We start from the raw sequence: 72,089 nt of genomic DNA, 5'->3' as shown, positions 1-72,089 counted from the left end.
TCAAAAGAACGCAACACGTCCTTCAAGATCTAGATAGTTATCTTAAGACTGTCCAACAGTCTGCAAATAAAAATGCAATACAGGACAAACAACTTAGTACTCAAGAACTTCACGAAAACTTCACACAACCTAGAAGTGAAACCTGCATCACGATGAGGTACAAAATTGACGATACACTGAGAACTAGAACAATGTGATTCATAATGCCTAAGCAAGCTGATTCATTGAAAATTTCTCTCGAATTTAGCGAACAGTTATGCCGAGAAGGCTAAGGGACACCTACGAATTTAACGGTCAAAACAAGTCCAACAAATCTAAAGTATAAGATAACAAGAGTGAATGTGTGGTTTTGATGCAAGAATACGTGTAAGTACCTAACTTGATTATGTGGTGGTAAGTCGAGATGGTTGAGTGCGAACTCGACTCCGGTGGTAGTCTAAAAATCTAATAGACGAGAACTTAAACTTTGTTCCCATTCCAACCTTTACAATAACTCCTTACAATGATAAACTCAGGGATATTCAAACACTAGTGGTAATGATCCACTCGATAGGATGTTAATGGGTAAGGGGATGATTGATGGTTCTAGCTAAAACTTTTGGTTCTGAGTGGTCTTTCAAAACAGTCTCCCTAGTTTGGAAATGATACAAAGTGCCGCAAGATAAGCATAAACCCAATGACTATAATGCTTTCTAGTACCAGGAGGTGAAACTGAGATTACGATCGAAGTCGATGGTAATCAAGACATCGGACTAACGAAGTCTAGAATGAAAGATTATGCCAAGGTAAAACTAATTCTTCGAAGAGAAGACGATAATGGAATATGGATAGCTCAGATGAAGTTAAGTTGCCCATGGGATTTTCTGATAAGAGCATCAGCTATTATAATTGCCTGACCCTAATGGTACTCAAAGGTGCACACAACTCACCGATGAGTTCCATCCACCTCTTCTGTCTCCAACTCAACTATTTCTGTGTGAAAACACGCTACAACTTCTTTGATAAAAAAGGATGCAACATTTCTCGCTATAGAGAAAATGTCACCAGATTTTACAGCAAAAAAGATCGTTATCAACTCTAGGTTAAAGATAGGATAGTTCACATCACGCAATTCTGTTCGTCAAAATGTACACATGTTACTCGATCCTATTGCATCAGCGTGCAACCAAACATTTAATAATACACCACCGTAGAATTCGAAAGGTGTAAGAACTACGATCGGATGAGACAATTCCCCGTTTTCAGAAACTTCGTTCATTGTCAACATTTCAACAAAATTGACTCGTTTTTTAATCAACAAGGAAATAGAGCTAAGTTCAAGGAATAGTTAAGAACTGCTGATAGGATTTGACGAGGTCAAAGGCATTTCGTATTTCATAACACAATGTGAGGATTTTCATTTCGTATTTCATAACACCATGTGAGGAATAACATCTACTACCAAAGAAACTCCCAAGAAAAGTACCTACTATAAAACAAAAACGAGGCCCGAAGAATTTGATGTACAGCTGACAGTCGATGTTTAGTGAACTTGACCTCGTTGTTGGAGTAAGCGAAAAGGTTATCGATAGAACAATCGCCGAGAATTGTTCTAAGGATCCACACGAATTTCCTCAGCGAGAGCGAGTCCGAGTACATTGATTCGATCCCACTAACTAGCACCTACTAAACTTCACAACATCTAATGATTACTCATTTTCTCCAACACGCACTTCGAATGTCTTCAACAATTTCCATATAGATGTGACTTCGCCCGCCATTCCTAAGGAATGCATGTCGCAGAGTGACATCTCTGACTCAAATCTTTTGAACTCAAACCACTTAGATTTTTTTTCCACCATACTCCACTATAGATACGACTCTGCCCGTAATTCCTAAGGAACATATGTTGCAAAGTAGCATCACCGTTTCGATCTCCAGTTGGTCTTAACCAACTCATACCATTAAAATCTTTCTGTTTCCAAACACTCATATGTAGATCCAATTATGCCCGCAATTCCTAAATAACACATGTTGCAGAGTATCGGTCCGATGTTGAAAGTCGTCCAACAATCCATTTCATCACCGATGAGGCACAATCCTGACACGAAAATTCTTATTCTTCAATAGAAAGTGACTATTTACACAGAATAAGGGTTGCACAATCGTGCCAAATGACAACAAATCCGGAGTCGTGATATCCAAATGATGTCATGATTGACACAAGACTACAGTAATAGAAGATCCTAAGTATGCTCTGAAAAAACCACGCTCGGATACCAAATTGACACGCCCAACCCTAAGATCTTCCAAACATTAGGGTAGGCATGTGCTGGCCGATACTTGAAGGTATCAAAGCCATACATTTTGGAAGGGGTTCACTCACCTTACACCTTTGGCGAAGAGCCGTGTAAACAAGGGTAGACGGAAACACCACTAAGCACATATAGAGTACAATTAATAAAACTCTGCCGTAACGATTGAATTTGGAAAAACAGACGTTATAAACGGATTCAGGACGTTGAAATTAGTCTAGGAGGGGTCCAACTGAAACCCAAAAAAGTCGACCCAAAGTCAATGTTGACGGGTCAACTATCAACGGTCAAAGTCAATGAGTTGGATCTGGTTCCAGGTTTGGGCTTGGGTTGTCATCTGGGCTAGGTTAAGTAACCGGGCTTGGGCTTAGGTTTGGGTTAGGCTTGGTAGCCAGGCCCAAAGGACCTGGGTAACTAAGTCTGGGCCGGTTCTCAATTGGGTTTGGGCCAGGCTTACATGGCCCAAAGGCTTGGGTTGGGCTTAGTGGGTCGAAGGCCTTAGGTTGGGTTTTGGGTTAAAGGGTTTGGGGTTTGGGCATGGGGTAATTAGGTTTAGGCTGGCCGATCGGGCTGGGTTCCATTGACCAACAAGTTGGGCCGATCTAAGCTAGTGGATCGGGTTTAAACCATTTTTCAGGCCAGGTGGCCGATTTCGAAGGAGAAGAAAGCCAGAGCTTCTCAAGCTTCGGTGAAGCCTAAGACTTAATCAAAATACGTCATGCAATATACCAAATTAAAGCCCAAGGAATGAGGATTCAACACATACTAATAGTTTCCTCAGTCGTGGCCGGAGTTGGCCGACAAACCCATGTAAAGTCATGGCCCATTGCCGGATAACTGGGTTTATTACCCTAAGTTGTTTTCAAGCTAATCCTTCACAAAAAAAAGGTATATATACTTAGGAATCGAACCAATCACCCAATGGAGATAGAGAAAAATGACTCTGAGTCTCACCTAAATGGATATGGTCAAACTCGCTGGATTCCTTTGGTTTCGCACCGGCTTCCATGGTGCCTAGGTCTCAGCTGGAGTCTATCACATTGCCTGAGGCTCTTAGACTCAAGGAGGGGGGTGAAGAAATAAGAGGTGAAGGTGGTATGTGATTGTTGTCAAATGGGTGAAGGATTGGGGAGAGATTTACAGAGAGAGGTAAGAGGGAGAGGAAGAGAGATAGAGTGTAAGGGGAGAGAGAGTGTGATAGGAGAAGAGAAAGATGAGAGATGGTTGGGGACCAAAAAGCAATGGTGGGCCCCAATGGCACCCCAAATAAGATTGACCAAAGACAAAATTCAAAATAAAAATCCCCACCAAAGTGAAATTACAAAATTGCCCTCGACGTTCTGTGTTATGTAAAATAATTCAGGACAGGTCGTTACAGCTACACCCGTCTCTATCACTTTTTAGAAATTAATTTGTGGAAGAATTTTATACTGATGCCAATCTATAACTAGTTGTGTCACTTTGCACTCCATACATAGCTAAGAGCACAAAACAATCCCCTTCTCGAGAGACGTGCCTAAGATGAATTTCACCCACTGAGGAAGGGCAAGGGTGAGGAAAAGTCCAAAGTTAGTTACTATTTATTCTGAAAAGTAAATGCATTTGTACAACTCCATTTGTTGTGTCATTCAGTATTACAGTCTGATGGTATTTATTTTCACTTGTAAGTTTAGGTTTGAATCTCGTGAATGGCGAATTCGATACCAAATTAGGTTGCCAATTGTGTGGCTTAGCTGAACTTCCCTTCTCCTTAGTGTAAAATATATCGTTGTACTTAAAAAAAAAAAAAAAAACTCCATCCATTGCCATTGCCCGGGGCAATTACATAAAAAAAAAATATATATATATATATATATATATATATTCTGCTTTGTTGGCTTTCTCCTTTATGTATCATTAGCGCCTTAAATTTTTTAAGAGATTTTAAATCATTCTCATCATACCACGTGTCATTATCTATTAATAATATTGGATCATATTTTTTAGGGTAAAGTACAAAAAACTACCTCAACTATTGGGGTCACGACAGTTTCATACCTCATCTTTTAAAATTGACAATGTCATACCTCCGTCAATTTTTCTGTTAAGTGCTGACGTGGCAAAAGACTGGGACCACTTTCTATTAAAAAATTAATAAAATATTATTAAAAACTAAAAAAAAGTATTTAATATTTTTTTAAATATTAAAATAATAAATAAAAGTAAAAAAAAAAAAACAATTGAAATCCAAACCCCACCCGTCCCCCAGGAGAAGGAGGAAGAACCGAAGAAGAAGAAGAAGAAGGAAGAAGAGGAGGAGGAAAAAAAAAAAAAATTTGAAATCCCAACCCCACCCGCCCCCCAGGAGAAGGAAGAAGAACCGAAGAAGAAGAAGAAGAAGAAGAAGAAGAAGAAGGAAGAAGAGGAGGAGGAAAAAAAAAATTGAAAACCTAACCTCAGAGGAAGAACCGAAGAAGAAGAAAAAGAAGGAGGAAGAAGAGGAGGAGAAAAAAAAAAAAAATAAATAAATTTGAAAACCCAACCCCCCCAGGAGAATGAGGAAGAACCGAAGAAGAAGGAGGAAGAAGAAGAGGAGGAAAAAAAAATGGAAACTCCAACCTAGAAAAAAAAAAAAAAACCATAAGAAGGAAGAAGAAGAAGAAAGGGTCCCTGCACCCCCTAGGAAATTTTTTTGTTTTGTTTTCTTATTCTTAATTTTTTTAATATTTAATTATTAAAAATATATTTAATTATTTTTTAATCCAACTGGATTAGTGAGTGGTCCATGTCTCTTGCCACGTTGACGGAGGTATGACATTGTCACAAATTCGTAAGATGCGGTATGACATTGTCAATTTTAAAAGATGAGGTATGAAACTGTCGTGATCTTAATAGTTGAGGTAGTTTTTTGTACTTTACCCTATTTTTTATAAGATTATCGACCATTCATGTCATGCCACATATCCTTATTCAACTAGGAGTTTGTAACAAAAATAATATTGAGTTGTGGTGTAGTATTGTGAAATCCCATCTCCGGAATTTCACTATTCGTTACGAATCTCGTATTTTAAATTCGTATTTTGCGATTACATTATCTTTATTCGTTAATTTTAATTCCGTTAATTTTAAGTTTAGTAATTGATTAGTTTTTGAGTTGGAAGATTCATAATCAATCTTTATCTTTCGTTGACATTTCGAAGTTACAACTAGTGTTTTTTTTTTTTTTTTTAAATAGATCTCGAATCCACGAACACATGGGCGAAAATCGTTTGTGAGTCCGAATTATAATAGTATAGTTATGGACGTTTGAAGTTGTGAAACTTATTTTAATTTCCACTTAGGGAAAAAAAAAAAAAAAAAAAAAAAAAAGGGCTCAAACATTTTTTTTGGGGTTAAAGGACCGGCCATTTAAGGGGAAATGGGCAAACATTAGATGGGGGAATTGTTTCCATTTCGCGAACAGGCACCACAACACAACACCTTCAGCCGGTCCAAACTCAGCCATCTTCCGTCTCCACAAAAAAATAAAAATCAAGGGTTTTAAGGCCTAATTCGGGTGGAACTCCACAGGAAAGATCCGGGGTTCTCGACAACGAATTGTCATGCTAGAGAGTATCACCATTCACTATCACCCTTAATCGACTTCCCTTGGACCCAGAAACTGGACTCAACTGGTGGTTGGGCGTTGGAACACTAAGGAAGCTGAAATTAAGAACACCCATCTTAGGGTTTTCGTCAGGTGTGAGCCAATTTGGGGGCCTTCCCAGCCAAATTGGACTTGTACGCAGGTATAAAATTTACTTTACTTGTTGAGATCTTTATTTTTGTAAAATTTGAGAAATTTTGGTGAAAGTCGGATTTTCCGAAGTGTGACATTCGAATTATGAAAATGTTGTTAGTTGAGTGTATTATTGATAAGGTCCGCCACTTGATTATTCTAAGGATTGACGATCTTACCATTGAATTGACACCAAATTTTAGTATGCTATGGTAGATATTGTTTAAGGATCTTAAGGACTTACTAGTGAAAATCTAGTGATTGGATCTTACGGAGCAAATGACGTAAGATCATGGACCCTACCTTAGAATGACATTTCGATTCCTCATTAAATGTCGTTTTACGAGACTTATGAGAGTTTTGGGTAGGTGAATTTATCGATAGAAACCTAAATGTGGATTTGTGCTTTGTTTTAGGCGGTGATAGAGCTTGATGCCTTGAATTCCATGCTTGAGTGCGTTAGTGTGGATCTCAGGTGAGTGATTTTAATCTCTATGATATGATTATTACTTTGAAATCTTTCGGACTAACAAGCTTTGTGATTACACCATGGATTCTTAAAACAGGTCTTATGCTAAATAATTGTTGTTATTAAGTTGCCATCGGTCTACTTATGAAACATTATGTGAATTGGATATTTGAACCGTGATGGATTGTGTTTTGGATTATATATTTGATGGTTTGATGAAAATGAGGGATTGTAAATGACCGTTACCCTAATGTCATGAGGTTAGGCAACACTAAGTCTGCACCATGTAGCAATGGTACGTGGATGGTCTTGCTTGGTTAATCCGCGTAAGGGGACCATACTATTTCTGGATCGCGCTCGGTTAATCCGCGTTGGGCAATCCTTATATCCTAGGTATGGCCATGCACATTTAGAGGTGATCATGCTTGGTTAATCCGCATTGGGTGATCACTTCTCAATAGTTGTAGGAGTGACTCTGCTTGGTTAATCCGCTTTGGGGGGTCACTACCTACTTGGTTACTTTCTCAGGGGTGACTCTGCTTGGTTAATCCGTTTTGGGGGGTCACTACCTATTTGGTTACTTTCTCAGGGGTGACTCTGCTTGGTTAATCCGCTTTGGGGAGTCAGTACCTACTTGGTTACTTGCGTAGGCTTCGGCCGAACGATGTCTCTCTAACTCTAGTTTGAATGTAGCCGTGATTGTGGCTTCAAGAACTTTGGAGTGTTGATTTAGAAAAGTCTTTGGATGTATGTGTGACTCCTTTGGAGTTTGCAAGGTTTGGTAGCGATTTCTTATGAATGAATTATATTCAAGGTTTATAAATTGTGAATGACAGCTAGTATTATCAATGTATCATTTACTTTATATTATTTGTCGCTCACACAAGTTTAGTAACTTATCCGGGTTGTTGTTTGCCGGTGCACCATTCCGATGGTGTAGGCACTGATCTTACAGGTAACAAGTCTGAGTAGCCTTCGAGAGGCTCGTAGGTGGGGTAGCAGTACAGTTATCAGAGATTTGGAGTGCTAGGTTACCCCTATATATTATCTTGTACCTTATTTTGGGACCTTCTTTTGAGCACCTCAAACTTGTTCTTAGTAAAGCAAAGATTATGCTTCTTTTTGGGATGTACATATTTGTAAATAGATTATGAAGAACGTAGCCACCTTCCTTTTATTTTGGGTTGCAGTTCAAGTATTTTATTTTGTATGGTGTATATTGTTCAACGAATGTTATTTTTTTTTCCTTGGCCACGTGTCGATTTTCGACGTTTGTCGGGATCGGGGCGTGACAAGTATGGTGTGAGAAATCAAGAACATGGTTGGGTTTTTATAGAATAAAAAAAAATAATTTTATTTCCCTTTTTTCATTTTTAACGTCAAATTAATCCTTACAACTTGATTTTTGTAGTATTGAATCCGAGTACTAGAAAGCGCCACATGCACCGACGGTAAGGATCTTTTTATTTTTTTAACTGTTGAAAATCCAACGGTCCATATCATCAGACATTTTAAAATTCGACGGTTGATATCGAGCCATGTCATATAGAATTGTTGGGCTCTTCTATTAAGGCTGCTGTAGAGGATCTCACACCAGCAGGCGTTGTTGGCTCCACGGGTGTTGATTAGGCACAATCATCGGGTCGGTTGACCTGGTTAGGTGTCACAACCCGGGCTCGGGGTTGGTAGAAAGTTTGTATAATTTAGCGCTCGGGATCAAGTGGTATCAGTATAGAATGGGATGTACGAGATTTGTTGTTATACGAATTAACAGGTATAGTTAAAGTGCTTTACATTGCATTCATGCACTGTTATCAATAATGATTTGATACCTAATTGTGTATGATGCCATGACACCTAATCTAGTTTGGTTAATTTACTATGTTAAGGTTATGTTCGTAGTGAGTTGTTGAAGTTCACGCCTTTATTGTTATGCAGGTTTTTTTTTTTTTTTTTTTTTTTTTTTTTTCTTTTTTTGTGTAGCCTTGTAAAGAATTCTTGAGTTTCTTTGTCCAAGAGGAATTTATTTTCATCAGGTTTTAGTTTATTTTTATCTCATATTCCAGATTCGGGTTGAGTTTTCTAGCAACCTGAGTCCGGAGCATGGCAGAATGGTGAATTAGAAACCTTGGGAAAGAAGTGTTGGAAAGGATTTGCGAGATATAAATATATATATATATATATATATATATATATGTATATATAAGTATATGTGTGTGTGTGTCTGAAATTTGAAAGGTTTGTAAACAGTGGATTTTTGGACGTTGATACCTCTGGTAATATGCAAAGTGTATGGAATAGGCTTGAATATAGAGCTAGTTTTTGCATGTGGTGTTGCAATGGCATATTAGAGTTCTATGGAGAAAGATGTATAGTTTGACTGACTTGTTTTAGTGAAATGGGTTAGAAAGGAATTATGAGGAGACCAAAGAGACCTGAAATGTGGACTTGAGCGGAATGGCAGCGATCATCAATTAAAGAAAAAAAAGAGAAAAATGGAGTTGTGTTTTCCTTAAGCGTGAGATGAGGGGATAGGTTTGATGTAGTTTGTAAGTTAGGTTGATGTAATGAAAAATAGAAGGCTCTTAAAAGTGCAGAAATGAGGGGAAGTTTAAATAATTTCTGCGAAGGGAATTTCTGCAGAAAATATTGTCAGTTAGTTGGGGATTAGAAAGTTGAACAGGACGATAATTTGACTTGGTATGGAGTTTCCAACTAGATCTTTGGTGCTGGATTAGTCTTTGAATAGTGATCAACTATATACCAAAATTTGTGATGGTATTTTGAAAGGTGGCATATCCCTGGAACTTCCAGAGGGAATGAAATAAAAGCTTCTTATTGAAGATGCATGGAGATGAAAATAAGGGCCCAGGGCATAGTGGGGATGAAAATCACAATTATACACTCTTGGTGAAAAATGTAGAGAAAGGGTGGGTGGGAGTGCCATAATTTGGTGACTGGGGATGCAATTACTGGAATGAGAATTGTGGTTGTTTTGTGGTAGAATTCAAATATAAGAAAAGGACAGTTACATATTTACTTATGTAAAACTAGGGATGCTCTTAACTACTTGAGTTACAAGCCGTTAGTAAAATTGTTTTTGGACGAATGTTTACTTATGTGAGCTCGGAGTACGTACAATATAGATAAAACCAAAGATAATTAAATATTTGCAACTGCACAAGATCAACAATAGTATGTTAAGGCCAAGCGCGAGGTCGATTATTATTTAATTGCTATGCAAATGTTAAGGGTCGTTAGTTATTTTAAAAAAAATTGTTCATTCTATGGCATGACTTAATCCATGGTCATGCATTAAATCGCGTATCCATATATGAAATTATATTACTAATCCCACATTCAATTAAACACATGTATAGAAACTCATTTGAGTGTGGAAGAATTGTGTGGTAGCAGAAATTCACTGCCTTCTGTTTTGACAAACTTGTACCTACAAAACAATCAACACCTTTGATCAAAAATCTAAAGCTTACCCGCCCACGAGGTGGGGAGGGGGGTTCAACAAATGAATCTTCGATGCCTAAGTTAGTTTCTCCAAAAAGAACGAGTTTTTAGGGTTTGTACGCGTTCCAAAAGCTTATCGAACTTTAGAGGTGATGAGGGTATTTATAAGAGATGGTTGCCAGTCATGGTGTAGGGATTTGCCCTACACATGATGACTTCCTATTGGCCAAATTATGTCATCCGTAGGATGCGCAAGGAAATGATGTTTCCAAGATCTTAATTAGGAGATAATATCTTGTTAATATCTTGGAATGATGATGGGAATATCCATAATTGATTGTGATAGGAATTCCTTACTTGATATGGTTGATCTTCAATTAGGATTAAAGATATGATTTGGTAATTAATTCTAATCTTTAATACCTTTGATTTTTTTCATGCCACGAGTGGGGGAGCTTTGAGTAGTTGTAGTCCGCTGATTGAACTTCCAGGGATGCTCAGCTGCACATAGGAATACTTGAGAGCTCTGCCCATTTAATGAGGGTAATCTTGTCTTTCTCAAGTTTCAGTCCACGTGTCCCTTTTTGAATTTTTGGGATTATTTTTTGTTCCACAAATTGTATCAACAAGAATTAGCTACACTACCTAGAGACATATGTAGTTGGAGGCCGTTTCCCCATGGTTGGGGCCTCAACTCCAAGTCAAAGTATTTTTTTTTTTTTTAAGAAACGATATTATTTATACTAAGGGGGTGGGGGAGTGGGCTAAGTCTCACAATGGACTAACAATAATGTGGTTCAAATTCACCTTTGGGTAGAATCGAGCCTAAAACCTTTCATTTAAAAGTAAAGAGAAATACCACTAGACCGTATTATTAAGTGGCAACTCCAAATCGAAGTATTAATTCTCTCTTCCTTGCTTTCTCTTGAGTTAATGAGATATTTCTTTTCTGATGAGAAAAGGACTTGCAGTTTGAAAAATGCAACATAGACCAAAACCAAAGAACAAGTTGAATTTTCAAACTGCAACACCTGTCAAACTCCAACATGAGAATAGTTGCACTCTTGAGTTAATGAGAAATACCACTACAAGAATTGAAACTAATGACTCTAATGCCTTAATTTGCGGCTGAGAGTCCGAAACTTTCATTCCCTTCACTATCTGGTGGTTTGAGTCTAGGCTTGTAAACGTACAGGTTGGGTTTATTGGGTTTGGGTCAGGTTTCACCTGATTCGTTTAGCTAACGGGTCACTTACACTCGTCCCGTTGAGCTAACGGGTCACTTAAACTCAACCCATTAAGCTAATAGGTCGCCCATTTCACCTGTTAACAAATTTTTTTGTTTTATTTATTTTTTATTTTTTTTGTTCTAATACAAATTACACATATTTTAATCAAGATTTCAAGCATGAAGGTCCAACACATTTAGACACATTTAGAAGTACCCAAATACAAAGTTGATACGTCTTGCAATTGGCCATACAAATATGATAAAACCTTACAAGAGTGTCAGTACAAATATCATAAACCCTTACAGAAGGAACTCATGAGATAAACTATATGTGTGTCTATGCAAAAATCATCTCAAAAGTTGAAGATTTGACTTCAAAAATTGACTCACGAATCAATTAGTCAAGAGCATCTTTTACGCATGTAGAAGATATGATGCACTTGTCCCCATTACATCCGTGTCTATCACTTTTTAGAAATTAATTTGCGGAAGAATTTTATACTGATGCCAGTCTATAAATAGTTGTGTCACTTTGCACTCCATACATAGCTAAGAGTACAAAACAAAAAAAATCAAAAGATTGTTGTTATGGGGTTACTTGATATCTCCATCATTCGCATGGTTTCAAAACTAGTACTAGTTTTGTTGTTGTTTCATCATGTGGTTATTGCTACCTCTTCCTACTCTTCGCAGAAGCAGTATCCATCTTGCCCTGATGGGGAGAAGTCCGCCCTGCTGCAATTCAAAGACAGCTTTACTATTGACAAATCTGCTTCTAGATCTACCGATGCTTATCCAAAGGTTTCATCATGGAAACCAGCTGAAGGAGGAAATAGCACCTGCTGCTCATGGGAAGGTGTCGAGTGTGATGAGAAGACGGGTCATGTGATTGGCCTAGATCTTGGTAGCAGCTGTCTCCACGGCTCTATCAACAGCAATAGCAGCCTCTTCCGCCTTGTTCATCTTCAAAGGTTAAATCTCTCTGACAATAACTTCAATTACTCTCAAATTCCTGCTAGCATTAGGAATTTTCCAAGCCTCACTCATCTTGACCTCTCTACCTCTGTCTTTTCTGGTCAAGTCCCTTCTGAACTTTCACTGTTATCCAAGTTGACATACCTTAATCTAGCTCTCAATCTCGATAGATTGTCAGAAGATAAGGATCATCAGTCGTCAGAAGAGGAGAATTATCCCTTGTTGAAACTTGAAGCATCAGATCTTGGAAGCCTAGTGCAAAACTTAAGTAGTCTCGAAGTGCTTTCTCTCAGTTTCGTAAATGTATCTTCGGCAATTCCTCATTCCATGGCTAATTTATCATCTTTGACAGCCCTCCACCTCAGGGCCTGTCACCTGTTTGGTGAATTTCCAGTGAGAATTTTCCAACTGCCAAACCTAGAATCTCTTAGTGTGAGATACAACCAAGAATTGACTGGATATTTTCCTGAATTTAATCAAAGCAGTCCTTTCATCTTACTGAAAGTCGGCTTTACTGGCTTTTTTGGAACAATACCCTCTTCAATTCAAAACCTTCATTCACTGCAAAACTTCGATGTGGCTCAAAGCAATTTTTCGGAAGGGTTGGTTCCATCTTTTCTCGGGAATCTTAGGCAGCTCACTTATCTAGACATTTCAGCCAATAAATTTGGAGGTCCAATTCCTGATTCCTTGGCAAACCTTACCCAACTGGCAACTTTTAGGATTAGTACGAGTCGATTAACTGGTCCAATCCCATCTTGGTTAGGCAACTTTAGCAAACTAGAGTACCTAGATTTTGCTTTTAATAGATTAAATGGTTCAGTTCCTGCGTCATTTTCAAATCTCACAAATCTTCAAATCCTTTATCTACAATTGAATAGTCTGAGTGGTGTTGTAGAGTTTCAAATGTTTCAAAATCTACAATTTCTTTTCCAACTTCAATTAAGTTGGAACAGTTTAGAATTTGTCACTGTGAATTCAACAGTTCAACAGTTCACCGTTCTTGGATTGAGTAATTGCAGCCTAACAGAGTTTCCATCCTTCTTACAATATCAGAAGGGGTTGGAGCGTTTGGAAATTGCTGGAAACAAAATCCGAGGCCAAGTACCAAACTGGATGTGGAACACAAGCATAGAAACTTTGGTCTATTTAGACATAAGTGGAAACTTCTTTTCAGGCCAATTTCCGCTTGTCCTTCCTTGGGTGAACCTGGTAGGCATAACGTTTTCGTCCAACATGTTTCATGGATCACTACCGGTACCTCCTCCAACTATGCTAGAATATACAGCTACAGACAACAACTTTACTGGAGAAATCTCATCATTGCTTTGCAATATGAAAAATCTTCAGTTGCTTGACTTGTCGAAAAATAAGTTGAGTGGCATGCTTCCTCAATGTCTCGGAAACTTTAGTGATGATCTGACTCTTTTACTTCTTGGAAACAACTCCTTTCACGGAGTTATTCCTCAGACATACAATAGCGGAAGCAGTTTGAGGATGATTGACGTGAGTCACAACAAATTGCACGGGCAGATACCAAGGTCATTGGTCAATTGTGCGAGGCTTGAGTATCTTGTTTTGTCAAACAATCAATTCAATGATGTTTTTCCCATTTGGTTGGGGACTCTTCAAGAGTTAAAACTTTTGGCAATGCGCCATAATAGATTCTACGGTGTGATTGGAAAATCTAGAAAGAATGTCGATTTCCCCAAGTTACGCATTCTTGATTTGTCTCACAATAATTTTACTGGCGCCGTTCCATCTATGTTTCCAAGTATTATTGTTAACAAGTCAGCATATATGTTCACAGACGTAGCTTATGATGCCAGTGGAGCCAGGATTATTAGATATGCTGGTTACGCACTCACACTAGCAACAAAAGGTTTGGAGCAATACTATCCAATGATTCGAGAAGAATTTGCATCCTTTGATATCTCCAGCAACAAATTTGAAGGGGAAATTCCAGACTTCATTGGGAAGCTTAAGGAGCTTCGTTCGCTGAATCTTTCCCACAACATTCTCACTGGTTCTATACCATCATCCTTCGGAAACTTGACGAAGCTTGAATCGTTGGACCTTTCACAAAACAAGCTCTCAGGACAGATCCCCCAACAACTGAGGCAACTTAATTTTCTTGGCAGTTTCAATGTGTCTCACAACAATCTCACAGGTCCTATACCACAAGGAACGCAGCTTACTTCATTGAATATCACTTCATACGAGGGAAACCCAGGGTTGTGTGGAGATCCATTGCCAAAGAAATGTGGAAAGTCTAAGGCCCCTCAACGTCCACCATCAACCGTAGACGATGGTGATTCTAGCTCAGCGGGAATATTTGAATTTGATTGGAAAATTGTTTCGGCCGGATGTGGAAGTGGGTTGATTGTGGGAGTAGTTCTTGCAGATGTTGTGATCACAAGGAGGCCCGATATGTTTCTTAAGATTGTTGGAATGATCAGACAAATGATCTGGAAAATTTAGAGTACAAGTGGTGGGCGTAGAAATTGAGTTTGTCACAATGTTATGCATTTGTTGTTGTCGTTTGTTTTCTCTGTTGTGGTTTCTTTCCTTCTCTTTCTATATGTTTAGTTGTAAGTTTGTTTCACGTTATGTATGTTCCCCTATTTTCTTGTATTTTAGCTTTCTTTTCTTTATTCTCTCTTTATTTTAAGGGGTAAGGTTTATGTCCTCCCTGACTAGGTGTAACCTTTTTATTTTATTCAATAAAATTTTTCCTCATACCGTTAAGGTTTCTTTAAAAAGAAGGAAAGAATGTACTTGTGCTTTTTAGCTTTTAGCTGATTGTGTTGTTCAAATTCAAGACTTTGCCCTATATATCATAGTGTTTTAAGTTATATCAACATTTGTTTGTACCGTCGAGTTCCTTTAACAAAAAAAAAATGGAGATGAAAGTAATGTAAATAAAGATAGTAGAGTGCTGCATGTTGTCATGGATTCGGATTTTCTGAAATTAGAATAAAAGCAGCTATGTTTATTTAAAAGGATTCAATATTGATTCGATTAATTGGAGACATTTTTTTCAATCAAATGAAATCGAAACTGTCCTATGCCTCAGTATCTAAGAATACTTGTACAACAGTTAGAAATTTAAGAGTAATGTTGTCTAAAATTCTAAAACTAGAGCTACGAAATTTGTACAACATTTCGTTCCAATCATCGAAGCGAATGAATTAGAATCGTGAAGTACAAGGGAACTGGTTTTGAAGAAACTGCTTGTAAACTGAATATTAACATCCATCGGTTGTGCAATAGGCAACAAATGCAAAAGGGCTGGCGGACTTGAAGTGCAGAAACATGAAACATCAATGTCGTCTATTAAATATCTGTCTTATAAATTCTCCTCAATAGTTTCTCTTGAAATATTCCACATCGACCGTATTTATGAGAACATAAGAGTTTAAATATTTTAACTTCACTCCAACTAATACCGAGGCCTTTTGTGATAAAGCTCCACACTTACCGTTCTTTGCAGGAGGTAATTAACAAGTTGGGGATAATATCGGTGTTGTTGGTCTCTCTGATAATTCTACAGTTCCCATGCTCATTGTAACTTAATTTTTCTTTTATTGTATGAGGACAATACACCTTTTATTCTTGCAGAAAACCCATGCTCATTGTAACTTAACTTCTCTTTTATTGTACGAGGACAATACACCTTTTATTCTTGCAGAAAACATTTTCATGTGAAGGATATCGTAAGAGTACTTTTATGTCCCATTTTTCAAAATTTACTGGCATATTTTAACAAGAAAACTAATGGGAAAAACAAGTTATTTGTACAACATGTGAGGATGTGGAGGCCAAAGTCCCATGTCGGAACATAACAAAACCTTGTAAGAGTTTATAAGAAGTTAAACTACTATTTATATTGCTCCGTTTGATAGTACATACCTTTTAATTGTATCAGAACAGATTGGTTCATATGTAAAACTCAACTTCTAGATTAGCCCACGTATAAAACTTAACAGTCACGTATACTCCACTTAACCTGATTTGTGCTGTGTTGTCCATCTGATAGCTCCCGGTCCTTGTTTATTGCCTGTTGGTGGCTTCCATCTGATCGTTTTTTTCCGCATGCTAGTTGTAGGTTTTTAAGACAAAATAATCTAATCCAAGGTTAAAACAATTGTTTGTACGTATCACTTGACTGAATAAAATTTGAGAAAGCTTTCCCGACTGAAGGAGCAATTACATATGTGATGCCAACAACCAAATTAACCAATCCCTCTCAAGAGAGACGCACCTGGATAATGGCCGAAGAGAAATTTCACCCGTCGAGTAAGGACAACACGCCTAAAGACAGTTACTATTTATTATGAAAAGTAATTATATTTGTGCAATTTCACCCATATATATTTACACATATTTTAATGCTTTGTGGACCTTATCCTCTCTGTATCATTATCACCTTATACTTTTTTTATGAGATTATCAATTATTCTCGTCGCATCATATGTCATTATTTATTATTAATATCAGCTCATATTTATTATAAAATTCTAGACCATTCATGTCTTGCCACTTGTTCTTATCCAATCTTTTGATTACATAATAGTTTTCCACAGAGAAATGCTAAGAGTATTTCCAAATAAGATGTCAAATTTAAAACATCAAATTGATATTTGATGGCTCATGTGACAATTTGACATTTTATAAAAAAAATTTTGATCCACCTAATATGTTAAATAATAATGTCAATCTAAATTTTTTTTATCACTTTGCGGGGTCCATTTATTGAGGCAACCAACCAAATTCTTAGAATACACGATAGTTTTTTACATATTGCATTTTCTTTTTCTTTTTTTTTGAATAAATTATTACATATTGCATTAAATCTATTAAAACAATACTAAATGAAATTGACAACTGTGACATCCCGTTCCTAGTTTAATATTATTTTATTCCCTAACCTTGTGAAATTACAAAAATGCCCCTGACAGTTGGATATCCTTTGTGGACATTTGAGTCCTTATCACTTCTTGTTCCTTTGCACATATTTCTCGGTGATACGTGTTCTTACGAACACATGAGCATGAACGGGCATAAATCGAACAAATTATGCACATTTCCCAATGAAAGGCAAAATGGTAATTTTGCACTCTTGGGAATTATTACTTGTTTATCGAGACAATAGTGAGTTAGTGGTATTGCAAGTTGCACACTGTAATATTGATGACTTATTTGTTGGGTTCGTTCAGCAAGTGGGCAAGTAGGCCCATTTGCATTCGTATTTTATTAATTAGGCCTTGTACCTAATTAATTATTGTTTGGGCTTGAATCAAAGACACACACACACACACACACATTATCAGAGTACTCGACCATACAAATGCGTGGGCTTAATCGGAATTGAATTCAGAGTTAGAACAAAGACTTTTCGGAACTACGAAGTAGAAGGGCATTTTGGTAAATTCACTATTCTAGATAATTTTCCCCTTTATATTTTAATATTTTCTGTCTAGAGGGACCCACCCACATGGGTCTCCTCTTCCCTCGTCCTCGTGTCACCTATTTTCCCACTCTCTCAAATTCCTCTATCTCTCTATTGCCCTTACATTTCTTATCTTTCATCTCAAACTCTCTCTGCGATCTTTGTGCAACACAAAGCAGCCAAGCACCATCATGCTCAGCACCTTATCCGGCAAGCTCCACTAGAACTACCAAAGGCCAAACAGTCCAACAGAGGCGGCACACCCTTCGGGGATGTTGACTCAACATCCATTAAGTACGTTTATCCTTGTAGGTATGTTTACAGCTGGTATATGATCTTGTCACTTTAACTAGATCAGAGGAATGTGTTTGGAGCAACATTCTGAAAGCTAGAATTCATCCCACTAGCATACCACACTTGTGCAGTATGGGGATCGAGATGAGACACAGTGGGCAACGTCCACCCAAATTTGAGCCGTTCTACAGGAACGTTGACGTTCTTATCTCCCCCTAACAGCGAGAAGACTGTCTCATTGAATTAACAATCCGTAAATAAGCAATGAAGAGATCGCATGAAAGAGCTCTAAGAGAGCTAGTGTGAAGGAGAACCATAATCGACAAAGATTCACATCCTTCTTTGAGGACACATATTGGTACATTGCGACGACAAAACTTGGCACATGGAATGCACACCCAAAACGTGTAAATACGAAACATCAGGTTCGTACCCAATAACCAACTATAACATCGAATAGGTTCGGTGGCAACGGACCTCAAGGCGGACCAACATAGCTGCGTACAAGATTGCATAGCCTGAGGCAAAAACCAAAAACTTGTTACGGTCACAAGGTCCGAGCGATCATTTAAATTGCGCTTTATGATCACTATGCAGGGCTATTCGGGGTGAACATGGGAATTAGATGTTCAATTATAAACCCAAACAATATGCAATACTTTATCGAAAACCGTTGATATAAATTCTCCGGCATTATCGAGTCTCCCGAACTTTAAAGGATAAGTAGGGTGGTGAACCCTTAAAATCGGCCAAGAGGTTTAGCAGCAGTGTGTGTAGACAAACATATAACTAGTTTATCGATTCATCAACCAAAACCATAAGTATTTATATGGTTCGCATTTTGGTTGTATTATTTCACATATATTCCTTTTCCACTATGAAAAGAGGGTGATTTCATATCTTTGCGAGGAATGATTTAGAAAATCAATTTCCCCAATGAGTAGGCTTGACAAAGTGTACTTGTAGACAAAAGATCCTTACTTCGGGTAAGGAGATGTGTCGTAACATCATTGTTCGACCTAAGTGTCCCAAATGGTCATGCCAAATCAAATAAACTGCTTAATCACTAGGCTCCAGGCCAGCCACATGTGGCTTTTTCCCAGTTGGGAGACAGCCCATTGGCCCCAAAGCAAAGCTTTAGGCTTATTTTTGGAGGTGGTGCAAAGATATTTCACTTTATTTTCTTCAATGGTTTCATTCACGATCATTGTCATCTCAAATATCCTTAAGACTCAACGACATTCTTTCGGAAACGAAAAGAATATAAGGTCTCTGAAATGGTAATATAGTACCATTCATACAATAAGGAGCGTGCCAATGCTCTTAATCAGGTTGGATATACCTGAAGTCGTTGCTAAAGATGTGATTTTAGGTATAAAGTTAGTGTCACATTCATCTAGACAACTAACTTTCCCACATTCATACCTAATCATGTATTTAATTGAATTCAGTCACATGTATACAAGAACACATGATTCAATTAACTCATATTCGAGGGCAATATCAATAAGATTATCCATAACTAAAACAAACACCAAACATGAATCCAAGAACATGGAAAAATGTTCACAAAGTAAATGGTTTACTGAGAGGATTCGGCTTACAAGGCATTCATGTCAAAATTCTGCTCTTCCAACGGTGTTCGGTGGAGCAAAAATAGTTTCACATATTGACTATGAGAATGGTACTCCTTAATGACATTGGTAGAGGCACGAACATGTGCATAACGAATGATTTATTCCATCAAGACGGAAGTAGATTCTGCAGGGTTAAGGTTTACGAATATTATCCCTTATTCTTGAAGTTTTTACGTCTCAGGTGCCAAAGATCACGCTTCGGGCATGATGCCACACCTTGGTAGGCCCTGATTCTACCATATGTTGTAAAAACAAACTCGAAATTGGATTGTGAGAGAGATAGACCCATACTTGGGTTCGGTAAACTCCAGCCAAAGCTAAAAGGGTCTATTTGGTAGGCCTCTGCCGAAGCAAAGGAATACCTTTCGGTGCACCTCTTCTGAAGGAGAGCATGCCCTTCGATGCATCCCTGCCAAAACAGGGCACCACCATTCGATAGGCTTTAACCGACTAGAGTGAGCCATTTGGTAAACTCCAGCCGAACTGGATATATACCGTTCGGTAAACTTCAGCCAAAGCTGGGTCTATACCTTTCTTTCATGTTTGTGGTAGTAATTAGATCTGAGAATTTGGTAAACTTTTGTTCTCTACACGACTACCTCATAAGCGAGTTAGAAACATGGAAGTACGAGAAAAAGTATTCTCGAGACGAAATTCTATTGGATTTATAAACTTTAGAATCGTACTCATTCATAGACGTAATCATGGTGTGCTTCAAGCAATAAATTTCATGATTAGACGGTCCATAGAAGCGAGCCAAAGAGCCATGGAATCCTCATTCGGCAGGTATTTCTTTTTGTAATGCTTCGAGCATAAGTCTTCGAATAAAGATCATGGTAGAGGCTTATTTAGCTCTTCCATGCTATTGTTAGCTTCAATTATTTCTCAACTTCTTGATAGTCAAGTGGAGATTCACATCTTGTACCCACATAAAGTGGTTTCTGTCAAGAAACGTCCAAATTAGTGAAATCAAACTTGTTACGATTCGACAATCTACTTAATAGAGGGAACAAGATTATGATTGGTGCTATGGAAATAAGATATCTATAAGCTTCAAAGTTAGAACATTTGGGTTCTAAAACATGGTTTAAATGAAAAACATCGGGTTTTCATGGGTGTATTGTTTTATGAAAACTTCGAGTTTCAAAGACACTAACTTCAAAACTACAAATTCGAGTTTAGTTATGAACTTCTGGTTCATAAAAAGAGGTACGTGTAAGAACACAAAATACAATATACAATTAAGTGTAGTGGATTTGGGTTGCTTCAAGAACTCAAGTGTGAGTGCTTCGGGACTACGAAAGGTAGTCAACGGTTCAAAGAAAAGAAATAAAATATTGAGTCGTTAATGTCCAAAAGTGGGCTGCAGGCCAATAATTTTGGATATCTTGTCAGATTAGTGGATTGTTGGTCACTTTAATTAATTCAATAGATCGAGGTCATTCAGGGTCAATCCTAAAAGCAAAATAAAACGAAGTTTCAAGCCATATTTTGGGCTAGACGGTTACAGGCCATTTGAAAGAAAAACCCAAAAAATTGGCTAAGACCATGAAATTGGGTACCAAAAATATGGATGCAGGCTGAAAAAAAAAAAAAAAAAAACAAGCCAAAAATGGCTTTAGGCCAAGAAAAAAGAGGTAGCCCAACATTAGATTGCTGGCTGCTGTCCAATCTAAATAGCCCAGCAGCTACAAGTTATGGTTGGGTCGTGTGGGGCTGCTACAAGCTTGCTGCACTCATTGGCCGAGAGAGAAAAAAAATTCACAAGTAGCAAGCTTGCTACTACAATGCAGGCCAGGGTGGGAAAACAAAATAAAAGCCCAGCAACATGGATTGCTGCAGGCGAACCATTACGTGGAGGAAACCAAGTAGCAGTCGAGTTTTTGGGCCAGGGAGTAGAAGCCCAGCAAGGCTGGCTTCTGATGAGGTGGCACGAATTAGGGTTGCAGGCCCAATCGTGAAGAACCCAAGCAAGCCCAAAGGGCTGCTACACTTTTGGTCCATGTTTGGCTCAGCGCGGCTTCAAGTCGCGATTTTCCCATATTTTCTTTTTATATTTTTTTTTTCAAAATCTAGGGTTTGAAAAAAAAACCCTAAATTGCTTCTAATTTCTTTCAATTCTTTGACTCACAAATTCCACATAGCGATTTATAATTGCGTAGTGCATGAATGTGTGTGTGTGTGTGTGTGTGTGTGTGTGTGTGTGTGTGTGTGTGTGTGTGTGTATAAGAAGGAAAATATAAATAGAGGGGTTCATGCATTATGAGGAATGTTTTCATGCTTCATGGTCGTTTCAAATATCTTCCTTTATTTTAAACGTACCTAATTGGTAGAAAACAACAAAAGCCTTTGAATTTGTAAAAGATCCTTCTCGGAATGCCGGAATTGCATCTCCAATGCGTTGTACCACATTCAACACAGAAAAATTAAATTGAATCAATAGCATGTAGATCAATTCAATAAAATAATAAATAAATCATAAAAAGAATGATTCAAACATAATACTCCCTTGATTGAAGATCAAACTCTTGTTAGCGCAGCGTGAAGAGCGTGCTGATAACGTGTTATAAACATAATTTACTGAACACTTATGGAGGCCAAAGAGAGAAGGTACGACACATAGAGAGAGAAGAGAGAGATGTGTAATTGTGAAGTGTGTTCTATTCCATCCCATTGTCCCTTTATTTGTATTAGTAGGGAAGGTTAAATCTTTACCCTAATAGGATTACAAACAACTCTAATAGAATAATATCTAGTCTAAGAGATATGGTAGAATCCCAAAAGAATACCTAGATATGTTAGAATTTACACAATTACATTTCTAATTTAATAGGACTACAATATAAAGCTTGTTGTTACGAGCGTTTGTATATATATGTGTATATATATATATATATATATTTATTTTTTTTTTTTTTTTTTGTCGAGCGTTTGTATATAGGGAGTTTTAACGAAAAGCCCATGGTAGTGTTCACTTTAACGAAAAATCACATTTTTACACTAAAAAGTCAAACCTGGTACTATTCACTTTACCCTTTATTTTGTCCTTATCGTTAAAACTCAAAGTTTTCAAGCCATTTTCATTAGTTTTCCTTTGTGTGTGTATATATATATATATATATTTTTTTTTTTTTTTTTTTTTTTGTAAAATTAACGGTGTGTGCATTGTGTGACATTCCACATCGCCCAGGGGAGTGATCCTTATATGTATATTCCCATCTCTACCTAGCACGAGGCCTTTTGGGAGCTCACTGGCTTCGAGTTCCGTAGGAACTCCGAAGTTAAGCGAGAAGGGGGTTAGAGCAATCCCATGATGGGTGACCCACTGGGAAGTTGCTCGTGAGTTCCCAAAAACAAAACCGTGAGGGAATGGTAAGCCCAAAGCGAACAATATCGTGCTACAGTGGTGGAGCAGGCTCGGGAAGTGATCCACTCAGGGCCGGGATATGACAATTTGGTATCAGAGCCTAACCCTGGTCGCGTGTGTGCCGACGAGGACGTCGGGCCCCTAAGAGGGGTGGATTGTGACATCCCACATCGCCCAGGAGAGTGATCCTTATATGTATATTCCCATCTCTACCTAGCACGAGGCCTTTTGAGAGCTCACTGGCTTCGGGTTCCGTAGGAACTCCGAAGTTAAGCGAGAAGGGGGCTAGAACAATCCCATGATGGGTGACCCACTGGGAAGTTGCTCGTGAGTTCCCAAAAATAAAATCGTGAGGGGATGGTAAGCCCAAAACGAACAATATCGTGCTACGGTGGTGGAGCAGGCTCGGGAAATGATCCACCCGAGGTCGGGATATGACAATTTGGTATCAGAGCCTAACCCTGGTCGCGTGTGTGTCGACGAGGACGTCGGGCCCCTAAGGGGGATGGATTGTGACATCCTACATCGCCCAGGGGAGTAATCCTTATATGTATATTCCCATCTCTACCTAGCACGAGGCCTTTTGAGAGCTCATTGGCTTCGAGTTCCGTAGGAACTCCGAAGTTAAGCGAGAAGGGCGCTAGAGCAATCCCATGATGGGTGACCCACTGGGAAGTTGCTCGTGAGTTCCTAAAAATAAAATCGTGAGGGAATGGTAAGCCCAAAACGGACAATATCGTGCTACGGTGGTGGAGCGGGGCCGGGAAGTGATCCGCCTCGGGCCGGGATGTGACACATTGGAATAAATAAACAAGACACAAAATTTACTAGGTTCCTCTACAGTCAATGTGACTGGAGTACGTCATCGGGGCAGTAGTGGTGCTTTTATTATAATCTAAAATAATATGATTACAAAGATAACTCTCTATATTCTCTCCTCTCTTTTTCTTTTCTCTGCCATGAGCCTGCTGGCTTCTCTCTTCCGTCTTTTCTTCTCTCTGCCATGAGCCTTCTGGCTTTTCTCTTCTGTTTTTTCTTCTTTGATTTATAGGCAAAGCAGGAGCACCAAAAGCAAGCAGTGGCAACTCCTAGTGGAAGGACATGTAGAGTGGGATAAGTGGGATGTAGTGGGTTAGCCATCCACACATTGAATGGCTCATAATATTATAACATCCCCCTTGGATGGCCATAAGGCTTTGATTAACTCGTTAAAACCTTGATCTGTTTTTAGATACTTCCCCTGATGAGTAGTAACACATATGTTGTACTTGTTAACTTTCCACATGCTATTTCTTGAACTGGGCTGGAGAGCCTTCTGCTAGACTTACTCCAAAGGTCGGAATTTACTCCTTTTATCTGGAGCGGAATTTGATTCAAGGGTGGTAAACACTTGATCTTGAATCAGACTTGTGATTTCTTCAAGCTCCTTGGGACTTGTCCTTGAATGAAATGGAACCACGAGTAGCTCCACATGACAAGTGATATTCGGCTCCGTCGAGGATGAATCAACTCGTTATTTTTTGTGTTTGTGTCCACATGCTTCAATGTATCATTTTCGCTTGCCTTATTTGTTCCTCTTACAGAAGTGGTATTTTCCCTAATTTTCCCCCATGCAGGTGTGACATCTTTTCTTGTAGTATTTGTCCCCTAATGCAAGAGTGGAATGCAAACCTTACATTTGAATGGTCATTCAGAACATCACTTCTCAATGACTCATCATGCTTGGCAGCTTCAGTGTCAATAACCAACATCATATCAATAGTTGAAGATGACTACTCGAGAGTAATGCTAGGTAAGCAATCAGGCAAAGGTTCTGGGCAATCAGTTCTAGATCGGAAGCTTGATTCCATGTGGCAATTGATTGCTTTCTTTCTCCTTGTCCTGCAGGTGAGAACAAGGACAAAGGAAATGATAGGGAGAAAGAATGATATGAGATACTCTTACTTTGGTGTGACTTGTTTTGAAGAGGTATTCTCGGAGAGAAAGAAAACTGAATATTTCGAGATGCTTTGTTGAAAATGCATTCTCGGAAAAGAATAAGAGTTAGATATTTTTGTAGGTATGCCTTGTTATAGAAGATAAAGGTCGACATATATAGGAATTTCCCAATAACAGGTAGTGGTGATATGTCTTTATTCTTGTCAGCAACTGTGGTGTAATTAGAACAGTAAGATTCATGTGTTTTCAACTTTGACAAAGTTGCACGTAATATCCAAAAGCTGAGATTGCATCTGAGAAATGTTGACGAATTTTATCCTGAAAAACTGGCTTTTGAAATTCAAAGAGCAGTGTCTCTTCTATTTTTGAACAAGTGACCCTGCTACCTCTTCTTTTATAGATATATCAATTTTGTTCAGATACACTCAGAAAATTGTTGCCAGCAGAAATTTCCCCTTTTTGCACTTCTGAGATTTTATCTGACCTCATTTTTCCTTCATCATTTCTGAAAAATGGCCTGCCCATCTAACATTTGCTTAGATTTGAGTCTTAGAAGTGGTATAGACGAGTCGCGTCAAGATAATGTATGGCGTCAGTCTTTCTCATCTTCTAATGGTCCTCTTAAGGTTGGGGACTTTGTAATGAAGAATAACCTAACCGCTATAGTGGTAGCTAGGAATCTTCTCACTCCCAAAGATAACAAAATCCTTTCAAACCAGTCTGATGAGTCGGTCGTTCAAGACTCTTTGGCTCTCAGTATCAGTGTGTGGGCTCTGTTTCTAATATGGGCCAACGCCTACTTGATCGAACTCACCAAGTTGAATCATTGATGGCTGAGGTGACAAGTCTTAAACAAGAGATTAGAGGGCTTAAGCACGAAAATAGAGTATTACACATGCTTGCAAATAATTACTTGACGAGCATGAAAAGAAAGCTCAACCAGCTACTGGAATCCGAAGATCAGACTCAAAATGACAATTAGGAGTTCGAGTCTTTATTCCAAAGACACCCATTGTCTCAGCCGTCTAGAGTTTCACCAAGTACTGAGGCTCCAAATAATCAACCTCTGGTGCCTCCCTCTTCTGGGGTACTTCCGAGTATTAAGGTTTCACATGAGCAACCTTTGTGAAGATTCCTTCCTGCTTGGTTGTTTTAACTCATGTGTATGTAATTTCTCAGAGATATTAATAGATAAGCTTTATTTCATTAAATGTATTATGTCAAATACAATAAAGCATATACTTCACTAAGATGTGGTATTTCTGGACCAAATATCAATTTATCTTTACCTTCACTAAGATAAATGATCATTCTTAATGTCTAAATAATTTGAGTATTCAACTCATAATCTTCAATTCATATGATTCTTTATAAACATTATGGATAAGATTCGTATTGGTATATTGTTCGATTCTGCAATTCGAGACAATATCTCTCTCAACACTTTATAAACTTTCTAGACTCTTTAGGAGTCTAAATCTAATATTATCGACTCTTACAAGAGATTTTAGTATGTTACAACAATATCATAATGATAGTACTCACTAAGGCAATTTATATCATCCATTAGTATTTAAGTACATATTTTATGTTTTACCCTTCCAAGGTTTTCTTCAAGCAATCTGAATCCTTTAGGGATTTTCTTCACTTCATAACACATTTTCCTTTGGAATTTATACAAAGCAACGTGCTTCCATGTATATTTGAGGGATTTACTTATGGAGATATGATGTGGGCGACTCATAACCCTTCGTATATAATTCTCCATTCATATAAACTTGTTTACAAGAGCATAATTTCAGGTTTTAATTAGTAACCTTGTGTCATATCATGTGAATGTAATTCACTGTATTACAAATGCTCATAGGTAACCTCATTTGGTTCAATATCGTTTGGCTATTTGTATTATATGCACATATATAGGTCCATTTTTCCACGTTCTTACAAGATTGTAATGGAATTACCTTTCTCCATTTTTGGTAAATAATATTTCCTTTCGTCGACGAACAAAAGAACGTGACTCAATATTAATATAGCTCATTGATGAATTTAGTAGTTACTTGTAAAAGCCAAAATTACCATTGGTTGTCATCAATCATTGATCCCATATTCTCATGTGCATGCACATGCATAAAAGCTTTTCATTTCTTTGGATATCCATTGCCTCTTCAAGGGCATTACACTATTTCTTCCAGGATAGTCATAATTTAGAGAATGCGGATCATAACCTTCTAGTGTTATAGAGCTGGGATTTTAATCTCCACTTTCGGGAGTTGAGTCATTGGAACCTATATATCTATCATGCTTCATGCATGAGACATCAACATTCCCACGTCCGCGGATTATCCTTTTTGGGACATGTATCCATACGGCGACTATCATGCTTCTGGCATGCAACAGTTATACTTTGGGAATGCAATAGTTCATTAGTGTCATATTCTTCTTCTTTCGAAGTATTAAACCTTTTGAATCTAAGGGTCTGCCACGCTTCATGCGTGTAACAGATTTGCTACCACATTATTTTGTCCAACAAGAACATCAATTCATGTAGGCACATTTGTAGCAAGTATAAGTGATTTTATTACTTTCGTTGCATCATTAAATGCATCTGGCATTTGATTTGCACATCGTTGTATCATTCAATTATTCTCACTTCGTTTTTATATTGATTGCTTCATGAATCAAAATAAGACAAATTCTTTTCGTTCTTCTGGAACGGCCTTTGCTCATCATTCTTCTGAAATGATATTTTCTCATCATTCTTCTAGAACAAAGTTATTTTCTCCCCTTAACGGTGGGAAAACTGTCTTATCAAAATCATAGTCTGCAAGCCGCGCGGTAAACATATCCCAGTCAAGGGTTCCAAATGTTGAATGATAGATGGTGAATCAAATTCAACATAAATTCCCAATTTATCTTCAAGCCTCATTTTTAGTGCATTGTACCAGTGCAATAGGCACATAGATAATATAATAAAAAACTCATACATGTGTAATATTTCGTTGATGTCCAAACACGAGTTGTACTGAGAAATATTGATGGTTGGTAACTGGTCTCAACCAAACTTAATAGTGAATTATGTATAATGGTATGTCCACATGTAGAAAACTTGCAATCTCGTTTTCATGAGCAGAACGCGGGTATTTGATGCAAAATATATTAAGCACACAAATTAAACCCTCTTCTGACAATTGTAGCAAAGTATGTAAGTAGGGATCGTTCAAAACCGGGGATTAGGAGGGATTGCTAAACTCTTGAAAACTGACCTAAGAACTCCAAAACAAAGTTAAAAACACTAATTTGGACTCAAAGAATGAAAAACCAAAGTTAAAACACTAAAACAAAACAAAAACTCAAAACAGCAACTAGAAGACTCAAAACTGCCTAAAAACCACTTTCTGGGCAGTTATGAGCACCTACACTAATTTGGACGAAATTGGTTGAAAACTTGACTCAAAACACTTAAAAACATGAACCAAAACAATTTCTAACTAAATTGAGACTTCAAAGTAAAGGGGGATTTGATTTGGACGAAATTAAAGTTGAGAAAACAGATTGCAAAGTAAAACTGATTTTGAAACGTTTTTTGGGGTTTTTAATGGATGATGGACTAGTTAGGGGTTCTTTCTCCACACATGACAAGTATGCAAATGACTCGATTTCTAGTTATTCCTTCATAGAATTATGAATGACAATGCCCCAAATTAACCGTGACATGACTAATTAATTCTCAAGTTTTCCTTGTGTTATTGAATTGGATGACATCATACGACAACCCAAAGCATTCTTCAAAAGTTCCTTACATGACATCATAATAAAGATACAATCAAAGATCATTACATTCAATGAAAACTATAAGCATTGACAAAGCACTTGTGACTATGACATCATGACACTTATGCTAGGAATTGAACTTAACGCGATTGTGACTAGCAACCTTCACTACTTGTGAATATAAGTGTGTGACAATTATGTGAAACAAACTTATATTCTAGCATCATATTCATGCAAGCCAATTAAGTGTCGACCCCTAATTAACAAACACAAATACGTTATTACTCGCACAGTTAAGCCAATTGCATTCACGATTCAAGAACTCATAACTGGAATTTATCAAATCAACTTGCACACATAGTTATGGCTTCGAAATCACCCCTAACCAATAGGGTTTTAGCCACTCATGTTCATAGCAAAATGAAAGGAAAATAAATTAAACATTGAAATCATAAAACGAATTACACCTAGAATGCACCAACGACGAAGCTTGAGCATCCAAGAGTCTTTCCTTCTTTCTCCTTGCTACGGCACAAAGGTGGATGGGATGGTTGGGATGTGTTTTAGGATCAGGGATTATGGAATTGGATGGAGGATAGATGAATGGACGAAAATTGAATGAATGAGTGATCCCCCAAGTGCCTTGCTGCAAAGCCTTATTTATAGGGCTAGGAAAGGTTTTTGAACTTAGTTGAAACCAAAAGGTTTTTTGTACCAGAAATTCTATACATGAAACACTTAAAGGATATATGTGTGTAGCTTGGACAAGGTAGGAGACAAGATAGGACGGCTAGGAGACAAGGTAGGACGGCTAGTGACAAGCTAGGACGGCTAGTGACAAGCTAGGACGGCTAGGAGACAAGCTAGGACGGCTAGTGACAAGCTAGGACGGCTAGGAGACAAGCTAGGACGGCTAGGAGACAAGCTAGAAATTAGGCACCATGTGTGAATAGATAAAGCCTTCTAGAAATAAGGTTTTTTAGGCCCCCTTGCAGCTCCCTAACTGAATTCAAGCCTTCAAATTCGTCCATCCTCATGCCTCCATGCTTGCACTATCTAATCTTGGCCCAAAAATGCTCTAGAATGCTCCAAATTGCTTCTTTTTGCATACTTTGACACTAAAACCTGAAATTGCACGAAAATGACTTTAAACACTTAAACTAACTAAGGAAAAACAACATAAATGCATGAGAACAAGCCAATTAAGTCGCATAAAAATGCTCCTATCAAATTCCCCCACACTTAACTTTTGCTAGTCCTCGAGCAAAACAAAGAAATAAAACAAGACAAAACAAACAAACATAATCTAAACCTTCCAACGTTTGCCTCAGGGATTTCCAATGCACATGACATGTTAAAGATTATCATTCCCACATATTTGAGTCAATTTAACACTTAAGCACATGCTTAATCATAGTCACTACTTACTAGTTCACAATTAACCAATTAAAACAATGTTTTGAATGTAGTAACATGCCTTAGAGAATTCCCTCAATCCTTAATAGATTTGCACTCTATTTTCACTCAGATTTTCTAACTACACACCCTATACTAGCTATATGTGAGAGAATTGATGTAGATATAAAACGAATGCTCACATATATGTATCACAAAGAACGCAATTTCCGGAGTTAATTGGCATGTTTAGATATGATCTCATGAATGAAATGCTACTACTTAGATGCGAGAACCAGTGACACCATATGCTCATACCAAATTCAAACTCAACAAATTGAAACACATAACACTCAAGATAGAAGTTTAAGGGTTGCAACGGGGCTTGGGGTATTGGTTAACAAAGAAAGGATAGGGAAAACAAACGTTACTTCAAGCATTAGTAAGCAAAGTAATGAAATTAAGACTTAGAATTCACTTAGTTTGCAGAAATTAACTTAAAAACACAAGGGGAAGACTTTAAACAACTTCTTGGGGCCGATTTCAACTTTTTGGACCCTTTCTTCAACAAACAACACCTTGGAACTCTTTTTCTCATGTTGTTCAACTCTTTTCATACTTTTTTTTTTTTTTTTACAAATTTTTCTTTTCTTTTCTTTCTACTTCCCCCACACTTGGTTTCTGCCATAAAGGAATTCCATTTGAATCATGCTTACTATACTTTAAGAACGAGGGTATGGATAGTCCTAATCTAGGCTAGGTGAGGGTAACGTGGGTTAACAAAGAAAAGGCTAAACAAGGCTCAATGGGGTTAACACCTAAACATATAATGGAGTAGGGCACACGACTTTTTGGCTAAAGTGGTGGTCACTACACAACTTCATCTTGAATATGTGTTATGCTAATCAATACCATGCTTTGAATGAAATGGGCATGACTTCTAGTGTTTGGAACTAAATGATGAAACGCCTTCTAAGTAGCAACCAAGCAAAGAATAATGAGATCATGCAACGATTTTAGAAAACAAAGAATGCACAGATTTTAACTCTCCAAATAAACGTTTAGGTTCAAGTCTCACAAGGTTGTAGCGTTAATTTGAGTTCCTTCCTTCAAGCATGTTACAAAAACTGATTTTTTTCTTTTATGATTGCATGTGAATTCATAAGTTATAACCACAACCAAGCATAAACATAGAGTAAATCAAACTTTCATCCATGTTAATCACTCTCTTTAACAGCCATGTATTTAAAAACCAAATCCTCATCATTGTGTTGGAAGGTACCCTAGGACACAAACAAACACACAAAAACAACTCTTTTTTGGGTTTTTTAAAACAAAATTTTCAATTTTTTCTTTGATTTTCGGATTTTTACTTCAAAACATACTAAAACTGCTTAAAAACACTTAAAAACAGCAAGGAACAAGTTTTGAAATAATGGGTGATAAAATCCCACGAATTTTCATGAAAAACACTTAGTTACCCCCCCCACACTTAAATCAAACATTGTCCTCAATGTTTTAAGCATAGAATCACACAAACAGCAAGTAAAACAACTAAATAGGCAGATTAGAAAGAATCAACAAAGAGAAGGGTTTAGGAACGCAAATCTGGAATTGGAGTGCTTTCTAGGTCTTCCTTTGTTGAATGGCATGGGTTGCCTCCCAAGTAGCGCTTTCTTTAACGTCTTGCAGCCGGACGAAGAACACGTTCAGGCACCATTGGTGCCCACGGCATGGAGTGAGATCTCCTCCACAACCTGCCCCACGGCATTCTCATAGTATGGCTTCAATCTATGTCCGTTGACCTTGAATTCCACCCCATTCCTTAAGCTTTGGACTTGAACTGCACCATGTGGAAAAACATTAGTAACAACAAAAGGTCCAATCCATTTAGAACGTAACTTTCCTGGAAATAAACGTAAACGAGAATTAAAAAGTAAAACTTTCTGCCCAATTGTGAAGGTTTTGCCCCTAATCATCTTGTCATGAAACGCCTTCGTCTTTTCCTTGTAAATGCGGGCATTCTCGTAGGCTTCATTCCTTAGTTCCTCAAGCTCATTTAATTGGAGCTTCCGATGCATTCCAGCAGCATCTAAGTCCAAATTGAACGTTTTGATGGCCCAATGTGCCTTATGCTCTAACTCCACAGGTAAGTGACAAGGTTTTCCATAAACTAGCCGAAATGGAGACATCCCTAGGGGTGTTTTGTAGGCAGTGCGATATGCCCATAGTGCATCGTCTAAGCGCATGCTCCAATCCTTCCGGTTAGGCCCCACGGTCTTCTCCAAGATTTGCTTGACCTCTCTATTTGATACTTCGGCTTGGCCACTTGTTTGTGGGTGATAAGGTGTTGAAACCTTATGCTTGACATTGTACTTCTTGAAGAGTGCCTCAATGGTCCTATTGCAGAAATGTGAACCTCCATCACTTATAAATACCCGCGGCATCCCAAATCTAGAGAAAATGTTAGTCTTGATGAAATCTGAAACCACTCTAGAATCGTTAGTACGGGTAGCTTTTGCTTCTACCCATTTAGAAACATAATCAACCGCAAGCAAAATATAAGTGAAACCAAATGAAGAAGGAAAAGGACCCATGAAATCAATACCCCAAACATCAAAGATTTCAACATTGAAGATGGGTGTTTGCGGCATTTGGTCTTTTGCACCAATAGAACCTGTTCTTTGACATCTATCACATGTTAAGCAAAACATTCTAGCATCTTTGAACAATGTAGGCCAATAAAAACCATATTCTAACACTTTACGAGCTGTCCTTTGGGTACCAAAATGGCCTCCACATGCATAAGAATGACAAAATGCTAGAATTGAGTTAAAATCAGAAGTTGGCACACATCTTCTAATAATCTGATCTGGGCAATATTTCCATAGATATGGATCATCCCACACATAAAATCTTGCATCATGTATCAATTTATCACGTTAGACCTTGCTTAGGGTGTTAGGAACTTGCTTAGTCACCAAGAAATTGACCAAATCGGCATACCAAGGGGTACTTACCTCAATGGACAGAAGTTGTTCATCCGGAAACGTCTCAGAAATGGGGAGGGATTCTTCTTCACGCACCAATCTACTCAAGTGGTCAGCCACGACGTTTTCACAACCTTTCTTCTCCCTAATTTCAATATCGAACTCTTGAAGTAGGAGCATCCAACGAATGAGCCTTGGTTTGGCCTCCTTTTTGGTGAAAAGATACTTCAAGGCTGCATGGTCAGTGAAAACAATTACTTTAGTGCCAATAAGATATGATCTAAACTTATCTAAAGCAAATACAACCGCCAAGAGTTCTTTTTCGGTTGTAGAATAATTCAATTAAGCATCATTTAAAGTGCGGGAAGCATAATAAATAACATGTGACTGTTTATTTTTCCTTTGACCCAAAACAGCCCCAAGTGCATAATCCGAGGCATCACACATCAATTCAAATGGAATGGACCAATCCGGGGGAGTTATGATGGGTGCCGTGGTTAGGAGCTCTTTGAGATGCTTGAATGACTTCTCGCATGCCTCGTTGAACTCAAAAGACACATCTTTTTGGAGGAGGCGGCATAGGGGTTGTGCAATCTTGGAAAAGTCCTTGATAAATCGTCTATAGAATCCTGCATGACCAAGAAAAGAACGAACCTCTCTAACCGAAGTAGGAGAGGGTAAGTAGCGTACAAGATCTACTTTAGACTTATCAACTTCAATTCCTTTTTCAGAGATTATATGACCCAAAACAATACCTTGTTTAACCATAAAATGGCATTTTTCCCAATTTAAAACAAGGTTTGTTTCAACACAACGTTTCAAGATTAAAGTGAGATTATCCAAGCATTTATCAAAAGAATCACCAAAAACACTAAAGTCATCCATGAATATCTCAATAATCCTTTCAACATAATCAGAAAATATGCTTACCATACACCTTTGAAACGTGGCAGGGGCATTGCACAAACCAAATGGCATGCGTCGATATGCAAATGTTCCAAAGGGACAAGTAAAAGTGGTCTTTTCTTGATCATCCGGGGCAATGACAATTTGATTATAACCTGAATATCCATCAAGAAAGCAATAAAAAGAATGACCCGCTAACCTTTCCAACATTTGATCTAGGAACGGCAATGGGAAGTGGTCCTTCCTTGTGGTGGCATTTATCTTCCTATAATCGATGCATACACGCCAACCGGTTTGGATTCTCATGGGTACAAGCTCATTCTCGGCATTTTCCACAACCGTCACTCCGGATTTCTTAGGCACACATTGGATAGGTGAAACCCAACGACTATCGGAGATAGGATAAATGACTCCACAATCAAGAAGTTTGATTATCTCCTTTTTCACAACTTCCATCATTGGAGGGTTAAGACGGCGTTGAGCCTCTCTAGTTGGTTTGGTCCCCTCCTCAAGAAATATGTGATGCATACAAGTTGTGGGGCTTATACCTTTGATATCGGCCAATGTCCATCCTAGGGCAGATTTGTACTCCTTCAACACATGCATGAGTTTTTCCTCCTCTTGTGTCGTGAGGGATGATGATATGATGGCAGGCAGTGTCTCATTTTTTCCCAAGAAAATGTACTTCAAATGGCTTGGCAAAGGTTTGAGTTCAAGGATAGGTGCCTGAATTATGGATGGAAGCAACTTGTTAGTCGAAATGGGAATGGACTCTTTGTTAGGAAACTTACCATCATGTATTGGTGATGACTCAAGGGCAGCAACTACTTCAAGAAAATCCTCACTAGGAGGCACGGCATAGGATAGTGTATTTGTGCCGTGGGGTTGCATGGATGTTGCTCCCTTGGTTTTGACTTCTACACCACTTGTAATGACTTTTTCAAGCATATCATCATTCAATTCTTCAAGGTATCCCTGCGCCAAAGAGTCAACAGTATCAATAGAGAAACATGAATGATCTTCACTAGGATACTTAATAGAATCGGAAAGATTGAAATTAACAACTTCCCCATCAAATTCCATGGACAAAGTTCCATTAAACACGTCAATCTTAGTCCGGGCCGTTTTCATGAATGGCCTTCCAAGTAGAATGGGCAGTGAGGGTGCATGATCCGATTCATCCATCTCAAGGACATAGAAATCCGCCGGAAAGATCAAATGATTAACCTGCACCAAAACATCTTCCAAAACTCCCTTTGGATAGGCATTAGATCTATCGGCCAATTGTATGATAACACCATCATTTTTCAATGCTCCTAGGTTCATAGATGCATATATGGAATATGGCATAACATTTATAGAGGCACCTAAGTCAAGCATGGCAGATTCAAATCTAGTGTTACCTATGACACAAGGAATGGTGAAACTACCCGGATCTTTGCATTTGGGAGGTAGTTTGCGTTGCAAGATGGCAGACACATTCTCACCTACTTTTACCACTTCCTTGGTCGACATCCTCTTCCTAGTGGTGCACAACTCCTTCAAAAACTTGGCGTATCTAGGGACTTGCTTGATTGCATCCAACAAGGGTATGTTCACTTGAACTTTCCTAAATGTCTCAAGGATGTCCTTTTCAGCTTCTTCCTTCCTTGTTTGCATAAACCTACTAGGAAAAGGAGCATTCGAAGGAAAAGCATTAGTAGAAACCGAATTTGACACATTCTTACCCTTTTTGGCCAAATTAGACAGTTTTGGGGCACTAGGAACTTGCGGCAAAGACTCTCCCACCTTTGCCGTGGGTTTGCTTGATTCTTCCTCTTCAATTTGCAAGTTTTCATCACCTTTGGGACCTGATTGTGATGGTGTAGGATCTGCCCCAATCTCTTCTCCACTTCTCAAGGTTATGGCCTTTGCACTTTCGAAGCTTCCCTTTGGATTTGGAACGGTGGAACTAGGGAGCTTTCCTTGTTCACGAAACTGCCCCATAAACTCGGCAATTTGCCCCATTTGTTTCTCCAATTGATCCACCCTTTTGTCTTGGTTTTGCATAGCCTTAGCTTGATCGTCCTGCCCATTAGACAACTTAGTTAGTATCTTAAGAAGTGCATCATTGTCAAGAGACGTACCTGAGGCACTTGGGCCGGATTGGGCTTGATTTTGGGGTGGGCCGTAGGTTTTGGGAAAGAACCCAGGGGGTTGTTGCCTAAAGCCTCCTTGGTTTTGAGATTGTTGGGGCTCCCTCCATTTGAAATTTGGGTGGTCTCTCCAACCGGGATTATATGTGTTGGAATAAGGATCGTTCCTTGGTTGGTTTTGGCCTTGAAACCCAATTGCATTGGCGCTTTCCCATCCACCATTTTCAATCAACTGTGGACATTTTTCAGAGGCATGTCCATGCATAGAACATACGCCACATACAATTGGTCCTTGCATCTTCATGCCCTCGGCCAACTGAGACACAATAGAATTAAGATTAGCCAATTGTGAATTAATGTCGGAAGTAGAACTTACCTCATGAACATGTTGTCGTGGGGGTCCTCTTTGGCCTACTCCTTCGTATTGTTGATCGTTCAACGCTCGATTAGAAATCAAGGTCTTGGCAGCCATAGGTGTTTTGTCCACTAATGCTCCACCTGCCGAGGCATCGAGCAATTGACGTTCTAATGGTAGGAGGCCCTCGTAGAAGTATTGCAAAAGTAGCTCCTCCTTCATCTGATGCTGTGGACAAGAAGCAACAAGTGATTTAAAACGTTCATAGTATGCAGGAAAAGACTCACCTTCATCTTGTTGAATTCCACTTATTTTTTTACGAAGAAGAATGATGCGAGAAGTTGGGAAAAACTTCTCCAAAAACGCTCTTTTCATACTCTCCCATGAAGTGACAGTGCCAGGAGCCAACTCGTATAACCAATCCTTAGCTTTATCCATTAAAGAGAACGGAAAAGCTTTCATCTTCAAAATACTTCCGTCAACATTGACGGGAGTCATGCTTGAACAAACTACTTCAAACTCTTTAAGATGCTTGTTTGGATCTTCCATGGAAAGCCCATGGTATTTAGGAATGTGGTGCAACAAGCTTGACTTCAACTCGAATTCATCGGTCTTGCCTTGGGCAGCCGCGGGGTATTGAATGCATAATGGTGCGGCATTGGCCAACCCTGAGGCTGAAAGCTCTTTAATGGTCCGATTGTCCGCTGCCATAACTTCTTCTTCCACTTCTTCAAACTCAGATTCGGCCTCTGAACTTGAACTAGGTTCACTACGTTCGGGATGCCTCCTCTTTCTTCTCAAATCACGTTCAAAATCGTCGTTAAAGTCTAAGATATGTGCATGCACAGTTTGAGAACTCCGCGTCATGCACTAGTACTAAAAAAACAAGAAACAAAAATAGGTCAGAAACTACAACAAAATCAGAAACAAAGTGAAATAAATGAAACAAAAACAATCCAAGGGATTTAGCAAAGTTGCTAATCCCCGGCAACGGCGCCAAAAATTTGATGCAAAATATATTAAGCACACAAATTAAACCCTCTTCTGACAATTGTAGCAAAGTATGTAAGTAGGGATCGTTCAAAACCGGGGATTAGGAGGGATTGCTAAACTCTTGAAAACTGACCTAAGAACTCCAAAACAAAGTTAAAAACACTAATTTGGACTCAAAGAATGAAAAACCAAAGTTAAAACACTAAAACAAAACAAAAACTCAAAACAGCAACTAGAAGACTCAAAACTGCCTAAAAACCACTTTCTGGGCAGTTATGAGCACCTACACTAATTTGGACGAAATTGGTTGAAAACTTGACTCAAAACACTTAAAAACATGAACCAAAACAATTTCTAACTAAATTGAGACTTCAAAGTAAAGGGGGATTTGATTTGGACGAAATTAAAGTTGAGAAAACAGATTGCAAAGTAAAACTGATTTTGAAACGTTTTTTGGGGTTTTTAATGGATGATGGACTAGTTAGGGGTTCTTTCTCCACACATGACAAGTATGCAAATGACTCGATTTCTAGTTATTCCTTCATAGAATTATGAATGACAATGCCCCAAATTAACCGTGACATCACTAGTTAATTCTCAAGTTTTCCTTGTGTTATTGAATTGGATGACATCATACGACAACCCAAAGCATTCTTCAAAAGTTCCTTACATGACATCATAATAAAGATACAATCAAAGATCATTACATTCAATGAAAACTATAAGCATTGACAAAGCACTTGTGACTATGACATCATGACACTTATGCTAGGAATTGAACTTAACGCGATTGTGACTAGCAACCTTCACTACTTGTGAATATAAGTGTGTGACAATTATGTGAAACAAACTTATATTCTAGCATCATATTCATGCAAGCCAATTAAGTGTCGACCCCTAATTAACAAACACAAATACGTTATTACTCGCACAGTTAAGCCAATTGCATTCACGATTCAAGAACTCATAACTGGAATTTATCAAATCAACTTGCACACATAGTTATGGCTTCGAAATCACCCCTAACCAATAGGGTTTTAGCCACTCATGTTCATAGCAAAATGAAAGGAAAATAAATTAAACATTGAAATCATAAAACGAATTACACCTAGAATGCACCAACGACGAAGCTTGAGCATCCAAGAGTCTTTCCTTCTTTCTCCTTGCTACGGCACAAAGGTGGATGGGATGGTTGGGATGTGTTTTAGGATCAGGGATTATGGAATTGGATGGAGGATAGATGAATGGACGAAAATTGAATGAATGAGTGATCCCCCAAGTGCCTTGCTGCAAAGCCTTATTTATAGGGCTAGGAAAGGTTTTTGAACTTAGTTGAAACCAAAAGGTTTTTTGTACCAGAAATTCTATACATGAAACACTTAAAGGATATATGTGTGTAGCTTGGACAAGGTAGGAGACAAGATAGGACGGCTAGGAGACAAGGTAGGACGGCTAGTGACAAGCTAGGACGGCTAGTGACAAGCTAGGACGGCTAGGAGACAAGCTAGGACGGCTAGTGACAAGCTAGGACGGCTAGGAGACAAGCTAGGACGGCTAGGAGACAAGCTAGAAATTAGGCACCATGTGTGAATAGATAAAGCCTTCTAGAAATAAGGTTTTTTAGGCCCCCTTGCAGCTCCCTAACTGAATTCAAGCCTTCAAATTCGTCCATCCTCATGCCTCCATGCTTGCACTATCTAATCTTGGCCCAAAAATGCTCTAGAATGCTCCAAATTGCTTCTTTTTGCATACTTTGACACTAAAACCTGAAATTGCACGAAAATGACTTTAAACACTTAAACTAACTAAGGAAAAACAACATAAATGCATGAGAACAAGCCAATTAAGTCGCATAAAAATGCTCCTATCAGTAATCAATTTCATTCGCTTAATAAATGCTTCGGCTAAATCATTTTGAGTATGAACATGAGGAACATGGTGTTCAACATTGATGCCCAATGACATGCAATAATCATCAAAACTTCGAGATGTAAACTCTCCAGCAAAATGTATCATACATCAAGGAATTTCTGATCCTTATTTAATAGTCTATGAATTGGGATTCTCATGGCCTTTATTACAATTAAGTTGTGGCACTTTGACTCTTCAAACTTAAGGTACTTATCAAGAAATTTCATGCCTGATCTTGAGGATTTAGGGACTTCATTCCTGATCTTTTTTGCATGATGGAACTTCGGGTCTAATCATTTTATGTGATGAGGATCAAGAAACTTCAGGTTCTTATATGGTCAAGGAACTTCGGGTCCAGTATGTACTCATCGTAACAAAAAGAAGTACAATAAATAAATTAAACAATAGGCAGTAATTCCAACCATGGTAAATAAATTGTTTTTAAGTAAATAGAGCTTGTGACAAGAGCTTTGATTCAAATATCAAAACTTTAAAGCAAAGGGTAATAATTTGACCCACTGTAAATAAATTGCTTTAAATAAATAGAACTTGTGATAAGGCTTTAAACCAACACCATGAACATAAATATGCCAAAACAGAAAATGCAATGATTAAGTCCTTATCTTTTGTTTTTTTCTTTTTCTTGGTCTGCCACTTTCTTTTATTTCATCCCTTTTATTTTTATTATTATTTCACAATTCGAAGTCATTTTAGTTATCCAGGAAATAATAGTATCACTAAGTTTCAATTGGTGTTCCTCCTCTGGTGAGTTTCGAAAAAATCGAAACGGTTCCCATAAGTTTTGGAGCCAAGAGTGTCTGTAACTAATGAGAAGATCAAACAGTTAGATTTAGGTCAAAATTTAGTATGATATGGATAAGAGGATACCAAACAACTTTCGTGAAGAAATAATTTCGATCTGAGCTACTGAAATGGAGTTTTGGTACTCATAAGGTGCCTGTCCAATTTTCTGCGGAAATTGGTAATTGGTTTGGTATTTCAAGCATCTACAATGATCGCACCGTTGGACTTTTCTGAAAATTTGATATGTTGTAGGTACTAGGCGGACGAACAACTTTGAAGAAGAAAGTGTTTCAATCCGAGGTCTGCAAGTTGGAGTTCCGATACTGTTTACATGGTTGTCAGATTTTCTACGAATTTTGAGTTTGTACTCTTTTGCTTCTGCAAAGGATAATATATAGTCATACAACAACATATATATATTTGCTTCAAGAAAATCAGTAGTACAAATATTTTATGATGAAATGAAAAGATTTTCTTATCTGTGAGATTCGAGGCAAGATAAGTGAACAAGATTTGTGGCATTTTGCTTTCCACTGACACGAGAGCTTCTCATGCTGATAACGTGTTGTAAAATTGATGGTGTGTGCAGTAGAATAAATAAACAAGACACAAAATTTGCGAGGTTCCTCTACAATCAATGTAACTAGAGTACATCCTCAGGGTAGTAGTGGTGCTTTCATTATAATCTGAAATAATAAGATTACAAAGATAACTCTCTCTATTCTATCCTCTCTTTTTCTTCTCTCTGCCATAAGCCTTCTGGCTTCTCTCTTCCGTTTTTTCTTCTCTGCCATGAGCCTTCTGGCTTCTCTCTTCTGTTTTTTCTTGTTTGATTTATAGGCAAAGCAGGAGCACCAAAAGCAAGCAGTGACAGCTTCTAGTGGACGAACATGTAAAGTGGGATGAGTAGATGTAGTGGGTTGGCCATCCACACATTGAATGGCTCATAATATTATAACATTTTTATATTTTTAAGACTTTTACATTAAAAAAAAAAAACTATTATTAGGGGTTGCTACAACAATCTTACTTATGATTAATCTTTACCAGTGTTCTAAAATCGGCCTAGGCACGCGTTGTATGGCTGACTGCCTATCCGATTAAGGCCTAATTGTTAGAAAAATTGGATAAATCAGTCGGCGGCGTTCTGCCAAGACCTATGCGGGCTAGGTGGGCAAGACGGTGTTGGACGGGCGGCAGCCGAGCTGAGTCTTAATAGAAATATTGAAACTGCAACCGTATAATCTTCTAAGCCATCTGGGTAGAAAAGCATGCTCGGTGGCGATCGAGAAGAGACGAAGAAGATGATGAATAGTAAAAACTTTTTAAAATAACCCAACCAAACGACGTCGTTGATTTTAATTGAATTCCCATATAGCATCTTTGCATTGAACTTTAATAATGAGCTTCCGGACAAATTGGGATTGTCACCACCAAACTAGTAAGGTCCAAAATGAACCCAAAAAATATCTATAAATAAAAGTTGTCACTTAATGAATTTTTTATACTATTTATTAACAGAACAAATCTTTATCAATAAAAAAAATTAAGGAAAATGCAAGTTTTAGTGTAAATAAACACTTATTTATATGATATGTAACAAATTTATTTAAATTCGTTTAATTCACATAGACTTTTGCCTAAGTCCTAACCAACCGTCCGAATGGCACCTAACATCTTTTAGAATCATAATCTTTATTATTGAATTCTTTGATCTCATTTACGTTTTTCATTTGATCTTTTTATTAATTTAACTTTTTAATATAACATGTAACGTCATATTACATGTTAATATTATTGGACCAAATTCGGTCGGATTTTATTTTAATAAATATTATACGGCATGACGGTTAAGCTATGGAGATGTCCCGATGCGAATGCCAGGTGCCCGCAATAGAATCTGAAAATGCATCAATCTACCCTTAAGATCCTTTCTCCGAAGCCCCTATTTTCTCCTCAATCTCTGCCCCGAAATTCAAACGCACCAAATCCCTAGCTTTCCACTGCTGAACTTTTCACCGTCTCGTCTCGATTTTTCTGTCGTTGCAATTGGTAATTTCTGTTTTTTTTTGAGATGGAGATTGAGCAAAAGCAAGAGGAGGTCATTGATCACTACGTGAAGCAAGCCTCATCACTAGATGGCTCCGCTCTCGGTCCTCTCGTCGCAGAAGTCACCTCCCACCCTGCCCTTTTTGCCTTTTCGGAAATTATCGCTGTCCCTAATGTTCTTCAGGTTCCCATGTTTCTATATATTTATTGTGGAATTTCAGTTTTCTGTGTATATTTTGGTCGTGTAGTTTCTGCGTTTGAGCAAAGGATGTATAATCAGAACTTTGTTGCAGCCAAACAGAAAATAAAATTTTTGATTGTTACTGGGTTTTGTTTCATACGCATTTGTTTTTTGACTGTGGAATATGTGCAGCTTGAAGGAACTGAAAATTCTGTGTACCTCGATGTGCTTCGATTGTTTGCACATGGCACATGGAGTGATTACAAGAGTAAGCACGCAAAAATCGCTTCATCTTTTGGTCGATTTTCTAATGCGTTTGCTATTCTCTAGCTGTTGGTTTGATTGCTTTGGTCATCTTGCACCAAATCGATTAATGCTTGTTTTCCGCTTCCATATCTGTGATAAAGAAATCGAACAATAACGCCCTAAAATTTAAATATCAACAAACCCTGTGCAACATGAAAACAAAACTCAGAAGGAGAAAAACCCAAAATTTGAGCCACCATTGGAACGTCTGTTGACTCAATGTATGAAACATTGTGCGCAGCCTCATTCTCAAGAACATGTGGCAGGGTTTTGGGTGCCAATGCAGTTGGTGCTTTTTTCATATTAATGTTGCTTCAGGATATAACTGACCCATGTATACTTCTGTCAAGCTCTGCTGCAGAGTCATCACTTCATCACCAGTTTTTGTTTCTTACTGTTGCTTTGGAGATGTCGAAGAAAATACTTTCTTATACTTATTTAGTGATAAGATGAATAAATGGAGGCAGCAACATATTTTCGTTAGAAGAAGTGTAAACTGGCACATTTGTTTTAAAGCAACTGCCGTATCTTTTATTAAATTCTACTACTATGTCTTTTATTATTCCCTCCATAACATTTAAGCTTTTCCTTACTACAATAGTTTTTGAAATTCGGGAGATATTGTCAATTCCCAGGAGAACTACTTCCCATAAAGTTTCTGAGTATATTTTCTTTGAAACAAGAAATTAAGCATCTCTTTGGCATTGTTATGGAATTTAAGAAACTGAAATGTATTGTAGGTGATGCCAGTCGTCGTCCACAACTGGTCCCTGATCAAGTCTTAAAGCTGAAACAGCTTACTGTTCTTACACTGGCTGAGACAAACAAGGTATGTTTCCTTAAATGCGTAATCCTCTTATTTTGAAAAGTTGTTGGTGATATACATCTAGTAATGGTTATGGCTGTATGGTTTTCCAGTATGAATAGATGGAGCTTGTCACCTTTGGTACTTGATGTCCTCCATGCTTCAAAAAATATGTCGTCAAAAGTGAAAGGAGAGAAAAAATTATCATCACTTTTAGACAAGTCTTATGGACAGATGTTTGTTTTAGTTGCACTTGGAGGAAAGACTGCAGTTACCAATTGAATTCTGAATGTAATAGATATAGATGATGGTGCCTTTTACTGCAAACGATGATATGAAAAGTTATATGGAATGCCAGAAGCTTATTAGTTCCAATCAAAATTCAGAACAATAGTGGACTTACAGGTCTTAGTATCCGATGCCTTTGATATTTTAAGTATTGGTGTTCTAGTTCACTATTGTGTTGATATCCGGTTTTTATAAACACAGATGTCCCATATTGTGTTGTGCATTCAGTTTTCTCTTATATTCTTGAAATATTTTCCAGGTACTACCGTATCATCAACTTATGCAGGAGTTAGATGTTATCAATGTACGAGAGCTCGAGGATTTTCTCATTAATGAGTGCATGTATGTGGTAATAATTCTTTCATCCTTCTACCTCTATTTTTTCCCAGTTACATTGAAATATGCATCTTTTACTGGACAAAAAGGTTTCTTTAGTGAAGGCTGTGGAATGAATAATCATAACTTTAACGAATTGTTATTCAAATACAGTACAAATAAACACTCTTCTCCCGTCCATCTGTCTGCCAATTTGACTCAGTGTGCACGGGCAGCAGGACTCTGCTATGGTTCTTGCCCGTGAAAGAATTTATTTTTGAATATCAGACAGTACCTGAAAATTGTTACTGTTAGTTTGGTCTATGAAGCACAGATATTCCAAATATTGCAGGTGTGGAGTATCTGTAAGGATATGGCCCTGATGCCCCCCCGATAACACCCCAACAGTTATCGGATACAGATTTGCAGTATTCATTACATTTTGTAAGTTTGACTTTTGGATATAGTGCGACATGCGTTGTGTACATACGCATCCAGATGCACAAGGGTATTTTTTGTGTGAATCTTTTCCTTAAAAATGGGGGTCGTCCATGGGTACTTTTAAATTATAACTCACTTCTGACTCTTATGTAGATTACTTTTGCACATATACATGTAATGTGATATATACTATTTTATTATCCCATCCTTGTTATATAGTAATTTATCCTGCATTTGTATGTGTGTAACATAGTTAAGTGGATAGAGAAAACATGAAGGAGATGTCAGATTGTAACTTTATATGTTTTCTCTTAGGGCATACTAAGAGGAAAGCTGGACCAGTTGCGAAAATGCTTTGAGGTTTGTGCTTATTACTGCTGCCTTTGCTTCAAATTGTTTTTAATTTTTGTGTTGTTTTACTTGTTTTCGCTTGCCTTTTCTCGTTGGTCTTTGTTTATTTCCTTATAAGAAATATGGAATCAATTATTTCTTGTAAAATGCAGGTCCAGTTTGCTGCAGGGAGAGATCCGAGACCTGGACAACTTGGGAGTATGATTCAAACACTGTCAAACTGGTAACGTCTCTGATTTTGATGCAGTTTCTCTGTTGGGTTGTATGTTCAGTATGCATATATGGAACTTCTTATTTAGAATTTGGTCCTAAATATGTGCATTATGATCTGAAACACTCATGTGTGACCTTGATTGCATAAAAGTTTCCTGACTCTTTGTTGTGTGCAATCAAATGCTATGGAGCATCTGTTACCAATTTAATGAAATTGTTTCATGTGGTAGAGTTTATTTACTACTAATACATTAAAAAAAGCAGTTCCATGTTTATCGTAGTAATGCATTCTCGTGTTTAATCCAGTGTGCTGCCTTTGTGATATTTTTCTTCTAAGTTAATGATTTCTCAAGTTTCTTTTTGAGATATAAATCTGATGGTATTGCCTAAATTTTGTGTGAATGAACACCTAGGTTGGATACCTCAAGCAATCTTCTTATCTCAATTCAAGAAAAGATGAAGTGGGCTGATACTATGACTGAAGTGGCCAAGGAACACAAGAAAGAAGTTGGAAATAGGGTGGAAGAAGTAAAGAAGTCGATTTCCATCAAGGTCAGTTTAATCCTGTTGTATTTTTCCTATTGCTTCTGCAAGTAATCCTTCCTAATAAAGTGAACAGGATCCATTTTGATGATTTGAACATAAGGCATGGCATGGTAAAACACGATATTATGATTTTATTTTTGTTGATGTATTTCTCTACCATAAATGTGCACATCAGCGCCTTTTCGATGAGCTATTCTGAAGCTATACATAATCATAGATGAACGAGTTCTTTATTCCCACTCCACACACAAAACACAATTTTTTGTTAGTCTTTTGTTTAGTTATTGGGATATGTTGGTCGATGTGTCTTTTACTTACATTGTGGCAGAAGTTCGCTACTGTAAGCAGGCCGACATTGACTTCCGGGGGCATGAGGAGATCTACTCCGAACCTGGAGGAGTGATGGACTATGAGGAAGACCGTAGTCGACCAAAGAGGTAATATAACCACCTCATTTTCTTAGTTATGATTTTTATTTGCAAATACATGGCTATTCTTGCATGTGTCACTTTCGCTGTTGGTTTCCTCTCTTTTACTGCCAAAACTGTTATCAGCGATATTTGTACCATTGGTTCGAGTGATCAATATGATTTTCCTTCATTCCACTGTTTGATTTGGAATTGCAGGAGACGGCATCCTATATATAAGAGTTGAGAGTGGGAGACGACGATTATTTGGGCAAGTTCAAGTTGCCTTGATTTTTTGTTCATGTCTTTCCCAGGTCTGTTGATATCTCCTTTTCGGAGACCACAATATCTCTGGTAATAAACATTCTTATTTTTCGCATTCTGCGCATAGTCCATTTTTAGTTTAGCTCGTCTTAAATCCCTTGTTATTCCAATTGAGTTGACATGAATGAATAATGAAACCACATTTGTTGGTGCGGCTAAAATGCTTTATGGATGGATATTCAGATACTAGGGCTCTACTTCCTTCTTTAATGTTATACGTAGTATGACGCTTGCTCTGTAGCACTCGAAATGCCGTTAAAGCATGCCTTGAGGAAATAATTTTGAATGCCGCATTGCATTTATAAATTTATAAATGCAATGCGGCGTTCAAAATTTATAAATTTATGATCCGAGTAAAACATTCAAAGCAATTACTTTGCTTTGCTAGAAATATGAAATTGAAAATAATTATTATAGATCGTAAGTGGCTTGTGGCTCACTTGGTTAAGAATATTTGTTCTTGCACTCGAGGTCTCGTATTTTAATCTCCTTCTCTGTCATTTAAGTGAGTTTAGTGTACGTACACTACCCTATCGTTTGTCCCATAAAAGTAAAGAATTATAGTAGTTCACATGATTTACTCCAACCTTGGTTGAGATTGTTCAGTACCTTGTGGTGGTCTGTATATTTTTTGTGTATTTTAGAAGGGTGGATGGATATGGATTCGTATGAAAATTGTTCGTTATTTTAGGGAGTGTTACATTTACGTCATCATTTTGAAATTTAAGCTAGGCACACAAATCATTTTTCTTTTCGTGTTTTTGTAATAGGCTCACAAATCATTTAACAGAAAGAATAGAAACTAAATAACTAAAAAAACATAGATAAACAAACAAAAATAAAACTTTCGTAACAAAAACACAGTTAAATCTCCATAAATTAGTAATCTTGGGACCAAAGAAAATCTGTTACTTTAGCGAATGTTAAATAATTGACAAATTAAATTAATTATTAATTTATCAATCATATAATATTCCTCCTTATTTACTCAAATATTGTACATTTTATTTAGTTTCTCGTTTTACAAATAAACAATTCTATATATTTGTTTAACAAAGTACAATTCATGAGTCTTCTTATTTCTCCCATAAGTCATAGTAACACATCATACATACAACAATGGTTTTTAATCTCAAAGGTGTAAAGAAATCAAGAAATTATTAATTTATATATTACGCGGGACTTATATAAATTTTTCATTATATGTTCTCTTTGATATTTAGCAAATTATTAATTTAGCACGTTATCTCCAAGTTGGGACCAGCCAAAAATATTATTTAATCGGCCTTATTATTTTATCAGGTATTAAATTATTGAGGTTCTGTATATGAAGCTCTATAATCAAATATAAATTGTAAACCATATGTTTAGGCATTGCACTAAACTTCTTGTTTCCCGTAACGACATTGTTCTCTGCATCAAGAAATGAATTTAGCGTTGTCAGTATTTGGATTGATTACCTTGTTACATCCAGCCACCTGAAGCGGCTGTTCCTCCTCCATCATCCGCTTGTCGGAAACAAGATCCCACCGGCTTGGTGCAGCTAAACTAGTGTCACACACTCACACTCCTTAATACTACACAAACCACTCACCATGTTAGCCAAAACTATCCTTACCTTCCTTCTCTGCTTTCTTAATACGTGTTGAATATGGCCTTAACCCACAGGTCTTGAGGATGAAGTTGTCCTCCTCGTCGAGGTTTCCAGGGTTCTTCACGTCTTCAGGTTCTCGTGGCGCCACTGGAGAATCTGTTGTCTGCAGAGACTTTGCTGGTTAAATGCTGTCGTATTTTAATCGGTTTTCTTTTTGCTCAAGCTATTTTCTTTTTATTTAATTTGTAATTACTTAAACCAAATTATAAGTCCAGCTGTAAATAGATGTCCACGTGTCAAATTTTAAATGGGAGTATCATGTGGTAGTATAGTACTACCTAATAATTTCTCGAGAGAGTGTTCCAAGTGTGGGAGGGAGGGGAGATTTTTTAATGTGCTCGAATAACGGGACAGTCCGTCATATGTCATTATATAAGTAGAATGACACTTAAAAAAAAAAGAAATTTTTCTCAACTTGTATAATAACATATAGTGTACTACTCATATTCCAAGCACATTCAAAAATCTCTCATTGGGAGAGTGAAGTTCAAAGCTCCTTTTTGACGTGGGTTGCTTCCAGGACTCTTTTGGCGTTTTGCTAAGGGTTGTTTTAATTATTAGATTTTTTTTAATAATCAACTGATTTTTTTTTAACAAATGATATTATTTACATTTAAGGAAAAAAGTTAGATTTAGCCTCGTAATAAGCTAGCAATAATGTGACTCAAATTCACCATTGACAAGAATCGAACCTAAGATATCTTATTTACAAGTAAAAAGAAATATCACTAGACCATATTATTAAATGGCTAATAATCAATTGATTTTAAGTGGGTGTACAAAAAAAAGTTTAGATCATTGAGTAGGGTTTTTTATTTTTCAAAAAAAAAAAAAAGAGTACAAAATATGAGTTTGGATGCACTTCGGATTGATTTCCAAAGTGATGTCTGATGCCTTTTTATAGGCACGTGGCTTTGATAACATACATGTAAAATTCATGACAAACGAAATGCATGTTTAATCTGCTTTCAAACATTTCAGCGCCGCCCTTTCTCAGAGTCCTCCATTGCATTTGATTTTCGCCAACTTAATTTCTTCTAGTGTGTCTTTCAACTACCGCTGCTCCATGTTTTCAGAATTGTCTTACTACATTGTTAAATCTCCTTCGTCAACTGTAACGTATATACTTGCACACAGAGAGAGAGAGAGAGAGACATAGTTCTAAAAATTCTCGCCTAGTGTCAACTAGGACATGCTTAGGCATTAGGCAGTTGATCATCATCCTGATTAATTTTTAGAAGTTTGAAAATTTAGAAAGTAAGCCTTGACCCGCTTAGGCTTCCGCCTAGCGCACCTAAATCCACCTAGGCATCCCGTCTAGATCTTGACTCTCACTTAGACAACAAATCGATAACTTTCATATTGTATTTTAATTTTTCAATAAAATGTAAGAGATGTGATTATATACTTGTTCCCTATGTTTTCAATATGTTCTAATATTTTATAATTTATATGTCAATTTATTTTGTAATTTACATATTCCAATGTAATTATATGTTTTATTAAAATATAAATAGACATTTATTTATATAATATATAATAAATTTATTTAAATCCGTATAGGCCTTGCCTAGCCACCTCTGTGCTAGCTCTAGCCCGCCATCCAATTAGCTTCTAATGCTTTTAGAACTTTATATATATATATATATAATACACGTTCAGTTTCCGTACTGTTGAATGACATATATATATATATATATAAATAATACACACGTCCAGTTTCCGTACTGTTGAATGACATATATATATATATAAATAATACACACGTCCAGTTTCCGTACTGTTAAATGACATATATATATATATATATATATAATACACACGTCAAGTTTCCGTACTGTTGAATGACATATATATATAGATATATATATATAAATAATACACACGTCCAGTTCCGTACTGTTGAATGACGTTATATATATATATATATATATATATAATACACATGTTCAGTTTCGTACCGTTGAATGACATTATATTTCTACAAGTTGACGCTACAAGATTTATATATTGGATTTAACTAGTACATTAATTACTATAACAATTTGTATAATTTGAAATTAATTAAACAGAAAATTCTATTCCACTCCTGAAAAATTTTACTTTTTTAAGGAAAATTTTGAATTTTAACAAAAAAATTATTATATAATTTTATTTAATGATAAATACAAGAAAAGGGAAAAAAAAAATCTAATTAAAGGTGTGTGCAATTGCACAGCGTTTTTTTTCCCTGCTTTATATGGAGTGACTGATGGCAGGAGAAAGGGATTCATAAAAAATAAAAAATAAAAAAGGCAGGAGAATGGGCTTTCTTAGGCATTCTGAGAGAGATAAATTGATAATGGAAGAAAATTAAGTAATTACTGTAGAAAGCTAAAAAAATGAAGAGATTTAGAGAAAATTTGATGAGAATCGAAAAAGATTAAAAAAATAAAAGATGTTTGGAAGGTGAGAAAGTGATGAGAAAATGCAAGAAGAGGAGTGAGAAGAATGGCCGTTAGGCTTTTTGGAGAGATACTATGTTTAGTTTAAGAATTAGTCAGTGCACATTATTATGTGTTCAATTTCAGAAATAGTGTCTGTGTTTAGTTTCAGAAATAGCTTAGTACTCGTGTTCAATTTTAAAAATAGTGTAGTACTCGTGTTTAGTTTAAAAAATAATTGGTTTTCAGTTTTCAGAAATAGTGTTCAGTTTCAGAAATCATGTAATACCGTTTAGTTTCAAAAATAGTATAGTACCGTTCAATTTTAGAAATAGTGTAACACCTTTCAGTCTCAGAAATAGTATGTGTGATTTATTACTATTTTCTATTTTATTTTTTGTGATATTATTTTTTACCTTTTCATTAAAATTTAAGTCATTTTCATTAAAGTTTAAGCCCTTTTGTCTTTCTTTTTTTTTCATTAAAATTTAAGTCGTTTTTTTCTTAAATAAAGTTATAGGATGATTTTTAGTTAAAATAAATTTTGACCAAACCCTTTTCATTAAAGTTCTTTACTTTTTTTTTAATAAAAATTTGTCTAAGATTAAAAACCAACAGCAGTACTTGGCATTTAATTGTAATTTTTAAATATTAATTAGGTTGTAATAATTATTGAGTTTTTGTAAGTAGGTTATACATTAATTCCCATAAACAAAAAAAAAAAAAAAAAAAAGCTATTTGTCAATTATTATTAAATTCTTGTAATAAAAAAATCATATTTTATCATCTACTTTTCATTGTGTGCTCCATATATATATAGCTATGTATGTTTAGATACTATAGTTACATACCAATACATTCGTACCGATACTTCTGTACCAATGAATTTTTTATTTATTATTTTTTTAATATAAATTGTTTTTGTTTTGTTAATTTTTGTTAATTATATGAATTTATAAATAATAAATGTGCTATAATTACTAAAGTATGGTAAGTTTTAAAATAGGGACTTAAATCAGATTTAAAAAACCACTGACTTTAAAATCTAAAAAGAATTACGCCCTAAAGTCTAAAAGCAGCTTAATTAAAATGTAGAAAAGTAGTTTGACCAAATCTCTAAAAGCCTTCGATGTCCGGTCTAAGAATTTCAAAAACCAAGCATCTAGATCAAAATGCCCTATGTAAAATTCATGACAAACGAAATGCACGTTTAAACTGCTTTCAAAGCCTCCATTGCATTTGATTTTCACCAACCTAAGTTCTAATATTCTTTCAATTATTGCTACTCCATCTTTCATCACATCAAAATGTCTGACTACATGGTTAAATCTCCTTGATCAACTGTAACGTATATAGTAGAATATATATGTACACACACACACACGCACACACGTTCAGTTTCCGTACTGTTGAATGACAGTATATTTATGCAAATTGAGTTTTCGAACTGTTTCAATACGAAACTGAAACAAACAGCTGCAACTCTAATTTGGCAATTCATATGAGCAACAATACGCTCAGTTTAGTGAGATGCATCTTACTAACGCGAATATATCAATCCACATATTTCATGCACACGTTTGTTCGAGGAATGAATTCACACCCATTACATTTGAATTCCACGCCTATATATAATATTTTGTTCCACGTGGGAAATAACTTCCAGTGCATAGAGGATATTATCTTTGAAACTTGAGAGATTGAGACAGAAGGCATATCTCAAAAGTCATGCAATTCATGTTTTCATGCTTTCAAGTTTGAAAAGACGCCAATACATGGAATAACATGCCGACACATATAAACATACCATGCCTAAACAAACTGCTCATCCTTTTTCGTCAAATAATGCAGAAACGGTTGCCCAGATATCTTCATTTTGTTGAACAAACCAATTCGGTTGCACGTAAACCGCTGCCGAAACATCATCTAACCCAATTATCAACTAAAATCACAAAGATTGAAGCTTTAAATGCATTAACTGTATGCAATTCTTCTTAAAACAGAAAGGGCTACAGCTATACATCAAATACATGTTTTGGAGATCAGAAAATGTGAACCATATAAACTATAACAAGAAGTGTGTGCGCGATCAATATAAATAATGAAGAAAGTAAGAAACATTGACAATCGTGCCAATTACGGCTTGCATGCAATGTCCTAAAGCTAAAATTTCGTCCATGCCTTTCTTCTTGCAGTTCGTAGGTGTCCATGTTCCATGATTCAACAACCGGTGGTTTGAAGTCAAAGTACCACAACTTCAAACTCTGCCAAACCATTTTATATATTTGTACTCTCGAAGACAAGGCTTGGAAAGACTTAGAGAAAGACATACACAGGGTTTTATAGGCCAAAGTATCGTTTAAGAGAGGTTGCAACTCACTATCAATGAAGCATCTGACATATTCCTAGAGAATACACAACCCATTGCCAAAAGATGCGATGTTTAGCCTCTGTATAATGAACACCAATTCCAGTTTACAAATTAAGTATGGTGCAGTACCGAATTTTATCAACTGGATTGAAGAAATTTTCATTCAAATATTGAAATTGAATATTTTAAAATAAAATTGAACTTTAGTAGAACCTGTTACAAAGGCACGGAAGTTTCTCAGGATTGAAACCCTGATATTGAGTTTATAGAATCATGTTAAAAAACTATCCGACAAAAAGAAGAATCATGTAAACTTTTTGCTTCTTGTGAGAAAGAAAATTCTTAAAAGGTTATACACATGCAACTGGGCAAGATTGTGATTTGAGACAACTATATATATTGGGAAGGGTGAGACAACTATGGGAAGGGGGTTAACCAATCAGTTAATAATAATTTGGTAATTAATTAACTATAAATGAAGAAAAATATCAGTGAACCGTGGTGTACAAAATTATCGATTATATTTGGCACAAATTACATCTAGCATCTCACAAACTACAATGAGAAAAAAAAAAACAAGAGGAAATAATAATCTGCGTCGATGGCGAAAAGATCGTTAAATATACAACTCAGTTAAGCAATAGGTGGCTGCCAAGTGAGAAAGATTCCAGTTGGAACACTTGAAATGGTTCATCTCCTTCTTCCAACTTGGCTTTTGCCACCGAGCAAACTACATTCCTTTTCCGCTTAAGCGTTGGTGATCCTCCACCATCCGACGATAATACAGACGAAGATGATGGCTCCAGTGAGCAACGCTTAGAAGCCACACGACCCGGCTCCGAATCATGCGTGCCAATGAGGTGAGGAAAATTAAGCTTAGCTTTGGAGCCACGCATTTTAAAAGCGGCTCGGTCATATGCCAAGCCGGCATCCTCTGCTGTCTCATAGGTTCCGAGCCAGATTCTCGCCCCGTTCTTCTTTGGGTCTCTTATCTCAGCTGCGTACTTACCCCAGGGTCGTCGCCTCACTCCCCTAAAATTCCATCCCCTCTGTGGGACTTGAACAACACACGCTGCCACCTCGAAGTTATTTGATGTGTCCAAAGCATGGTTCATTATTCCCATTGTGTCACCCAAACCCTCGACAAGAAAATGAGCATTGCTAGAGCTTGGAGTACTTGGAGAACTAAGCAATGGTGCATCAAACTCAGCTACATCGGCCAAAAATGTCTCCTGGGTTTCAAAATCATCGTGTAGTAGATGCTGACGAATCGATTCCAAGAGAGCCCAGTTGGAACTTGATATGCTTTCTGTTGACATTTCTGATGATCTAATAATTTTATCAGTACGTACTTAGTATTCAGGGATATATGAAGAGTTGATGGTTGTGAGTGTGATATGTAAACCTGAAGGCTTTTGAAGTTGTGAGATATCTCCTTGTGAGGATTTGTATATATATACGTGGAGGTGTGCGGAGAGAGGCTTATTGTCATCCTCGTAAACTATGTTTACTATTATATTGAATAGCGTTATAATTTTCTCCTCCTACCACTGCTACTAATTTTCTAGTTTCTGATTCTATTGGCAGGGCCCTTCCTAGGGCTGTTCATGCCTAACTTTTTTGTTTTGCTTGCCGGGCTTTGCCCTCCTTTGTACCAAAAAAAAAAAAAGAATAGGGTTATAATTTCCATGAAACCCCACTGGTTTTTCTTTTCGATCACATGTTTTGAATGCTTAAATATGGTTTTTATATTTGATTATTTGTCTCGAAGGTGCTTTCATTGGTTGTTGATTTAAAAATATATATATATAAGAAGGAGATAACTTGATATAGATATAATTTTGTCAGCAAGTGAATTAGTTCAGCTCATTGAAATAGGTCCAATAAATGAAATTCCATGTAAGCTTATTTATAATTTGTACTGTATTTACCCCTTAGACTTAAATTGTGGTAAACACACAAGATTTCTTAAGTATGGGATTATTTGTGGTTTAACTAATCTCTTAATTGTTGGATTAGTTGTAGCAATATAATCACCTCAACCCCCAATTCGTTCATCCTTCCTTTTTTTCTTCTTCTAAACAATTCCCTCTATTAGATCATGGAATCAATCCTCCTCTTTCTTCTCTCTTCTTTCATGAGTGATATTTTTGTCCTTTCCTCTGAATTTGTTCCTTTAATATTATATCATATTTCTATTTCTAATGTTCCGACATGGAGCTTCCCAACAATTTTCTTCCTATACAAGGTAGTTTATTTTTGTTTTGCAAGTAGATTATATCTGTTTTGTAAGTGTAAAGCATTTTTCTTCTGATAAATTGTAGCAATGGTCCTTCAACTTTAATCCAATTGGAGCAATGATCCTTCAACTAAAAATTTATTACCATTGGTCCCTCAACTCATCAAAACGTGCAGCCATGGTCCTTCGTCAACTTCGTTAGAACTTCTAGAAAAATGAGTCACGTACCATACACGTGAGGCTAAATCAAGGGGCAAATATGAAAAATCAACTAAGAAAAATTGTATCAATGGCCCCTCAACTTTAATTCAACTGGAGAACTGGTCTCTCAACTTTAACCAAATTGTAGCAATGATCCTCAACTTTAACCCAATTGTAGCAATGTCTCTTCAACATAACTCATTTTGACAGAATTCTAATGGAGTTGACGAAAATGACCATAGCTACACTTTTTGACAAGTTGATGGACCAATGGTAATGGATTTTTAGTTGAGGGACCATTGCTCCAATTTGATTAAAGTTAATGAATCATTGCAATTTACTCTTTCTTCCTGTACAATAGGTAGTTATTAGATTATATCGGTTTTGTAGGTAGACATTATTTTTCATATATTGTATGTAAACTACTAGATAATATTTTAGTTTGAGTATTTAAATATTCAAAATTAAAAAAATGAATAAGTGATAAAAAAAATTAAAAAATTTAAATATTTTTATCTGCAAGGGTAAAATTGATATCAAAACATGTAATTGGATAACTGGATTCGATCCCAAAAATTACTTATGTTTTTGGACCTAGATCCAAAAGTCCCTATAAAATATTGCAACCGTCCATAATTTTCTTGCAAGCAAAATTAACGATACATTAGAACAAATTACCTTATTACTTCATGCCATAAACACAAAGCATTGGTCATGGGGTGGTTGGACTCATATCTACACCATTGTTAAGAATGGATCATGTGCTGCCTCGACATCATTACTGGTTCTAGACTGAAACGCTGCCAAATTAAAAATAATATCCTTTCTGCATACTGGTGCTTCTTTGGTTAAATTTAGTTTCAAAATCAGCTTAGTTTTTGTAAATATATTTTCTTAAAAGAAAGAAGGTAAATTTTTTTATTCATTTTTACTACAAGCGATAGTACTATTCTAAGTTATATTAAAAGAAGAGGATTTTAACTCATGACAGTGAGTTAAAAAAAAAAAAAAAAAAAAAGCTTTATTCACCATGACAAATTCATTTGAAAAATGATCTAATCTACCATAATTACTATTCAAAACTCAAAGAAGTACAACTATAACTATTCAAAATTAACTATAACTATTCAAAATTATAGGAATACCACTATTGCATTGGAAAAAAAATGCTTTAGTAGTGGTACTCCATTCACTTTAAAACTGGTAGATTAGAGCATTTCTCAACTTATTTGTGGCTTTTTATTTGTTATGAATTGTTGGAAATAATGTAGACAAGGGATGAAATAAAGAGAGCAACATATAGAAATATTGGGACAGTATAATATGAGTGTCTTTTTTCTTCTCATTAGGCTTCTTTACGTAGTGTTAGCATTAGATGGAGGCCAGGCTCAAGTTTTCATATTTAAATCATGAAGGAATTAAGCTAATAAGATATTACATATTGGTTATAAGTGCATGGGCATTCACATGATTAATAATAATCACAACACTCTCCTTTGCATGTTTATCAATTAATGATAGTTGTCTCTAAAACCTTGTTTGAGAAATCCAATGGGACAAAACCTAAACAAATGAAAAAGAAAAAAAAACAACTTTGGAAGTCATTGATAATGCGTTGGACACGCTTAATGATGTCTTGCTACAACCTTGCCACGAAAAATAGATTGGGATAAAAGCGTGGTTGAAGTGAAAGCGAGCATAACACGCTTACGCCAACCACAACATATCCTCAAAGATTTCCTTTGATGATAGTAAGTGTTTATCTAATTGTAGCCATAAGACTTGAGATCCACAAAACTCTTCAAGAAATTGAACTTCAATAGAACTTGTTTAGAAAGTATGGAAGTTTATTAGGAGACAATAATTCAGTAATTAAATACTCAGCCCTAAATCAAAGACATTAATTCCCAAAATTGTGTGTATTGACTGGCCTAAATCCTAAGCTCCCTTTTTTGTGCAATGATATTGAGAGGAAGGTTGGACTAGGCCACACATAAGTCAATAATCGACCTTCCACTTACAAATCAATGAAATAACACTTGACTATGTTTAGCAAAAATTACTTCTATTATCTCACAAACTTCAAAGGAAAAGAAATAGGAGAGAAATAATATACGCCTTAAATGGCGAAAAGATCATCAAATATATACAAACTTGTTGGTTGCAAATTTGTTGTCCCTTTATGTGTCTCGTTTGTGTTTCTTTGCTAATATTTGACACATGTCCTATGACTTAACTAAAACATATCTCTATTAACTTTTTTATTTGGCATTTAAAATTTATAAAAATCCAAAATATGAAAACAATACGCGAGCAACGTATGAAGGTCCGGTTCAAGAAAAAGTGTATGGCTGGTCAATCTTCATCTTCACTCTCATCTTTCAAACCCAACCAGAGCAAGGAAGAACAGTAAAACGACAAGGGTGAAAGATCCGACTTCATACAATTTGGATGGCGGGTTTGTGGTGGTGGCCGTTGGGACCGCACCATCCTTGGAGCTAAAGTGAGTGCAGAGGTCGCCGTCCATCGACATGGCAGTCAACTAGGTGAAGAGTTGAGTAGGTGAACAGAGAGCTTAGTAATTATCGATAGAGTATTAGGTGATTATATAGTACAATAAAGTACACCAAAATTTCCATACAATTGAGATTTTCATCACTATTGAGAAAATAGCAGTACAGCCATGGACAAAAGATTGGGAGCTTTCTCACCTTGTTAACTAACAACCAGGGAAAAAGTGAAGATTAATGGTGCTAGGGTTTTGCTAGGGTTTGAGAGATGAGTGGAGGCAAAGATCGGCCCGCCATACACTTTCTTGAAATGTACCTCCATACGCTGCTCGCCCATTTCTTCGTATTTTAGAATTTTTTTGAGGAGTTTTAACGAAAAGTTCACGTACTGTTCACTTTAACGAAAAAATACATTTTAATATTAAAAAGTCAATTCTGGTACTATTTACTTTACCCTTTATTTTTTCCTTATCATTAAAACTCAAAATTTTCAAGTCATTTTCAATTCATTTTCATTAGTTTTCCTTGTTTTTTACCTTTTAAATACCAAATAAAAAAGTCAACATAATTATATCTTAGTTAAGTCATAGGATATGTGTCAAAATGTTAGTTAAGAGACACAAAAGAGAAATTAAAGGGGATAGCAAACCTGCAGCCCGAGAATTTTTTCATTGTGCTTGGAACACGGGATGGTGCACTCATATTTTACTATATGAGTAGAGGAAAATTTTACTTGTTAAGTTACTAATTTTTTAACACAAGTATCTCATCACTTGTAATACGTGGTATATAATCCTGTTTTCTGGGCACGAAAAATATCTTCTGCAGCCCAACTAGGTAAGCAATAGGTGGCTGCCAAGTGAGAAAGAGTCTAGCTGGAACATTTGAAGCCGTTCATCTGCTTCTTCCAACTTGGCTTTTGCCGCCGAGCTAACTACATATTCCTTCTCCGCTTAAGCGTTGGCAAGCCGCTACCATCCGATGATGAGACCGACGTAGATGACGGCTCCAGCGAGCAACGTTTGGAGTGACACGGTCCGGCTCCGAATTATGCGTGCCAATTAAGTGAGGAAAATTAAGCTTAGCCTTGGAGCCACGCATTTTAAAAGCGGCTCGATCGTAAGCCAAGCCGGCATCCTCAGCTGTCTCATAGTTTCCGGGCCACATTCTCGCCCTGTTCTTCTTTGGGTCCCTTATCTCTGCTGCGTACTTTCCCCACGGCCGCCGCCACACGCCTTTAAAATGCCCTCCGCTCGGTAGCGCGTTGGTTTCACGTGCCGCCACGTCGAACTTACTTGACGTCTCCAAATCAAAATGAGCATTGATAGAGCTTGAAGTACTTGGATAATTATGCAATGGTGCATCAAGCTCAGCTACATTGGCCAAAACTGTCTCCTGGGTTCCGAAATCATCGTGCAGTAGATGCTCATGAATCGACTCCAAGAGAGCCCAGTTGGAACTTGAGAAGCTTTCTGTTAAATTTATTTTTAAATTTATATTTTGTTTTTTTTTTTGCAGATGTGGGTCAGTTAGGAGGGGGGGAGGGATAGTTTCAATTTTTTTTTTTTTTTTCCCTTTCTTCCTCCCTCTTCTTCTTCTTCTTCTTGCAGATTGTGGGTCGCTGTGTTTCAATTTATTTATTTATTTTTTTAGGTGAGAAAATTTAGGTTTTGGGGGATGGGATGGGTTTTTGGATGGGAGGGGAGGTGAAGAGAGTGGAGGAGAGGGAGGTGGTTAGGATGCTTGGGAGGGAGAATAGGGGTTGCGGGGTTGGGTTTGGTTTCTGCGTTTTCAAGGTTTTTTTTTTTTTTTTTTTTTTTTAAATAAAAAATAAAAAAATTATTTTTTTTTACCATGCGGTAAACATTTGGCAGCTACGTGGCATATATGTGGCTACCACGTCAGTATTTAACAGATCAATTGATGAAAAATGTAACAAAAGTATTATTTTGAAATAAAATAGTACTTCAGGTATGAAAATGAAATGTTTTGAAGATATTGTACGGAATTGAAATAGATTATAAACCTGAAGTATGAAAATGTAAGTTACTCTTATTTTTTTTGTCTTGATATTGCTTTGGTCGGTCGGTTGATTTAAATTAATCATAAAAATGTTCCAGATGCCAAAGTGTTAGTTTAAACTAGATTTGATGTGACCCTATCTAAAATTTTCACACGTGCAAAAGTTAATGATGCTACATCTAGAGAATGGATGACATCGTTATACGTAGACAGGAGAGCAACTTTCTTTGAAATTAGTTTGTATTGTCACGTTTAGTTCTAGTTGACTAATGTAATGCTATATAAAGAAACATTTACATTTAACGTTATGTTATTGGATTAGCACGTTGTAGCAGTAGCAGTAAAGAACTCGTTTCATATACATCAATTTTTTTTAATTCAAAATGGATGACGTAAGTGATATATATATATATATATATATATATATATAATTTGCAAACAGGATATGAATACACACCCAGTAATCTAGGGGTGTGCTATCTACACATCATTTTTACCTCTCACACATCATTTTCAATTTTTGGTTGTCGGTTCGAATGAAGTAAAGAAGATCAAGAGACAAAAATTAATAAGAAATATGTGAAAAGTAAAAATGAGTTTATGGAAAACACCACCCAAAATCTAAAACTATTTAGCTTAGCTGCTTATACTTTTACATATAGTTTACACTTTATTTATCAAATTTGTGTTCTTTTAGGCGATCTTCTCTCATTAAGGATAAATGTTGGGTGTGCTATCGATAAACTTTTATTTACTTCTCACACATTTTTTGTTATTTTCGACCTTCGGATCAGATAAATACGAATATGAATAAACTTAAACAGGGTGTATGAGAAATACAAAAGAGTGTGTGGATAGTACACCCCTAAAAATGTTGAAGTTGTTGGAGTTCGAAGACGAATAAACTTATCATAGCCCACCATCAACGAAATCACTTTTCTTATTAGACTTTATAAACTTTTATAACTGAATTGATTTGGACACATGGGTATTCACCTATATATATGTGTGTAGGAATATTTTTGTTCATTATTATAAAGAGTGCCACTAGGCCTACTCCATTGTCCGATCTTTACACCCACTGTATAATCTCATTCAACATAAAAATAGGAAAAATACCCTACTATGGATTGACCTATGGATCGACCCCACCTTGATCCACTAGTAGAGCACCTTAAAAACCCTTGCGAGCAAGAGAGCAGTAACGGGGACGAGGGAAACCATAAGGAAGGCATTGATTTCCAAGTCTTTGAGAAGAACTCAGCAGCAACTTCCATTAGAATCGCATGCTTTAGATCTTGAAAATGGAAGAGAAATGCTAAGAGGATGTTTGGTCCGCATGAGGAAGAAGGAGAAGAGGATTTCATTTGGGTGGTGCTATTCACACACAATTTTTTACTTTTCACACATCCTTATTAATTTTTGTATTTTGATGTTCCTTAATTCATTTGATTCGATGATCGGAAACTAAGAAGCGTGTGTGAATAGTACCACCCTTTTATTGTATCACAATAAAAGGGCACATAAAATTCGTGTTAGAATTTACTTATTTCAGCAACTTTTTCTTAGATTGGTTAGATGAGACTGATTACACAAGTATATAATACAATCACTAATTAACTGTTAAACTTGTGGTTGTATTATGTTAAACAAGAGTCCAACATAGATTACATTTAGTAATGTATTCTGACTTTTAATGATGATATTCGTTATCTCTTGTATCTGATATAGATGGGAACTTAACATCCTAATAGGACTCTTGTAAATCAATCTTATGTAACTATTGAAGGAAGATTTGTGAAAAACAAGTTCATTTGAGCAACATCAACAACATGCAATTAACAATTAAAAGGCTGAATCATGTTTATATGCACTCAAAAACAAAACTTAACCCATGAACTTCAAAGCCTAGTAGATAGGTGAACCAAGACTCAACTCAAAACAAAGTGAGTTGAGAAATCAATACCTTTGTAGATTCCTCTTTGCATAAGCAAAGGCTAATCACCCAAAGAGAGGGCCTTCATTCCTTGCATCTTAGATCCATGGATTTGGATGGATGAAAAGGTTTCTCCAAGTTCCCAAAATTGAGAACCTCTAAGTCTCCACACCAAGGCATATTGTAGAAGAAATGAGTGACCTAGAGGAAGTAAGATTGCTAGATGTTTTCCTCAAGGGTGGCCGGCCATTTCTAGAGAGAAAGGAGAGTTTGTGTTTCTCCAATTTCCCCAAAAACAACCCTTAATGAATTTTGGCTATAAAGTCACACTTATACCTTAATTCATTTGAGTGGCAAACTTGTAAATAAGTCCAAAACCCACTCTTTCTCTAAATGGCCGGCCTTAGGGTATTCATTGGGCTATTTAGGCCTTTGTGAATCATTATTCATTAAGTTGTCACACAACTTAAGTCAATGGACTTGACGTTCGAAGCCCATTGGGCCTTAAGGTCCAAAACTATCCCGAGGTCTTTTAACGAACTTATTCGTTTGATTAATAATCATATTAATTAATCCTTGCCATAAATAATTAAACCATTTAATTATTCTTACTCATCTCCGTTGAATCTTCAATCTCTACCTTACACGGTGTACGATCCATTAGGTTCCTTTTAGCGAGGCAGTGGGCGATTCAAACTCTTTCAAATCGATTGTGAATTGAAACTTACTTTCAATTCTCCCGTTAGTGATAATACACTTTTAGGGCTTCCACAAACCATGGTTGACGCCTAGCAGCATGTCATGGTTACCCAAGCTAATCAGAAAAGGTGGAGAACCTATTCAGTTTTAGGATTACAAATGCAATACGGTATTTCTCTAATACAATACTCTTGACCACATTGTTTGGTTTGATAGTTTATTCATGTCTACTATCCAATGTGAGTCTTGTGCTTATATGATTACCTTGAATGTGATTTGGAACACATTCCTAAATCTCATTCATACTTTGGCCAAAGATTCTTAATCATATCATAGAGTATTCTCCCTCAAACAGTTTGAAGGTTAGAGATCCCTTGTTGCGCATTCACTTGCCTCCATGGCTAAGTGGCTTAACCCCAACGATGCCGTGGACACCCTCCTGATGGAGTGACTTTGACATAATCAAAGATTAAGGACCTAACCACAAGACAACTGTGATGCCTCAGGTCAAAAGACTAATTTGCATTATCTCAACCATGAGTTCTCATGTGACATGAATATGAGAACTCTTCGTTGATCGTGTTCAGTGAACTCATTCTCTATTGAGCACCTACGTACTTGTCTTGATGTCACACACACCAATGACTCGAGACTAGTCACTCTCCCTGAGAGAAGACATAGCACGTACTGATCTTAACAGACTGTCAATGCCCAATTGACAATCCTATGATCAGGAACGTTTAGGATGTGTCAACGAAAGAATGGTCTCATGAATCTAACTTCTTTAGATCGCATTCTTCCAATCACATATTCCTTGGACTTATCGTTTAAGCATATAACATTTATATGAGACGGCTCAAACAAGAATGTTTGCCCTTAATATTAAACTAGATTAGTTTAACATGTGAAATGTCCATAAAGTATCATCATATGATTGGTTTTAGGGCACATTTCCAACAACTATTTGTACAGAGGAATGAAGCAATGCAAATCAATGCTTTCAGAAATATTTTTCTCACCTTAGTTGGGTTTTCTTCATATTAAATATATGTAAGTATTATAGCCAAATCTTGGTCAGTGTTGCACTTAAAAGTTGTAAACTCATCATGGTCAATTTTCCTTTTAACTTTTCACTTTGTGGCTTTTATTTGGTATAAAACTATATGTATTCTATTTGCCTTGTACCAAAATTCTCAAACACCTGGATGTCGATGTTTATATATCTTCCCCTTAATTAGTAACTTATCATGGTAAAGCCTTTACCAAAAGAATGATTTAGGAGAAAATCTTATTATGGTAAAAGCCTTCACCAAAACAATGATTTACGAGAAAATTAAGAAATTTTGCAAGGGTGCATCTTAGGCTCTTTAAAGAGTAATATGCTTACACCAAACATGTGCATCAAAAACGTGTTTGTTACTCTCATTTTAGGGATGGGTCACACTCTCTCTCATTCTTCACATTGTAAACCTACAGGCACACTTTAATATCCTATAAAAAGAGACAAAGTCTCTATGTACATCGTAATCAACACAAAATATATGGTTGAAACAGAAACTACGTCAACATGGACGTTGCTCCAACTTGGAGTGAATTCGATGCATGTATTCTTGTGTTTTATATGGTTTTACGGTCAAATATTGTGAGCGTACTTGAATGTCCTTTCATTCTCATTTGACTTTCTTAATTTTGTGCTAGGGTTACTTGGAGACCCTCAAGTTCCCTATGGTACCATTTGGTACGTGGGACGGGACGGAACAGAGTGGGATGAGGCGTTCCGTCCCACGCTTGGTACGCCTAAAACGGGTGGAACGCGTTGTTCCACGGGACGAGTTTTGGGTGAATTTTCGTTCCACCTCCACCCCATGGAACGACTCGTTCCACATCTGTGGAACACAAAATTATAACCTCTCCGTCTCCTTCTTCTTCCTCCTCGCTTCCATCGGAGGGCATGGGGAGCTATCAAAAATGGCGGCCGTGGCGGGGACCAAAGCTGCACCAGCAATGGCGACACTGGCGGTGCCCTGGTGGAGAAAGGCGTCGACTTCACCAACTACTTCTGCACCTATGCCTTCCGCTACCACCAGAAGGAGAAGCTCTCTGATCGAGTTCGCATGGACACTTACTACAACGCCATTTTCAAGAATAAGCACCACTTCCATGGCAAGGTACAACATCTCATGAGCTCACTACTTAATTACTCCTCCTTTACCATTTGTTGTTATGCTGTAAAATATTTGGGATAAATTTGGTCTTAAGGCCAGAAAGAATGAAAATTTACTGAAAAAGTTTTGAAATCGAGAGCTACCGACTTGGTTTTTCCCGATGATTTGTTCGAAATCGGTCTGAAAGATTTCTTATTTGTTTGATTTGGGTTGGGGTTTTCTATTTTTTGCAGGCGCGAAACAACCATTCTGTTCCGTCCCTGCGCGTACCAAACATACACGGATGCTCCGTCCCGTCTCGTCTCGTCCTGTCCCGTCCCGTCTGCGTACCAAACGGTACCTATATACATCAAGCAAATAAAGAAAGAATTTATCTAATAAGATTTTATATACATACACTTTAGATGCGGTCTTTAACTATCAATGTTCTTTGACTAAAACCTTTGTGATTTTTATTTTTTGATCGAAGTCCTTTGACATTAATGTAATAATGTATTTTTATGTAGGTTATTTTATTTTTAAACTAAAAATGAAATTTTTAGTTATTTATATTAATGAGATTTTAAATAAAACGTATAATTTATGAGATTAAAAATATTAAAGATATATTATACTCTCCAATTAATTATGTGTATACATGGGTACGTTCATGAAAAACTAACCAAAAAATTATTGTACCAAAACATGGGTACATTTTTCAAAAAAAAAAAAAAGAAAAAGAAAAAGAATATTAGGCTTAATAATTTTTAAATCAACGAAATATCGATGAACGAAATAGAATGTACATGGATACATAAAAAAACGAAATAGAATTTTTAAAAAATCGAAATATCGATCAACGAAATATCGATGAACGAAATATTAGGCTTAATAAAAAAAGAATACATGGATACATTCTTAAATCAACGAAATAGAATGTACCCATATAAGTTTAAAAAATGCATTAGAGAAAAGATTGAATGAATTTTATATAAAAAAATGGGTACATTTTATATTTAAAAAAGGGTACATTTTTTATTTAAAAAAGGGTACATTTTTCATATAACAAATTGGTATATGTAAGAATGGGTACGTATCATTTTTTTTATAAAAATTTAATGGGTACAAACTTATCTTAATTTTATTTTTTATATTTTGGAAATGATTGAATTGAAATTAATTAGGAGTTTCATAAGGGTGTGAGTATTAAAACTCTAAATCAATTACTAATTTTTATTATAAAAATTATGTAACTTACATGTAATTCATTAATATATTAATGCTAGGGATTTTGATCAAAATCTAAAAACTAATAACGTCTTAGTCAATAAACATTAGAAACTAGGGACTAGATACCAATTTTCCTATTTTATATTGACCATAAGTGGATAGCCATTAATTAGTAATATTTACAAATACTCACCTTTGAATGTTTATAGTTGCTTCTATAACCTTACTTGGAGAACCCAACGAAACAAAATCTAAGCAATGCAAAAAAAAGTTGCAACTTTTGTGAATCCTTGATATTAATGCCACGAAATATCGAAAGAGATAAAGCTTGGTCAAAGTGAAAAAGAGGACAATGTGCTTATGTCAACTGTAGCATATCGTCGAAGGCTCTCCCGGATGACAGTAAGTTTTAATTTAATATGAGTAAATGATCTCACAACGATTTACTACTTGTTGAGAAGGTACAGAACTTTCTCAGGGGACAATTATCTTTTAGATTTCTCTACATATTAGCAACATGTGGGTGTTCAATTTGGTGATAGGACTTCGGATAGAAATGCGTTGAGGCGATTGGCATAGATTTGTTAGCTAGAGGAATTGTTACAAAATTTAATGTATAATTAACTGATATACGAAATTGAAGCTCTCAAGTAGATAAAAGTGTCTCTTACATCCTTGCTTGCGAGGTTCTGAGATTCCCATTTTATCACTTGAAAAAAAAATATATACAAGTAATTGATGGAGCTTTGTGATTATTTACTGTAATGTACGAATATATAATGCAATACGGGGTATTTGAATTCTTTAATGTACGACTTCAAACATCGGATAATGAATTTTGTATTCTCAATATATGCATGTGCTATTTTCGTTTTTAGAATTGTCCTATTCTTTTGCTCTTGTAAATAATTGAGAAGAACCTGAAAGGGTTATACAATTGTAAGATTGTTGTTCCACCTTATAAGAATTCACAATATGGGAAGTAGTCCAATTCATTATAAACACATGTGATGTTTATTGTTTTATTTTTTTGATGTAGGATTCATACTTTCGACGGGTTAGATAAAACCACACAATAAGTTAACAACAATTTGATATTAAACCTAAAACTTTTTCCAACAAGTAAAAGAATACACACTTGTAGTGTTAGTGATGTACAAGATTGTTTATCACACAACTACAAAGGAAAAAAGGGAGAGAACAATCTCCGTTATTTTTTTTTAACAAACGATATTATCTGCTTTCTTAAATGGCAAACAGATCGTCAAATGTATACAACTCGTTAAGCAATAGATGGCTACCAAATGAGAAAGAGTTAAGTTGAAGCTGTTCATCTGCAACTTGCAATTTGGCTTTAGCCGCAGAGCTAACTACATTCCTTCTCCGCTTAAGCATTGGTGAGCCGCTACCATCAGAAGATGAGACCGATGAAGATAATGGCTCCGGAGAGCAACGTTTAGGAGCGACACGACCCGGCTCCGAATCATGTGTGCCAATGAGGTGAGGGAAATTAAGCTTAGCCTTGGAGCCACGCATTTTAAAAGCGGCTCGGTCATAAGCCAAGCCAGCATCCTCAGCTGTCTCGTAGGTTCCGAGCCAGATTCTCGCCCCGTTCTTCTTTGGGTCTCTTATCTCCGCTGCGTACTTCCCCCATGGTCGTCGCCTGACACCCCTAAAATGGCGCCCGCAGAACGGTGATTGAACAGCCCCCGCCGCCAACTCGAACTTATTTGATGTCTCCAAAGCATGGTTCATTACTCCCATTGTGTTACCCGAGCCCTCCACAACAAAATGAGCACTGCTAGAGCTCGAAGTACTTGGAGAATTATGCAAAGGTGCATCAAGCTGAGCTACATTGGCCAAAAATGTTTCCTGTGTTTCCAAATCATCGTGCAGCAGATGTTGACGAATCGACTCCAAGAAAGCCCAGTTGGAACTTGAGAAGCTTTCTGTTGACATAGGTGATCCTTTGACGAATTGAAATGACGATGGTGGTGAGTGTGATATGTAAATCTGATGGCTTTTGGAGTTGTGATATATCGCCTTATCAGGGTTTCTATATATATACAGGGAGATGTGGGACTTATCCTTTTGCTCGTAAAGTATTATTATATTGAATGGGGTTGCTTCCATGAAGCCTCACTGGTTTCCATTGTTGCGATCACATGTTTTAAATGCTTCAAATAAGGTTTACTTTATTCATTTGTTTGTCTAAATTTTGCTTTGGTTGGTTAGTGGGTTTCAAAAATATAATTGAATAATATCGAGATGCCAAAGTGTTAGCATAATAACAAGAACTGATGCAATGCGTTCTTTGATCACATCTACAAATTACGATTAAATAAAACAAATTGTCTGATTTCATGGCGTAACTCAACATGTTACTCATAGATAAACTCATATACCTGTTTTTTTGGCATGTTTACTTAACAGAATCGGAGAGCTTAAAAAAGAGAAAGAAAGGGAATCAAATTACCTAATCTTCCATATTCGATTCAATTCCTTATTTTAGGGTATTTGATTACAAATTTTAAGAAAAAAACTTGTATTTTTTTTATTAATGTAATAATGTATTTCTATGTATGTTATTATATTTTTAAATTAAAAATAAAATTTGTAGTTATTTATATTAATGAGATTTTAAATAAAACCTATAATTTATGTGATTAAAAATATTAAAGATAAATTATGGTCTCCAATATATTGTGTGTGTGTGTGTGTGTGTGTGTGTGTACACATGGGTACGTTTATCAGAACTAACCAAAAAATTATTGTACCAAAACATGAGTACATTTTTCAAAAACACAAAAAAGAGAAGATATTAGGCTTAATAACATTATTAAATATCTTCTATTAAACTTGACATGAATACATTTTTAAATCAACAAAATAGAATGTACCCATATAAGTTTAAAAAATTGATTAGAAAAAAGATTGAATGAATTTTATATAAAAAAAAGGGTACATTTTATATTAAAAGGGGTACATTTTACACATAACTAATTCGTATATTTAAGAATATGTACATTTACGATTATTAAAAATTGAAAAATTATACGAATGGGGACATATAAATTAATGGGTACAAACTTATTCTAATTTTATTTTTCATATTTTGGAAATATTTTGAATTGAAAATTATTAAGAGTTTAATAAGGGTGTGAGTATTAAAACCCTAAATCAATTACTAATTTTTATATTAAAAAATTATGTAACTGACATGTAATTCACTAATACATTAATGCTAGGGACTTTGATCAAAATCTAAAAACTGATAAGATCTCAGTCAATACATGTTGGAATGTAGGGACAAGATATACTAATTTTTCCTTCAATAAATGCATAAAACTCAAGAATCAAAATAATTCTATTTTTTATTCCGTATAAGTAAATATTGCGTGAGTGTGATAATTAGAAACCTATCATGGTAAAAGACCACCAAAACAATGGTATGAACCTTACTTACGAACATGCATATTGGTTTATAAGAGGTTGGATTACCCACAATTAGATATAGGGTGGAACCTCAACATTTTTCTAGTATAAGAGCATGGTGGTTCACATGTGAATCTAAACGACCGCGCATAATCTATGCCACTCAATATGTCTTGTCCACGTGCTTGACTTGAGTGTTATTATACGTGATGGGGAGTGTAATTATGTGAGTTTTGTCCCACTTAAGAAAGTTAAGAAACCTTACAAGACATTATCCATGCAAACATGTACATTGTCTCATGTTTCAATTTCTTAATGAAGGGACAAAAATGTATCAATAACATGCCGACACGTGTATAAAGAACGTGTATCTCAAATGGTTAAAATATTCACCCGAACTACAAGCTAGATTTGGTTCTCCTTTTTTCAGTATCTACGTATGCAATGGGCTTATAGCTCAAGTCATTGTTAGTGGCATAACTTTGTAAGTGTAACAATACTTTTCTGAGATTACATGTGGCACTTCATTAATCAACAACCAATTCATGTAAGTGGGGTATAGAAGAGCACCTTTAATGGGAGATGCAAAATGACTTGAATTATTTATTTTACAAATTTGGTTAACTGGCTGGAAAGTCTTTCAATGAGTGATTTAAACTATCCATCTTGTCCAAAAAATATATCTAAAGACCGAAATTTACATTATTTGGTGGTAGATCCCTCCATTCAAAGAGATAAAATTTAATGAGTTTAGTATGGTGAGATATGATATTAATATTGAAAGGGGGTCTCAAATTTTTTTTTTTTTTTTCTGTGGTAAAAGAAAACAAGATCCCACTTACCTTAAACATGCATTATGATACCAATCGATACTAAAAACCCCCAACCACGCCATATATTCTTTCATGTTGTTCAGGTGAATGATATGAATTCTTCACAGAGGTACCCATGAGACGTTGATAAGATTGAACCTCTTTATCCCAACGCTCATTTTCGTATTCTTTGAGTTTATCATGATAGACCACGTTGCTTTGCGGTTCCAAGCCGGAAAGTTCTTCTTGATTTCAAACCATGTCATTGATCGTTCTTCGATAGCATCACTCATATCTACAAGGATAATTAAAACAAATTTAATTGAGATTGATTTCCGGGACCATTTGAATTGGGTCTTTGACTCAAATGAAACGACCCACCATTCTAATCGAACTATGTAATCACTCAAATTAGAATTTAGAGAGTGTTATACTCTAAATGGGTTATCGGAGGCTCACCAATTACCAAAGTATACCTTAGATCAATGTCTTCTTATTGGCAACTTTGATAACCAGTGAGAGAGTAGTTTTACTCTTTTGTACTAACTACGATTACCCATATTTCGGCCTCTAGCAAACCTTTTGCCTCCGAATGACTTCTTATTGGGAAGTATTGCTTAGTTAAGTCTCACACACTATTCCTGCTTGTGTAGTGGCACAGATAAGACCTCAAAATGACTTCTTATTGGTCAAACCCCCAACACTACCAAGCAACATCTCTTGTGTTGATATAGCCTCTTTCTCGCTCGATTAGATATTCGTGTAGTGTCTGATGACTGCCGATGCCATTCAATTTCAATTCCTACGTTGGAGAATCCAAAACCAAAACTTCACATGAACATGCATACGAACTTAAAACCAATTCAAGAACATTAATGCAACCACAAGTCTAGAACATCCATTGTCCTTTGAAATTTCTTCATCATGAAAATTTACATGCAAACTCACACATATGCAACTCATAAATACCTAGTCTTGCAACCAACATGCATGACCAAAATCCTTCCCAAAACACCATGGCCGACACCCCCTTGAAATATCCATTTGTTTTTTTTTTTTTTATAATTCTCAACCTCATGCATGTTCCCAAAACTCATCAAAGAGTCATAACCTCAACTCTTTGGAAACCAAATGCAAAACCATGAACAAAAATCAAAAGAATAAATCAACCATCAGGTCTAAGGCTCTGATACAACTTAAAAGAGTTTGTATGGTTAGAGATTAAAATTTTGCAAACTAAATAATCATGCATATACATAATAAGCAGGATAAAAAAAAAAAAAAAACATTCATGCACAAATTAATAAAGAGTAGAAGTGACTAAACTAGTCGTGAAACAAACCCCTTCAAGACCATTGACCTGAGTGGTTGATCTACTCATTTTCTTTCAAGATTAAAGAGAGAGTTTAATGTTTATACCTTCGGAGTGAACTTTGAATCTAAGTATGGTCCTTGACAAAGCATTCTCAAGTTGATCCACTTTGTATATCTTCTCCTCTTCAACTCTAAAGCTAGAGTCCTTTAACTTTTGACACCTTCTTTCTAGGAGACGAGTGTTTGGTCTAGAATAAGTGTGAGAGGCTAGTACACACTTATTATACAAGGAGGGGGCGGCACACACCAAAAATGGTGGTGGTGGTGGATGTGTGTTTGATTTCTCTCCAAAAAAACTACGCTACCTCACTTTTACTCTCTAAGAAGAGTACGCTTTCTTCTACTTTAGCTACCTCCCTTTCTTCTTTCTTCTTCCTCAACAATTAGAGAAATTCATGCAAGAGAGAGAGAAAAAGAGTGTTACGAGAGTTTTGCATGCAATGGATGAGTCATTTTAAGTGTTGTGAATGATTTGATGGGAAATGGTGAGAGTTGGCTTCTTCAAGAAGCTCTCACATGTCTCTTCTCAATGCCACCATCATTACATTTTCACATGAACAAGTGAACATACATTTCCGTTTGAATTTTGATATTAAAATAACAAAATTTTACTCTCACTCATCCTCAGCACAACCAGTCATAAAGTTTTTGGGGGCCTTTTTGGCCATCTC

The 72,089-nt window shown here is 36.5% G+C and overlaps 5 protein-coding genes across 13 annotated transcripts; 2 read left to right on the top strand and 3 right to left on the bottom strand.

Annotated features, from left to right (window-relative positions):
* Window positions 1–11,780: 11,780 nt before the first annotated feature.
* On the top strand, window positions 11,781–14,932 carry LOC137734232 (receptor-like protein 7). Its single transcript, XM_088696444.1, has one exon. The coding sequence runs from the start codon at window positions 11,805–11,807 to the stop codon at window positions 14,670–14,672; it is 2,868 nt and encodes a 955-aa protein (XP_088552570.1). The 5' UTR covers window positions 11,781–11,804; the 3' UTR covers window positions 14,673–14,932.
* Window positions 14,933–41,938: 27,006 nt separating this feature from the next.
* On the top strand, window positions 41,939–48,270 carry LOC137735460 (COP9 signalosome complex subunit 7). 9 transcript variants are annotated; one of them, XM_068474885.2, is made up of 9 exons: window positions 41,939–42,375; window positions 42,565–42,640; window positions 43,419–43,507; window positions 44,031–44,120; window positions 44,843–44,887; window positions 45,031–45,101; window positions 45,505–45,643; window positions 45,986–46,074; window positions 46,264–46,554. In XM_068474885.2, the coding sequence occupies exons 1-9, from the start codon at window positions 42,217–42,219 to the stop codon at window positions 46,289–46,291; spliced, it is 786 nt and encodes a 261-aa protein (XP_068330986.2). In that variant the 5' UTR covers window positions 41,939–42,216; the 3' UTR covers window positions 46,292–46,554. The 9 variants fall into 9 exon arrangements, 6 of the variants coding, with proteins under 6 accessions (XP_068330986.2, XP_068330988.2, XP_068330987.2 ...); XM_068474887.2 differs by having other exon boundaries at window positions 45,969–46,074; XM_068474886.2 differs by having other exon boundaries at window positions 45,966–46,074.
* A 5,157-nt stretch (window positions 48,271–53,427) lies between these two features.
* LOC137734231 (ethylene-responsive transcription factor 2-like) lies at window positions 53,428–54,208 on the bottom strand. The gene has a single exon (XM_068473530.2). It carries the CDS (start codon window positions 54,133–54,135, stop codon window positions 53,446–53,448), a length of 690 nt encoding a protein of 229 aa, XP_068329631.2. The 5' UTR covers window positions 54,136–54,208; the 3' UTR covers window positions 53,428–53,445.
* A 4,091-nt stretch (window positions 54,209–58,299) lies between these two features.
* LOC137734230 (ethylene-responsive transcription factor 2) lies at window positions 58,300–61,065 on the bottom strand. Its single transcript, XM_088697365.1, is given in 4 exon segments — window positions 58,300–58,706; window positions 58,709–58,778; window positions 58,781–59,238; window positions 60,924–61,065. Coding segments are annotated over 4 exon segments (777 nt in total). The 3' UTR covers window positions 58,300–58,599.
* A 5,917-nt stretch (window positions 61,066–66,982) lies between these two features.
* On the bottom strand, window positions 66,983–67,841 carry LOC137734229 (ethylene-responsive transcription factor 2-like). The gene has a single exon (XM_068473528.2). The coding sequence runs from the start codon at window positions 67,754–67,756 to the stop codon at window positions 67,043–67,045; it is 714 nt and encodes a 237-aa protein (XP_068329629.2). The 5' UTR covers window positions 67,757–67,841; the 3' UTR covers window positions 66,983–67,042.
* Window positions 67,842–72,089: the final 4,248 nt, after the last annotated feature.

Source organism: Pyrus communis, chromosome 7, assembly GCF_041283825.1.
Source record: "Pyrus communis isolate YQ-2024b chromosome 7, ASM4128382v1, whole genome shotgun sequence".
Taxonomy (NCBI): domain Eukaryota; kingdom Viridiplantae; phylum Streptophyta; class Magnoliopsida; order Rosales; family Rosaceae; genus Pyrus; species Pyrus communis.
This window is presented reverse-complemented; position numbering and strand designations above follow the sequence as displayed.

What these genes read in the sequence shown, in the direction of transcription:
- LOC137734232 (XM_088696444.1), top strand. Translation starts at nt 11,805, where the DNA reads ATGGGGTTACTTGATATCTCCATCATTCGCATGGTTTCAAAACTAGTA.
- LOC137735460 (XM_068474884.2), top strand. Translation starts at nt 42,217, where the DNA reads ATGGAGATTGAGCAAAAGCAAGAGGAGGTCATTGATCACTACGTGAAG. An exon ending in ATTCAAACACTGTCAAACTG is followed by an intron (nt 45,102 to 45,504) that starts GTAACGTCTCTG and finishes ATGAACACCTAG; the next exon opens with GTTGGATACCTCAAGCAATC. An exon ending in GACCGTAGTCGACCAAAGAG is followed by an intron (nt 46,075 to 46,263) that starts GTAATATAACCA and finishes TTGGAATTGCAG; the next exon opens with GAGACGGCATCCTATATATA.
- LOC137734231 (XM_068473530.2), bottom strand. Translation starts at nt 54,135, where the DNA reads ATGTCAACAGAAAGCATATCAAGTTCCAACTGGGCTCTCTTGGAATCG.
- LOC137734229 (XM_068473528.2), bottom strand. Translation starts at nt 67,756, where the DNA reads ATGTCAACAGAAAGCTTCTCAAGTTCCAACTGGGCTTTCTTGGAGTCG.